Here is a 71,694-nt window from a genome sequence, read left to right as displayed (position 1 = left end):
GATGTTTTTGAAGTTCCCAGAGGAAATACATGTGGTTTTAAAACATAACTAAGACAGTGGCTGAATCCATACTGCAATTGAGACTTGAAGAGGCTGTCACTATATCATACTTTATACAGTGTCATACTTTATACAGTGTATGCAGAACCCATTGTTGTTATTTATGACCCTGTCTGCCTTCCATTGTGGACTTCTTCCAGCCTTGGGGAATTTACATCATTCCTAATAGCAAAAGGCTTTCTGGTTCCCACAGAGTTGTTCAAAGCCTGACTCATGCTCCTTATGTTAATTGTTCAGCTCTGAAAATACAGCACTTACAGGGTGTGGCTGCGAGGGGAAAATCAACTGTATTTACAGGGCATGCAAGACATGTTTAGAAGTGTTTCACACATAAATCTCCATCGCTCCCAGTCCCTCTCAGCCTACCCTTTTTTGCCTTCCCCCTCTGACTTAACTTGGAGTATTCTTTTCCCAAAAATTCATTTTAGGAAGCAACCAACTAAAAGAATGACACATTACCGTGCAGTACAATCCAGTATAGCCAGTTATACTCTGTTGACTGACAATTAAAGCCAATTTAGGTTACAAGTGGACATGTCTTTGAAAGATCCCGGCCCAGGTCTGAAGCATAGGCATGGCCCAGAGCTCAAGGATCCTCCTAACCCAGTCTTGTGAGCACTGATTAGATGGAGCCCTTAGAGATAGCCCGGAATGATACTCATGGCTGCCATCCTTCAGAATCTACCACTATTCATTCTTATGTAAGCCTACATAAAACTCAGATCTGCTGATAGGTACTGTTCCTCACAGTCACTACATTTTATAGGAATTTGATGGGGAAGAATTACTTGGACTCTCAGAAAAGAAGAACAGATAACACCTTATCTGGGCTATCAGCTTCTAACCTATGGGAAGAAATTCCAAAACATTATATGGGTCAACTCTGGCAAAGGTTGCCATAACTTGAAATGTTGTAATTATCTCTTTATGAAGCTTTGTGGATATGTTTTTTTAAAGGTAGATAAAGCCAGAGAGTCCCAGGTTTTTGGTGGTTGGTTGTTTGTTTTTAGTAACAGAGATTGAAAAACTCCATTTTTAAAATGCCAATATTAAAAGGTTTAACTTATATTGTTTCACGGCTCTCAATATTGGTAAATAAGGGGCATGTGAAGGAAATCTCAGGATCATCAGGACACTGGCTACTGTCTTCTCACAAGCATGCTGTGCTCTCTGGGGCCACATATTGTTCTAGATGGCTTGGGATCTGCATGTTTCAGATTACGGTTTTGTATGTTTGTGGTACATACTCATACACGAATTGTATAGAGAAGAATACAAAACCAGTGTGACACCAGAAAGTGCCGACCTAAAGCAATTGAAAGAACCTAAAACAGCAATCTGTTTTATTTGGTATTTAAAGAAGTAAAGCTGTCCACCTGAGCATTCCTAGTGTCGCTGTTTTCCCTGGTGTTCAGCTAATAGACTCCTGTCTGAACCTTTGTTGTCTTTTGGAGTAGACAAAAAGAACCCTCCACGGACTGTCTGACTATTTCGTTGGGTGTGCACAGAGTTCACCTTCTCCTGGTACGAAGCTTAAGAAAAACACTCTACAAGAAATGTAGGTCCAGCGTGTTCCCTTGTTCTCATTTTCTGACTGTGTGGATAGTCTATAACTTAATGAGAGTGTGTGAAACCTAATCAGAAGCCCCTTTGCCATTGGTCCGGCCCACAGCCATCTATTAATACATGTCCTTCCCACCTTCCTGTTGCTCCTGTTTTCTGGTCAGTGGGAATGGACGCCTTGCTTCACAGGTGTGTGTGTTGCAAGGAGTGATTAATTACAAGCTCTTTGAAGATGAAAAGCACCTGCTGCTGCTCTGTTTCACACAGCTCTCGAGGTAACTGCAGACAGACCTAAAAACTCCATTCCCCTTGTGAGAGCCTTTCTCTGACTTTGGTATAATTATGGCAGTCCTTGGGCCCCTTACTACAACATACTTATGGGTTTTTTTTTTTCCACAGAGCTCAGCCAAAGTAAATAATCCAGCTTCAATGCTTGAATTTAGTGGCTGAAAAAGTTTCTTGCTATTTGTAAATGTATTGTTGTCAACTCCTTGCCAAAATTAAGGACTTTAGTCTCTCGATTTCCTAAGCAGTTTCTGTCCTGCCATGAAAGTTTGTTTTAAAGTTTGTCTTGCCTATTGTGTATCCTGTAGAAGAGGGAGGTAGAGAGATGATAGATAGATAGATAGATAGATAGATAGATAGATAGATAGATAGATAGATAGGGTAGATATACTGCTTATCATGGGTGTACTTTACTTAGTGTTTGTTGTCTGAATGCTTTCCAGGACTGACCAAGTCCAGTTAACTGAGGCTTACTCCCATATGCTTGATGAATAAACCTAGCACCTACTGAGTCATGTCATTAGAGAATTTTCAGATTAGTATTTATTCACAAATATAAACATGTGTGCATGTTTGTACATATCTGTGGGTGTGCACACACATCCTGTGCTTTGGATGTATCTAAGCATTCCCTCCTAGTAAAAGTCAGTGTATCCACCCCAGGGAGAATTTTCCTCTGACATCTGAAAATGCATACCTGTTTGGTTAAAGTGATTCCATTTTAAAATGATTCCATCACTGAACCAACACTGAAACCTTAGAACATATCCTAGTTTAGTGGAAAATGTGGAGGTTATTGCTTAATCCAATCTATATTCAATGTACACTTTGGGGATTTCCTAGCTATGCTGAGGTGTTGAGGAGAAGCCAGCTGGCACATGCCTTGTTCTCAGGTGTAACAGCGGGGAGTGGGGGTTTGGAGGAATCCATGCCATTGCAAACCTCACATGCCATACAATCTTAATTGTCTGTTTTAGTGTGAGAAGAACTGAAGCAAAAAGCAGTGCCAAGAGCAAATCACAGACCAGCGCAGACCTCGTGGGAGGATCTAGTGACTCGGTCATTACTGTGGTACCAAGGAGCAGGGATGCCTCAGCAGTTTTCCTGTCAGAATCCATGGGTCAAGCACAGGATGACATAAAAGCAGCCAAGAGCCACCGGGGGCTTCCAGTTCAAAAGCTGGAAAATGTTTCCCAGACTCAGCCAGAAGACACTAGCAGCCAGCAACAACCTCATCCTGGGGAGTGGCTAAAGACGGGGCTTCTAAGCAGGAGCCCTATGGGTAGCTATGAGTCAGCATCACCAGGTCCGAAGCAAAGTCCACGAGCAGCCAAGACACAACAGAAACGCAGGAACTGCGGCTCTGCAGAAGACTCTGACCACCGCAGGAGAGTTTCTCTTGGAAATGATGGGTTAGCCCCAGGAGACGTGATGGTGGGAAAGAGCACAGCTCTCAGTGTTTGGCCAGCGTTAACGTTGTCAGATCCAGGGTTGCTTTTGAATCAGGATTTGGCAAGAGCCACAGCTAAAGAAGAGCTACATGCTTTGGAAAATCTCTCCTCCAGACACCTTCTGACCAACATCCCAGGGCAAGCACAGCAAGCCACCCCAGCTGCAGCTGACGAAAGATTAGCTACAGTTCAAGGCGGCTCAAGCAAAAAAAGAAAGAAATTACAAAGTTCTAGCAGAGGATGTAGTGGCAAGAAAACCTTGAGTGTGTAGTTCCCAGGATTTGGAAAGAATTGGGGTAATCTCTCTAAAGAAACAGATGTTTAGAGGCTGGAGGCCTGTCTCAGCTTTTAGGAGCACTTACTGCTATTGCAGAGGATCTAGGTTGGCTTCCAAGCATCCACCAGGTGACTCACAAGCATCACAAATTCTAGATCCAGGAGACACAACACCCGCTTTTGGCCCCCATGGGCACTGGGCATGCACATGGTATGTATACACACAAGCAGGCAAAACATACTTACACATGAGATAAATCTTTTTTAAAGGCTGTTTGTGTTGGGATTAGACTTCATAGTCACCTCCTGGAGGCTGTTTTTCTAATAGGTGTGTTACTTTCTCATGTTTATAACTGTCTCCAGAAAACACTGTGTTGACAAAGAGCCCTCTACTTGTCAAGGTATATAGGACCCCGTGGAGAAACCAGTAATGTGGAGTATTCTCACTGCATCACTATGGAGACCTCCTGATGGGATACAGAGAGACAGACGATGCCCTGCACTGCCGGCCAGGTCTTGTGCTCCAGTCCTCTTGCTCCTCAAACTGAGTACCTGGCAGCGAAAATAGGCTAATGGTTCTCAGCTTTGTGGTTCTATGCAAAATGCAGGTTTTGGAGTCTGAGAGGAACTATGATTCTGAAATAACACTAAAGCTGATGATTCCCTAGGAATTATTTCCTCCAGCCTTGCTACCACGGTTTCCATCAACTGGGGCCACATGTACACCCCTGTGTTCCCTCGGACTTGTGAAGTATTTAGATTGGGTTTGGTGTGTGAGTCACTTAATTCCCAGGTTATGCTATAGGATGCGCTTAGGGAGCTGGTTAGCTGTAGTTGCCAGAAACGTACGGGCAATTCATCTCAGCCGTAGGTGAAGACATGGAAGAGGTGTGTTCTGTGTGATGCAGGTCTGACACTGTCCTTGTTCACACCTCCAATATTCCAGCTACAGTAAGGACAGACCAGAACCCATTCCAGTTCCAAGTTGGAAAAATTCACAGGGCATTTACATATTCTCTTTGGATGTATAGCCTGCTCTCAAGACAAGAAAGCTAAGTTGTCACCTGGAAGTTTCATCTGATCATCCCAGCCTCAAAGGACCAGAAACCGCTTGCTGTTGTTCCTTTCCTTTCTTGCTGAGCTTTTTTTCTTGAGAGATAATTCCCAACCATTGAATTCTCAATGGAAGCCCAAGTAGCCCCCATTATACACCAAGAAGTAGCTCACTCAGAAAGGTCAAAGCCAGTCCTATCAGAATGATGGACTCCAAAACTAAGACATTCTGACCTGGTATAAATAGGGTTTTACTTGTTTAATGGTTAAGGTCATACTCAGTCCTTAATTGTACTTAAATGAAGGATTTGCTTTCAAGAAATGTTTTGTTTTTCAAACCTGTTATTGTAGGAAATAATGATTATTGTGACTAGTGAGAAAAAAATAGTATGTTTGGTTTGTACATAGATATGGTCTTTCTCACAGTCTTCCTGCACAATGGATTTTAACAGGATTAGCAGGGAATGGCTCTGGGCTCCCACAAGTGGCATATATTTAAGGAATTTTGCCTTTAAGCATTTGCCTTCAGTGTATCTGAATCACCTCTACATTTCTTGTTTCTTGAATGGTTTTACAATTCTTTGAATAGGTGGACAAAGGGGGAACTTAGTCCCAAGTGTTTTGTTAATCATCAGGTGGTATATTAAATATTTTCTACTGTTGGGAGTGGTATGAGTTTTTATATTCTTAACTATGATAACAAATTGGCATTTGAAATTCTGAGACCCTGTCAGTGTTGATAGTCAAAAACAAGTTCTTAAACTCCTTGGTACCCAAATTAAATTTATATTCAGGTCCCTGTAATTCTGATACTTACAAGAGATATCCATCCAGTTCTCCTGATATTATTATAACTGAAAAACTTTCTCAGTACCTGGGATGCTAAGCCACCTCTATGTTCTTTCAAATGACATTTAATAAGCGAGAATTGGTTATGTCTTCCTTCCTTCCTTCCTTCCTTCCTTCCTTCCTTCCTTCCTTCCTTCCTTCCTTCCTTCCTTCCTTCCTCTCCCTCCACCCCCATTTAAAATCCTGTGGGAGAGGCTGGGCCTGATGCTGTCCTAGCACTCGGGAGGCAAAGGCAGGCAGATCTTGTGAATTCAAGGCTAACTTGGCCTACATAGTAAGTTTCCGGATAGCCAGAGCTACATAGTGAGACCCTGTCTCAAAACAAACAGATGAAAAAAGGTATGAGAATAATCTGAGGTTTTTCTTGCACAATTGTTTTTTCTTTGCCACTGGAGGTAAACTCACCCAGATATGCATATGATACGTTAAGTGTAAAAGGTCAGTTGGCACTAGAACAGAGTAAGAACCACATGGTTTTGTTCCCTTATTGCATGCTAAAGAAATATGGAAATGCATTTCATTCTTTAAAAATAAGACTCATGGGCTATTTGTGAAGAAGGCGCTTTGCATGTACAGTTCTCTGGATTTGATCCCTAAGATATCAATAAGAAAGAAAAATAAAACCTCTGAAGTTTGATTTCTGAAGAATGTAGCTGATCTCTGGATGAACCTTCTCAGAGTGTATCTTGGAGATGATGCTGGGGTCTCGGTATAATTGTTTATGTTTGCTGTCGTATTTAGATTTCAGCAGAGATCGTGCCTATCAGTGCCCTTTGGCTTCAGAAAGAGTCCTGACTGGGGCAGACACATAGGGAAGGAACTATCTATGCCCAAGAGAATGGCCTAGGATCAGTGGCGGCATTCGTGTTTCCTTGGCAGACCTTACTGTAATATTTCCACAAAACAGTAGTGAATGGTCCTCTGAATAACAAGCAACTTTTCAAGAGCCAAAAAAACTCGCTGTGCAGCATGCTGGGACTGGAATATGGAAATTGTTTTAATTTCTTCTTTTATGAGGAAATCACTGCATTTGGTTTGTCAAGACAAGAGAGTTCATTCCCCAGTATTGAAACAGTGATGAACTGAAACATGTTGGAGCAAGTTAAAAAAAAAAAGATAAGTCAAAATTAAACTGGCTACTCTTAAATAGCTTAAAGCTTTCCACAGTACAAAATAAATTAAGCATTGTAAAACGAAGTTAACTCAAGTAACCACTCAGTACAGAAATGTAGCCATATATATCATCAGTCTTGCTGTTCCAGGGTATAATTAAATTCTCAGAAATCTGCAGAATTTCCTCTAGTTTGGTTTCTATATATATTTAATGAGACAGGGAGTGAATATATGTCAATGAGTAGCATAACAGGGACCTTAGATGGGTGAGATTTCCCTTATCGTCTGGACCCATCCAGGTAAATTCCATTGGCAGCAGAGAATTGCCATACTGCATTAGGTGTTCCCATCACCATTCTTACCAGAGATTGGGAATTACAGTTTACTGAAGCAAAAGTCGGTAAAACCACACATTTGACTCCCCAAAGCATCTGATGGGTTCTAATAGGTGGTAATTTGACAGATTCTCAGAATGAGTTTCCGGGTAGAATTAGACATTGCCAAATCTCCAGGAGAACCCTGGTCCTCTCGTTTAAGTAGCTTAAAGAGTCAGAATGTCCAGCAAATAAAACCATTTTTGTATTGAAACTGTACCTTTTTATGAATAAATATGTGTGTTTTGTGTTGGGTCATCCAGATTGCTTACTTTGTGTCTGTGCGATGAGCGGTGGGGGGGGCGTCTCACTATATCCCACAGTTCAAACCTACTACATAGCCCACACTGACCTCAAGTCTTGGTCCTGCCTCTGTGAGGAATGTGTATGTGTGTTTGTGTGTGTGTGTGTGTGTGTGTGTGTGTGTGTGTGTGTGTGTGTGGTGTGTGAAAGAGAGAGACATGCTGTTCAAAAACAAGTGAATTAAGCTCAAAGAATGCATATCCAATGCACCCTTTTCTGAACATGTTATTCTCAGTTATGTTCTGCCTGTAAGAATGTCTTTCCTCCCAGGAACGTTTCTTGGCCTTTGGGAATCTTGCTAAGTTAAAGGTACCATTTGAACCACTGGCCCAAAACATTTAGGTTTAGAAAGCCTAGTGAGAATCATTAAGATCAAATTGACCCTTAAGGTTCTAGGCTGTCTTAGCAGTCTAAGTCCGCTCCCACTGTGTTCCTAAGTGAGTTCTATGGACCTCTTAGGAAGGGCTTTCATACTCTTGAGAACCCTGGCATTCCCCCAGATGAGCTCCTTTACGTGCTGCATGAGCATCTGGTCTTTTATTCAGTACTGCTGGAGGTTCTGGGTCACCTCCTTCTCTAATAACTTCAATGTTTCCGTCCCTTGGGCCTGTGGTCACTTGTAAGTAGATTTCCCTGTTGGCCCTCTTCCCGTCCCTCCAAAAGCATTTCCGTGTCAATTCGGAGATGACATCAGAGCTTTGTGTGAAATGGGAAGGATGACTACCAATGGGGAAGCCCTTTTCTCGGTGTTTTGGTCGTCTTGGTGTACTGTGTGGCAAAGCCCACACAAAGGATACCCTGCCCTGGGCTGGAACCTGGACTGGAGAGCTGGAACAACATAATGGCACAGCACTGCATGGTACTGCAAGCCGTAAACCCTGGGTCCAGGAGCTACATTGCCATTAGGTTTTCTGTGTGTTTTACTATAAGTCACTTAACCTTCCAGTCTTCAGTTTCCCCATCTTTCAAAACTGTCTAGTATTTTAAGTGTAAACCCATTGCCCTTTAAGTACTAAAGTAAGGATGTCACACCCCTGTGTTAATTTGTCCATCTGTCTAGAAATGCTTCCCTATAGTGGACACTAGTCCCCTATGTGGCTTGTAGATCAGCCTTTCTCCTGGGGTTGGTCGGGGCTACATTTTAGTATTTTTAAAACCCCTCAAGCAATGATTCTCATGGGATGCCATATTAAGAACTACTTTTTCAAAATGGGGTATGTGTGCTTATGTAAATCCTGGATGTTGACAGGCAGGGTTGACTGAGAAAAATAGCCCTTACAAGAAGGCTTTCTTCAAATCTAAAGTACGCCCACTTTCAGACAAATGAGTAGGAAGTCTTTAGGGACGAGGTGTCAATAATAGCTGTGCATTTTAATCAAAGGGTTGTGTTTCCCTTTACTTCTGCGGCTCTTCCGTTCCAAAGTGTTAGACCCTGCACATCATTCTCCATGTTGAGATATTGTTACCCTCATTCGGAAGATGAGTTTTCAAAGTGCCTAAATAATTGTCTGGAATTTCTACATAAACCTCTGGGGTTTGCCTTTGATCCATGATCATTAATATCATTAATAGGCCCTCTAAAAGCGCATGTGAATCTCAGGCTAGCTTTTGGCAGAGCAACGGGAGAATGAATGCTTTTAAAATATTTTGGCTCAGAAAGCGCATGTGAAATAACCCTGTGGGAAAATCAGGAGACTTTCTCATCCTGCAGAGGATTACCTAGGATGAGATACTGACCTTGTATTTTAAGTTCAGTTACATTTCTTAAAAACCCCGTTCATTACCCAGCCTGATTTATATTAGAGGGCGAAGTAGCTGTGAGAGGCTTCTATGATAAGGTACAGTTTGCGTCTGTTGTTTTCTGCAGTTCCCAGAAGACGTGTGTGTGTGTGTGTGTGTGTGTGTGTGTGTGTGTGTGTGTGTGTTTTCTTTAAAGAAAAAACAGCTTCTGCAGGAGATTTACTACAGCTTTTCTCTCAGAAACTAGCTGGAGACTTCTTTTCCTAGGGCTCTAAGGCGATCAAGCCCCAGAAGGCTAGTGTGTCAGGGTGAGCAGAGCGCTGACCTCCACCGGGGAGAGGTCACCTCAGCACAGAAGACTCAAAAGGGAGGAAGAGAAAGCAACTCCGCAGCAGGGATTTGACTTGCTTTAGGGCAGAAGAGCTTCTCTAAAGGGGTCCCCAGTCTCCCACGCCCTTTTGCCTGCTCTTCTGTTCCAGCTCGGCACCATGATCAGCACACTCACCACGCCACACAGACACAAGCACACACAGCCCGCCCTCCTGCTAAATGTCTCCCACCCTTTCTCCACCTGCCCCCAAGCAGTGTGCAGATTGGCAGCCCCTTCTCCAGAGGAGGCAGGTGATGGGTGGGCTGGAAATTTTGCTAGGCCCAGTGACTCCGAAGACCTGTTGAGTTCCTCCTCCACATGCCTGTCTGGTGAGAACACAGAGCTTTCTCTCCCAAACCCTCTGTGGGTGTCTGGGAGGGCTCAGACCAGCTCATCTATTCTTGTCAGAGGAAGGCTGAGTTGGTAAATCGGACTTGGGCGGGGGCGCTTGGTCCTTATCCCAGAAGGAGGAGCCTGGAAAAAACCTCCAAGGACGCCAGAAGCTTGTGAAGTAGCAGCATGGCTTTATTTACATACTCTCCCTTAAAATGCTACCCTGGTAAGCTTTTCTGCTGGGTGGGAGATACCCAAGAAACACAGGGAAAAGCTTCCTCCAGTGGCTCGCCAGTGAGAAGGGCTCTGGTCATCTGAAAGGATCTCTGGGACCAGGGACTCCGTGCAAAGGAGTAGGGGGCTGGGATGTGTATCTGCTGTTATGAATTCTGGTTTGAAGCTAAGACTCTCTAGTTGGAAAGGACTCAAAGCAGGCTCCATCCATCTAGGGACTTTCCGCAACAAATCGGCATGCTGTCTCCTGAAGATGACATTTCTTATCAAATCCCATGTTCTCTCGAACCTCGGTTGTACATGGACTCTTGTTTTGTATGTTAGGTCTAATGCCAGATCCCTATAATATTTTAGACATGCCCACTGGATTTGTAAGAACCCTTTAGCTGCTCTGCTAGCAGCTGAGCATGTCTGCCTAGGCCAGCTGCCCAGCACATGAGAGCCAGACGGGAGGAAGAAGAAGGTTTGACATTTAGTCTGTTCTCAATCCGGGGGGGGTAGGGAGGTGGGGAGGCCACTGTGCAATGTGACAGCCATGGAGTGAACATAATTGCTGGGAAAAAGCTCTGTAGGGGAGGAGCCATTACAGAAAGACTATTTCTGAAATGCCCAGTCTACTGAAAACTTCTTAAAAGTGGTCAAACATCAGGTCCTTCCATAGCAATAAGAAACCGATCCAATGCCATGTCTGAGGTCCTCCAAAACCAGGCACCTCAGCTGAACACTGATTTTAGAGGGGAGGAAGGAGAAGAGAGAGAGCTGTGTAGTCAAAGGCTGTATAGCCAGCAATGTACCCGTGCAGACCGTGCAGTTGTGTGGAATTTAACAGGGCCCCAACTTGGCTTTCTTGTGTTTGCTTGTTTTTGTTTCCTACAGTCCTGTAGTTAGTTCGTTCCCATCTTGAGTGGGCTTTTCTTTCTGCTACACTGGCAGCAGGCACCGAATTGATCAAGGAAAAGCCAACCACTTGTATAATCGCCACCCAACAGAGCTTCTGAATGTGAACACGGCCTGGTTTGATTCTCCCTTGCAAGAGGGCTGTAGCTTTCCATTGCTGTATAACAAATTGATATGGATTTACTGCCTTGACAACACATAAATCAGTTAACTCATCATTTCTGACACCTTTTAGTCGGATCCTCTGCTCAGTGTTACACTGAAATTGGGATGTTAGTCATTTTATCCCCATCTGAAGACGCAGCCAGGCAAAGGTCCACCTCTGACCTCCCCTGCATTATAACCTTCTTCCTTGGAACAGCAGATGAAGGGTGCCCATTATCCAGCTGGCTCTGACAGGGATCTTCTAGAAGCCATTCTGAGGTCTTTGCCATGAGCCCCCCCACCTCATTAATGGAGAGATCTCCACTGTCTTGAAATATCTCACACGCTGAGTCCACTGACTTCTCCTTTGGTGGCCAGAGACATTTTTCTTCTAAAAACGAAAACCATCACTGTGGTTCTGTGACTATCCGGTGTCCCTGGGAAATTTCTATCCTTATGTCCACCCAAGTGAGACAGTCCATTTATGAACAACCATCACTATCGTACAGTATTTGTTCAACTACAAGGGGCCAGGGATCCTTGGGAGGCCATCACTAGCTCCTGCAGCTTATAGCTCTTCTTTGATACATGTTTATCTAACTAAATACCTTCATCCTTTAACGGGCTCTTATCACGTCGCAGCTAAAAACTAATAGCAGCCTATTTTCTTTTTCCTATAGTGATTTCAGTATTGCAATGGCAAAATATTCTGGAAATATCCAAGTTGATCCAAACCCGGAGCACAAAAACAAGGCCCTAGTGGGAGAAAAATTACAAAACCCAAAATGTGGATGGAAGAGCTCTGACTGGAATCCAGGAAGTCTGGCCCAAGAGCTCTTGCCTTTGAGCATACAGTCTGGCTTGCGCACCAAGAGCGTGAAAGTAACAGTCAAATGTCAAGCCAGGCCACTGTGGAAGCAGAAGTGCTGGAGGAAGTATCTTAGAACTGAACCACAGCCAGCCTTGTCCAAATGAGAACACACAGGAAGCAGGAGATGGTTGGGTGCGGATGGAAAAAGGAGGGTGTGATGAGACCTGACCCTCTCCCATCTCCCCCCTTCCAGCTCCCTTCTCCTTACCCCAGGGGCATATTGCCTTAGTTTTATTCAAACCTGTAGGCCATCCACATTTGCCCTTTGAGTTTTCTAAAATATACTTCCAGCGCCACAAAGCCATAGCGAACCCACTGGGAGGATTCGAATGTTCTAACTTGAACTTTTTTTTTCCTCCCCACGGGATGGAGTTTATCCAAATCATTCCTTCATCGGTACCTGGTGCAGAGGGATGGTCTGGCCACACTGACATTACAAACAGGGACAGAGAGGTAAAAGATGACTCAAAGGGGAGATTCTAATTCATCAACCTGAGTGGGAGAAAGCAGGGAGTGAGAAGCATTTTAGTGAGGGAAAGCAGAGCTGTGGCTCAGCAGTGGTGGAGATGTGTCTGTCACAGCCATCTGCTGTAGCGACCGGTGGCCCCCTGGACATAGCTACCTTTGGCTCGTTCATTCAATCTGGATTTTCGCAATTTTAAATGGTCAGGTGGTTTTTCTACTATAATACAGAAGGAGCCTTCCCAATGAGGCAGGCATGCTTAGGGAGCATGGATGAGAGGTAATTGTGTAGCTGCTACTACCAAGCCACCCCAACAGGATGGTTGCATCAGGGAGGCAGGCAGACCCAGCAGTGACACCAGTTTTAAAAATACCTATCAAGTTCTATGTATACACGCATGCATGCAGGCATATGAGTGTGTATGGATATACATGTAACTGAACTGCGTGTGCACACAAGCAAGGGAAGGGTGAAATCTGTGGAGACCTGCCTGTTTCCTCTCAGTACCCCTTTCCTGCAATTCATTTTCTAATTCTATGAAGCAGAACCTAAAGAGGAAGTCCGAAACTTCCCAAGAACAAAGCAACAGCCCTAAGGGCTGGGACTTCATCTACGATTCAAAAAACACCTACGGTTCCCTGACTCAGAGATGCCACCATCAAGGTAAATGTAGTTCGGGTTATGTCACAGCGGATTCTCCCTGGAGCCTCCATGAGCTTTTATTTATTTCCTGTTTAGCGCCAATCACAGTGCTTCATGGAGATCTCAGCCAAGGCTGGATCCTGGCATAAACCTGGTAAGTTTCCAGATAAAGCACAACAGCAAGCAGCCCAGGGAGGAGAGGGCTCCAAATTCTAGCCCTGGCTGTTGCTGTCTGAACAACCCCCAAACCTCTGGAGGCCTCAGTTTGCCCCTCTGGGATCCTTTGATGAGGAGGATCATGGCTTATACTGGCATTAGGCGACTCTGCCGTGGAGGTTTTTCAACCACACATGTCTCTGGGAGGATGAAGCAAAGAAGCTCCCCCCACCCCCCACCCCCGCGCCTTATGCTAATCACAGAGGGGGCAATCAGTATGGCTGCCTGAGTAGTCATTAGAAGAGCAGCTGCAAACCTGGGCCTCCCCTGGAATCACCAGGAGCCACGCACATCCTGCCAGGACAACACGACTTTAAAGCTGCAACTTTCATGTTGCTGGTACCTGCTTTTGCTCTGTGGATAAAGAATGCAACCTTTCGTCCTCTAGTGTGGGTATTTTCAGAGGGATGGGCTGGGGAGGCTACGAGCAGACTTTCTTTCATTCAAGCTTCTTACTGGATTTAAGAGCCTTTACTCTAAGATAATTTCCCTGACTTGCATATCACAGGTTAATACTGGACCCGTGCATAATGATACATAATTTGAGACTTGTAAAAGCTGCGTTGGACTTGAAAGAAACACACTCTCTGCCAGAAAGGTTGTACCTGGCATGCAAGAGCAAGTAGTGCTGGTAGACTGTGTGTCCAAAGCAAGGGAGCCACACCCTTTTGACATGGTCTCAGAGGATGCCATGCAGGTGCTGGGTCCCATGTTAGGTTGCCTTGCCAGACAACCACACAGCCCTAGTCCTGCAAGCACCCACCCCCAGCCTTGCTTACCCATGTCACGACCACTGAAAAACAATTGCTCCCCAAGAAAAAATTCATTACTTTTAGCACACCCAGAAACACTGCATGAAGCTGAAGTGATGCAACAGGATTGTCCTAATGACTTCTAAACTTTGTTTTTAAGGCTTCTGGGACAAGAACCTCAAAGACCTGCCTCCAGGGGCCTCATTCTACCTTGGATAACCGAGCTGTTGGTTGGCATTGTTAGAGACTGACATAGTCTGAGCCAGGGTGTTCAGCTGCTTGTGCAGTAGGGAAAAAAAATGTTAAGAAAAATAATTGTTGTTTTTGCAAACTATTTAAAAACTGAACCTCAGGAAGCAGATTTGTGTTCCAATGCTTGGATGAATCAGAGCTTACAAAGTATAAATACACATTAGCAGGAGAAGGCTTCCCATAACCCATGTGCTTATGTCTTCCCAGCCCGGGAACCTCTGAACTCCTGTTTCTCATTCCCAGAGGAGGCAAGAAAGCAACCCACAGTCAAAAACGGAAGTGGTGGGGCTTCATTCAGCTGAAGTTCAAACCCCGATGGGCCTCTAGGACAGTTTTTTTTGTTTTGTTTTGTTTTGTTTTGTTTCTTTAAAAGTAGCTGATATTTAGCAGCTTACTTTGTTCACTTTGAGGCAAGCAGGTATACCATTTAAAAAAGTGGGGACCGTACATCTGCTTTCCTTGGCTCCTTTCTACCAAAGAAATATTACTAAATAAGTTAACTTTGACTCACTGACCCCTCAGATCAGCTAATAAAGATGAATCACATAGCCCACAGCTTGCTTAAGGGGCAGTGTAATCGTTTTACTTAAAAATGATGTCAGGTGGTAATTTAGCAACAAACTGGCTTCCAGGCTATTTAATTCCATTTAACAAGGAGGGAAAACATTGTAATTAATGAAGAGCATATACTTTAGTACTTCAGTGGAGCTGTTCTCAAATTTTACTGTGTGCAAGCAAAAGGGGGAAGGGACAGGGGAAAGCCTGTTGAAAATGTAGACTCTGAGATCCTACTTTGGTGAGTTCTGATCCTACGGGGTCTTGGGCTGGGCCTGGACTTCTGCAGTGAAGAAAGTGAGAGGCATGCAGACTCACTTGCATTTAAAAAGTGTTCCTCCTCTGCAGTTGTCTAGAATCTGGGGACAGCGTCTCAGGTAAAACCATCAGCCTGAGGCTAATTCCCTTCTGGTGTCTCATCGTGCATTCTAACTTTCAGATTCTAGCCCGAAATGTTTCTCTCCCAAAGCTTCTTGCAGGAGGGCTGAGAACATCTCCGGGAGGACTGAAGCTGAGTCCTCTTTTCTCCTTCCTGACCCCAGCATAACCGGGCCTCCTTCGCTTCCTTCTCTTTCCACAATCCTGGCTCTGAGCCGTGCCCACAGGAGTCTGACCTATGCCCTCCCACTACTCAGTGTCGGGACCAAAGGCTCGTCAAGACAACGCCCATGAATCTCAAGATCACTTCCCTCCTGGAATGAAGAACTGCAGAAGCTCATTAATTTTTTTTTCTTGGCACATAACTACTTGGCAGCTATCCAAAGAATTCTAGAGTCCTGCTGAATCCAAGTTTACAAACCACCAGAACAAGGTATTACTTCAGAATGCTATTTGAATCTGGTGCTGCTTAACAAGATTGTCTTCTGGCTTATAGGGTCCCCACTTCTCCTCCTCTGACCCCACCTTGCAGAAACCAGCTGTCTACCTGCAAAGATTAATGACAAAGTATGGTTCCACCAAGGCAAGATGTCATGGGCATCTAAACTCATCACTATCTGGGTCCTTCTGAAGCACCTCAATGAGGTACCCAAACAAGCATGGCTGGGCGCTCTTAGGGCTGTTAGAGACATTGAATCCTTTGATGGTTTCTGTTCATGCCCAGAGGTTTTGGGGATGCTTAAAGTCCCTAAAATGAGTTGCCCACCTGAGAATAATCCCTAGACTGGTAAATAAAAAATAAAGAGAAAACTTCCTGGAGACAAAACAGAGCATGCTTCTTCAACATTGGTTGACCCCGTTTGTATTCAACCAGTAAGTTCAAAGGGCCATGAACTGGGTGCAAGGGAGCATTCTGAGAAAGGTAAGCTTTGGCCTCCTAACCAGAAGCAGGGAATTCCTAGTGACTCCGCATAGCTCCTGGAATGTGTCTATGAGCTTTCCCAACTTATCCCTAGCCGAAGAGGAACCAGAAGCCAGCCACCTGAATCCCGCAGCATGGGGAAAAGACAAGGCCCCTGGAGCCACCACTCTTGCCCTTTGCAGATATAGAGGGCAGTAGGATCTTGTAAGCTCTCAGGAAGTCAGATACCCAGCACCCACGGTCTGCATGGTGAGGCAGCCCAACACTCATTCTCCGGGTCAAGGTGGTCACTAGACGGGCCCTAACATCAGACTAGCCACTGTGTGGCAAAGAGAAGCTCCAGGGATAGGCCTACACGGAAAGCCATAGGCTGTGGTCTGTAATGACAGCAAAATGTCACTAGCCATCCAATCCAAACAGCTAGGCGGGAAATGAGAGAGCACTAAGTCTCCCTCTTCACCCCGACGCCAATCCCAAACTGCTAAGAACCCTGTCAGTGCTGCCAGGGCAGTGGACATTCCCTGTGCGTGCTCCCAAACAATTCACCTCCACACTGCGAGCCATTAATCCAGTGGTATTTATTCAAGCAGTATCCACACTTGTCAGATAACAAGGGAATCAGGGGCCCCCACAGCTCCCGCCCTCACAGCAGCCCCAAGACTTCTTGAGAACCCAGATAAACTTTGCTGTTTGAATGGTTTCAAAAGTGCATCACCCTGGCCCCTTTCAGATGCTCCATCCGACTGAATGACCAGCACCAAACGGTGGGATGGAAAAGCCAGCAAGAACTACAGAAGCTCAGAAGAGGCCACACTGTTCCATGTTTTCATACAAAAAAATTTAATAAATATTACTTTTTTCAAAATTTATTGCCAGGAACAACACATCAAAGATGCATTTTTATGTTCATATAACACTAATAGGACAATACAAAGTATCTTCCCGCTCTCAACGGTGAACCAAGATTACTCTGTTTGATAAGCCTTTTTGATCTTGAACTTGGTAATAGCACTTTGATTTCCTCACTTAAGGCAGGCAGTGTACTCTATGGCAAATCTAAACAGTGATCTAACTGGACATTTTATGGTTCAAGTATTCATCTAGCTTATTAGAATACTCCCTAAATGCAGTAGACAACAACAACAACAACGAAATCAAAGCGACAAGTGGTTCAGCGTTACGTACGAATGGTGAAAAAAAATCAGAATTTACAAAGGAAGACCGGAGTGCTTCCAACGTCACACAATCTGATTATTTTTAATGGGATTCAACCGCTCACATTCTGGCTACAGTAAGTCATAGCTCAGTTTGTTCCCTTAAACTGCTCCGGAGCAGATCGACTGCCTGTCTCTTTTCAAGTCTAAAGCAGGAAAAAGAAAAAAAAAAAAAAGAAAAAGAAAAAAAAAGGACCTGTTCTAGACTAATTCTCCATCTGCCTCAGTCATCCTTACAACGCCTTAAAGTAATGCAGTAAAGGAAGGGATGGGACACCTGACGTCAGAAAAAAAAAAATTCCATTAGTACTCCCAGGTGAAGAAGCCTATCTTATCCTTGCGAGAGAAACTATTTCCAAACACCTTAATTCTGGCTTACAGGCAACATGGAATGAGAAAAGTTCACCAGAAAAAAACTCATATGCTTACAACGCTATCCAAAACCTTCAGTTCTAAACACATTACGTATAAATAAAAAGGAATGATGTTTTAAGGCTCTTGATTATTAAGTTAATAAATCAAATATACACAGTGATTAATAAAAAAAGAATTATTTACATAGCTATACAAAAATTCTACTTTTGACACATTTTTCCTCTTTAAATTCTTCATTTTTACCAGCAACTGCTGACATCAAAGGCCCCCCTCCCCCAAACAACAAAAATACAATAAAAAAAAATAAATAATAAAGTCATTTGTGATAGTTGCTGTGGTTCTGAGCTGCAAAAGGCACTTTCAAATACAGAACTACTTGTACGTCATCATAAAACCAATATACAAAAACAACTCAAGAGTCAATAAATATAAATAAAACTATGATCCTAAGGCTGCCTCACCATTAGGACCGCTGGCACAAGTGGAAGCTCCTGGCCTAGGGCTGGGCAGCTCCCGGGAGCCCCGACGTGTCGGCTGCTGGGGAATGTACACCCAGGCACACTCACTAGGTTTTGCATAGCTGTGAGCACTGCGCTCGATTGCCCAGCCAACCACAGAAACTACCGGTGCCAGTGGAAGCCAGCTTGTCGAAACTTAAATTAACACAGGGTTCTAAGTCAACAGCCTCAGACTGGAATACGACAACAGTTTAGAGAAAACTACAAGCCCCAGGGTGTCCTCAGACTCTACCTACGGTGGCAGCCCACTGTCTGCTATACGATGTATTCCATCCGGTTCAAGCTCTGGGCACTTTCCAAGTCTCTGTTGTCCTGTTTGTTTGTCCAGTTCGGGTGTTTTGTCGGTGTGCCGCTGGGGGCCTTTTCCTCTCTGTCTACCAACGTGTACACGGGCTGTTTGGCAAACCTGACTTTCTGCTGGTGTTTATCCATGTCGTCCTCCTCCACCTCGGAGTTGTGTGTCCTTATCTTTGACATTTTGGAGTTCTTGTTCTCATAATCCTTAATGGGGACTGTGTTGGCTCCGTGTTTCTCAATGGGGTTTTTGATCTGGTTCAGCTGCTCCCGCACATTGTTGGTGGTGTTGTCCTCGGAGGCAGAGTGAGTGTGGCTGCTGGGCTTCCGCCGCTTCCGAACACACCAGTAAAAGGCCGTCACCAAGCAACAGACCCAAGCCACTGTTAAGACAGAGCTCAGCAGAGGAACCAGGAAATCTGAAAGACAGGCCAAAGACCGATTAATTGAACTCTCAGCCCAGGAACAGAATACCAATGGTGGTTCTCCTGTATTCGGTCCCTAAGAGGGGCATTGTGGGGACAAGTCCCTTTTCACAACTGCTGCTACAGTTTGTCACATCGCAGCTTGGTAAGCTCTGGCTGAGAACTGGCCCCTTAAGATACTTGTCTCCAGAGGCACCAGTTAGATAGAGGAGTACTCCTATGATCTCTCCCAACTCCACAGGACAGGGATAGTTTCTGGTCCCAGGGAGTCTGGCTACTTTGGTGGCTTAGGATCAGGGTTGATTTCAGAATTAACTGAAACCCAAATGCAAGCGTGAACAACGCAAATTCCCCAGAGTCAGAAGAACGGTGGTGCTTCAGAGTATCAAAGGGTGAATTTGAATATTCTGACAGGCCATCAAGCCATCCACCCTCTCCCGGCGCTCAGGACAAGCGATGCTAGGCTAAAAATGCCAAAGCTGCCTTTGTACAGCATCAGGGCAGGTACCACTACTCTGCCCCAGGGCTGTGCAGTGGATTTAGATCACACCTCTTCTTGAGGAGCTTGCCAACAAGATAGTGCACACAGCATGCCAGTGGGCTAGAAGGGCCAGGTATACCTCTCTGCCGTCATCAGCCTAGACCAATGTAGGTTTTGTGACCTCGGGCAAGTAGATTGATCTGAGTTCTCTCAGTAGAGGGGCTTCTAAGAATCATTCCCAACTGACGGCTTTCCCGGATGGTGTGGTCACATCAACTTCACAGCCACCAGGAAAGGATGTATTCCAAATGGGCACCCACCTGTTCTGTTTTTCATAGGTCGCCTCTGAACTCTGACTTCTGCAATGGCAGCAAAAAAGGAGCTGTTTCCTTCACGTTTACTAACGAGTTCTATTATTTTATCAGTAATTTCCTTGATAGGGTTCCCATCATCCCGGATGTCTTCCGCAGACTGGAAAAAAAGTGAATTATCAGATGGTAGTCATCATTCGAAATAAGATGACAGCAGGGCTACCTAATGCTTTCAATGCAGTTGTTTGGTATTGCCTAACTTAACTCCCTTGTAATCATATCATTAGCAGTGAAATGGTCTTATACTCACAATAGCCACATGTATTTCATTGTTTGCTGACAGGGAAGGCTCACAGGCTATGTAGATCGAATATTCGGCAGAAACATTCTTTAGAATATTCAAATTCCTCAACTCACTGCAAATGTGCTCGGTGGTAAGACCCTACAATGATTAAAACAAAAACGTGAACATACATGCAAACAATGGAAGAAAAAGGATCACAGTCTCATCAACTGCTAGAGTCAAGCTTCACTTTTGTTCTAAGAGACAACTTTTGGCTACAGAGAAGTAGATGACCCCTCATTTGCCATACTACATTGGAACAAGCAGACGCGCTCCCATTCTCATTAAAGGAGTTACGTACCGGAGACATCATCTCTTTGTTGAAAGTGAAAGTGATGTTTGCACAATTATCCTGGTAATAGGAGTCAGACGTGCACTTGGTCTTCACTGGCTGGAGACTGGAGGATCGACACTCGCCCACACCAGTGCAGGGGTGCACGAAGCACTGGTCATCGAGGACCGGAATGCAGCTCTGCCCACTGGGGCATTCACTGTGCCCTTTGTGAAGCCAGCAAGGTCTAGGGCCACACCAGACCTGTGGAGAAGAAAACAGGAGCCGGTGGCTTAGCAGGAATGGCCACCTGCGATTAACGCTAAGGAAGTGCAGCAAACTTTCAGCGCCCTACCTTGGAGCAGGCGACCCGTCCGTTCAGGCACTGGCAGGTGTTACAGTCATCATCCCATTTGGCCCCGTCAAGTATCACTCTCCCCATGGTGATGCAAGATCTCCCTGAAACTGAGGGGTGGAGACACTTAAGTAGGAGTTTCCTTGGCCACAGACTGGAGCACGGTTCTGAATTATTTACCCCCTCCCTCCCTGTTAAGACAGAGTTACACCCAGGTCCTTTGCCACGTGGCGACAGCTCCTCCTACAATGTCAGGCACGTGCATTGGCCACCCCAACCGACTGCTCGCTTTTGGATATGACCTGAGAGACCCTCTAACGGAGCCTTCACAGTTGAGCTAGTCCCCGATGTGCCTGCCATCTGTTATAAAAAGAACATGCCTCAAAGACAGCTGATGATCAGCCAGCCAGAATTGGACCTGGAATCGTTACTCTGGTCACCCATCACGCTACATCCCATGAAAATAGATACTGCAAGCCACTGCGTTTTAAGGATTTAAGGAACTTTGTAACACAGTGATCTTGTGACAACAGAAATCAATAGCTACCTTCCTACTTTTCCCTTCCTCCCTATGGTAGAGTCAAATGAGGGCTGCAATGTCCACTCGACTTAGAAGATGCACAGGTAGCCAGACACTGGCACACCTACCTTCATGGCATTTGGCACCACTATGTCCCGGAGGGCAGATGCACTGGTAGCCGTTGATCTCATCCACACAGGTGGCCCCGAAGGCACAAGGTGAAGACTGGCATTCATTGATGTCTAGGAGAAATAGGTTCAAGTTTAGGCTTTAATAGAATGAGTTTTTTTCACAAACATCGACAAGCATCCAAATCCTTAAGTACAAGCTTGGTGAATCTCCAAGCTTGTTGTATGCAACAAACATATCACTAATCACTCATGAAGGCTCTATTAGCCACTGGCTCCCAAAGGCCACCACCACTGTCCTGACATCTTAAGCCAAGAACCTTGGGAGGGGCAGCATTTTCCCTTAGGTTCTCTCTCCTCTAACAGTACACTTTACAGCAAGGCTGACAATCGCTCCCTGAAAATGGGTCAGAGTGAAAAGTTTAACTCCATTAGACCATAATGTCTGTCCCAGTGATGGAGTCGGGCAGCACCCTGTAGCTAGGCGCAGAAAATGGGTAAGAGCAAGTAAGTGTAGCCCAATACAATAAAATTTCACTTACAGAAACAGGTAGGACTGATGTGGCCCCCCAGACCATCCTTTGCCTGACTTAGAAGGCAAAACAGATACAACCTATCCATCTAGTGCTGAAGTCCAGCCCATCTCAGACAGTAAGATGCAACTGCCACTATAATGTCAAAGAATTTGAGGAACAGAACAACAGAAACAAAGTATTCTGCACTTTTGTGTGCTGGGGGGGGGGGAGGTTAAAGTAGAAAAAACTCAGAATTCAGTTTTTCTTCCACTTTATGATTCTAATCCTTTCTCTGGGGCCTAGTCAAACCCACTACAGAAAAGTCTATAGAAGCCAGAAACCCAGCTGCCTGCGTGGACAATGGCTTGGCCATAGTTTCATGCTAATCACGAGGGAAGTAAACACTTTCCTCAGGGCCCCTGCATAGCTTAGCTGTCAAATTCTATGGCTGGCATGCTCCCTGAGAACAAGGAAGGCTGTGCCACCCAGAGAATGACCAGGGAGGATATCAGCCAGGGGCATTTAAATCCACGTTGGAGGAAAGAGATTAATTGGAACTATGCTCTTAATTGTCCTTCAAGATGAAAGATTTGAATGCCGAGGCGGACGGACAAGTAAAGCCATGGGAAAAATGAGATACAGTGGTACTTACTTATCCTGCAGTCTGGCCCAGCAAAACCCGGGGCACATTCACACCGATACCAGTTGTCTCCATCCACACAGGTCCCACTGTTGTAACTAAGAAATCAAAGGTAACCACCTTAGTTACCAACATCCAGGTCAACAACCCACCCATCACATAAAGCCCTGCCTGCCAGAACATCAGCTCTCACCCCAGGCCATATCTGCTGCTGACTAAGGAGCTTAAAAATACTGATGCCTGGGTACCACCCCCTGAGAATCTAATTTCCTAGGTCTCGGTTGCAGCCCAGGCACTGGGACTTTTAAAAGCTCCCCAGGTAATTCTTGTGTGTAGCCCAAGGTTGAGAATCCTTGCTCTAAATGAAGACACGACCTGGATAATTAAAGTGTGGTCCACAGAGCATCAAACCAGGGTCACCTGGGAGCTTGTTAGAACCACACAGCCCCACCACAGACCTCCTGAATCAGAACCTACATTTTCACCTCCATCCCTAGAGATTCCCATGCACCTTACAGCCAAGTACCAGCTTAAAAGGTTGCCACACTTACCAAGGGTGAGGGCTGCAGTCATTGGTATCTGCAAAGGAAAAAAAAAAGACTTAACTTTGGGGGTCTCTGTACCAACACCACCGATTTATTTCCTCAACACCCAAATGATACAATCACACTTAACACCAGTCAGATATGTTGAAAACCTATTCTAAATTGGAAGCAGGCCTGGACCATACTCGGTATCATGTGCCGTGGAACACATGTACACAGGAAGAGGCCCTGGTAGGGAAAGGGGGCAGGGGCGGGGGTGGGAATGGAAGGAGGCAGACTGCTGGTCAGACTGGAGCTAGGAACAGAGAAACCATCTGTCCCCACTTATCTCACGGGTGACTTTCTCATGGCCAGGTCAGGGCTGTATCCCATCAAAATCATTAGTAAGGACCCAGGTGACACAGAAGCAGGGATCAAACAGCAGTGGCTCTGGTTTCAATTCCAAGTCCCCATGAGTGTCGAGGATAGCCTGCAGTGGCCCAGGAAGAATTCAAGGGAGGCCACTCACTCTGAGTACAAATAGGCCCCTCCCAGCCTTCTTTGCAGACACAGGTGAAGGAGTCGCCGTTGACCACACAGGTGCCTCCATTGTGACAGGGGCTTGGCAGGCAGCTACTGTTCCTGGCTATAAGACAAAAGAAGGTTAAGGCCACCCCTGCTGAGGATCCCAGGTGGTCTGAGGGGGGCGAGAACCAGACCCATAAAAATGATCACTGAGTCCCAAGGGCCTAGTGGCAGAGAAGCACAGATGACAGCCATGCCCAAAGGCAGAAGGTTACCTATGTTGCAGGTTGTTCCTTCCCAGCCACCAGGGCACATGCACTTAAATGCATCCCCTTCATCAGAGCAGGTGCCACCATTGTTGCAAGTGGCCTCGTCACACTGGCTGTCACCTGAAGAAAGACGACCTCGGGTCATGAGGGTCTCTGCCGGAGAGCTCCCCTCCCGCAAAAGACAGACAGGAGGAAGGACCCTGGCAGCAACACTCACGTGAATGGCACGTCTTGCCTTTCCATCCATTTTTGCAGTCACAGTAGAAGTCATTGACCAGGTCTCGACACGTACCCCCATTGTGGCAGGGGTTCTGGCTGCAGTCATTTATGTCTAGAACCAAAGAGACACACAGCTGCAGGCGATTCCCAGTTCATACGTGATAACAAGGGTACCTTTCCTACGGTGAGATCCAACCCTGGCTTTCTATACTGCCTCCACGAACAAGTGGGTTGTCCTGGGACTTCGATATAATCACCCTTTTCGAGAAGTTCCCAGCCAGGAAGAACGAATACAAGTTAGGAAACAATCTTCTGGAATGCCGATGACAACGAAGGTCCAGATGGACAAAAATTACAGTCAATTCAGAGAGATTCCTTCCAGGCCCTTATTCTAACTTCCAATCTATTTCCATCATTCCCCAGCGGTTGCTCCTACCCGCTGACACCCAGCAGCCTTAATAGATGCCAAGGTGATACATGAGATGAGGTCATCACAGTCACCAGGAATGGCAGTCTCAGGAAGACCACAGCAAAGAAAGGCTTTCATCCCTCCCACCCTCATCTCTTCCCCTGGAGCCCTCTGTCCCCCAAAGCAGCAGCAGACTCACTGGTCTCACAGTAGGCGCCCTCCCAGCCGTCGCTACAGATACACTTGTAGGAGTTAACGCCATCTATGCACGTGCCGCCGTTTTCACAGGGGTTGCTCTCGCAGTCGTTAATATCTGTGAAAGGAAGTGCAAGGGAAGGTGAGGCGCCAAAGGGCACAGCATGAGGTCACCAAGCACTATCTAGTGACCTCCGCAGCAGCCTCCTGAGAATGCCCCTGGGACCACCACCACCCTTCCTAGGCAGACAAAAAAGGGAGGCCCCCTCCAGAAGTAAGAGCCTCACACATTGGCTTATTTGGTAGGCCTAGGCAAGAGACTTCTACAGGAAAGGACCACCCAAATAAGATTCCAAGACATTACAAAGTCATCTTGGGAAGCTCAAGAGGCTGTTGGTGGTTTCACCAATTTACTACTACCTCCATTCGGGGCCTAAATAAACCTTTCCTGGTCTCCTCCACCTTCGTTTCTGACTAAAGCAATTCAAACACAAGTGCTCCCCAAGCTGGGTACCCACGGGGCTCCCAATTCCCTGTGGACTCTTACTTTCATGGCAGTAGGTGCCGGTGAAGCCTTTGTTACAGTCACAGGTGAATTTGCCTCCCGACTGGCTCTTGCACTTCCCATGGGGACCACAGACGTTGGAAGAGATATACCGCACCCCTTCAGGCGTATCGTTGGAGGCCATGGCCACAGTGCAGCTGTCAATCACTGAAGACAGGCTTGGGATCAGACTCCAGCCACACTCCCACAGACAGCATTTCTAAGCAGAGAACTTAGCCCATGCCTGCCTGGTTGGAGAGGGCCACCCTTGGGCTAATGAGTTAATAAGACATCCAGAGGAGCTTGGGGAGCAAAACCCAACAATGTTCCTATGACAGGTAAAATTAGGACTTCCAGGCGGACAGAATATTTTTTAAAGTTACTTTTAATTGCACCTTAACATCTGATTTGTTAAATGTTGTCAAAGGAAGAAAGAACACCTCCATACTTTTTCCTCTTTCCTTTTTTAAATTCTTATTTACTTATTTATTTGGTTTTTCGAAGCATGGTTCCTCTGTGTAACCCTGGCTGTCCTCACACACCTGCTTCTGCCTCCTTTTAGTGCTGGGACTAAAAGCCACTGCCTGGCTTGCCTTCTGTATCGGAAGCAAAGCTAAAGTACAAACCCATACAAGTTTAAAGCCATACTGCCCAATATAGTAGAAAATAGGCCAGTGTGCTTATTTTTAATTGAAACACACACACACACACACACACACACACACACACACACACACACAGTGTCAAGCAGTCAAGCCCTAGTGACATGCTAAATGCCATGGCTACTGTAACTTCCGCTACAGAGCATCACTCACAGGGCTTCTCAGATCAATTCTTTTTGTCACAAACTCGGCCACCTCTGTGAAGTGGAATGATAAATGAATTTCACACTCTCTCCCTTGGGCTACTCATATACGTGGCTCTCCCAACTGGCAGCCTGACAGATTAGCTCCATATGTTCTCCATTCCCCTAAGTGACCAGATAAAGTCGTTCCCATCTGCAAGCCTTCCTCCTCATCATTTACCACTTAAAAAGGGGAGGTGGCGGGAGAGGCTCTAGAGATAGGTCCCGGAGAAGTGGGGGGGGGGGGAGATACCTTCACAGGGGGTTGTGCGACAGTGGTCTTTCAGGTGTGAGCAGTTCTTGCCCTCATAGTCTTCAGGGCACTTGCAGAAATAGTCACTGGCACGGTTGTAGCACTGGGCACCGTTCTGGCAAGGGTTGGGCTCGCAATAATCGATGTCCAGCTGTCAAGTGGCAGAGTAAGAAGGAAAGGATCTAAGTAAAACAAAGGTGTCACCATGGCTTCTCTAGGCGGTAGACACCTGACCCCTCCCCAACCACTTCTACGAGGAGACGCCCTGTACACAGCATACCCACAGAACCTATACACCCATAGAACCACATCCCAGGAAATCACCAAATCACAGGGCAGAGGTACAGAGCAGAAACGGGGGTATGGAATGAAACTCAAAGTCAAGCAAACAGGCCACAGCAATCAAGAAGAACCTCATTCACCAACACCCCCTTCTACCAGCATTTGTCTAAAGGAAATTCCCTAGTCGGCAGGGCACTAGTAGATGTCAGAGGCCTAAGCACTAGCGTAGGGAAGGGGTCAAGGAGGAAGGGGGAGGGGGCAAAGAGGAAGGGAAAGAGGGCAAGGGCGGGTGGCAGAGCAAAGGTTTCAATGTTAAAGCTTGGCGATCTGAAGGGTTTGCCTCGGCTCACCTGACAGAGGTTTCCAGAGAAACCAGTGGGGCACAGACACTGGAATCTGTTGATTTCATTCTGACAATGACCCCCGTTCAAGCAGGGGTTGCTAGCACACTCATCGATGTCTCTTTCACAGTGATCGCCTGCATAGCCAGGTGGACAGATACAGCGATAACCATTAACCAAGTCCTGGAAAGGAGAAGGGGGGAGAGAAACACATGCAGATGTTTCTATGTGTTCACAAACACAGAACATCGGTGGTTTTCACATGGCTGCTGCAGTTCTGGTCACACTCTGGCATGGCTACATGTTAAGCTTTGGCATGGACCGCAGTTCTGAATACAGGACTTTAAATGGCCCTCGGGAGGCTAGGGTTGTTGAGGGACTCGGCTTTTCACCTACATTTCTAATCCCATGGGGACAAGACTCTCCTAGTATCACATCAATCTTAAGGCTGTTTCCATTTAAGCAATGATCTACATACCCGACAGGAGGCGTCATTCTGACACTGGCCCAGGCAGTCATTGATATCTGAAAAAAAACAAACAAGTCATTGCGTTAAAGAGGCCCATAACATTCAACTGGGCTTACCTGAAAAGTACAGGGCTGATAAAAGTTTCAATCAGATTTCCCCGTGCTTCCGGTGAGATAAAGTTATGACACTGGGTGGGGGGCCCTCCCTAATCCTCCAGGACAAGGGAGTGAAACCTCACCTCATTGTTTCAATCACCTTATCAGAATATGCCCAATTTTAGCAGCTAACAAGCCCGATAAAAATTGTATGTTTTCTTTGCTGTGCTAGCCCGGCTACTCCCTCTCCAAAAACATTCCCTTCCCGCTATAATATAAGGTTTTCCTTCTATTCAGCCAGAGAGGACCTAAACAGTTTCTACAAAGCAGTGGGTTCTATCCCTAGCACCACAAAGCAAGAGAAAGAGAAGTTTCAGAACTGGAGCAGGGGGATGAAAAGCTAAGAGGTGCCATCCAAGTTTCACAAAACAACAACAACAACAACAACAACAACAACCCCGACCAAGCCACTCACTTATGTCACAGTTCTGACCCATCCAGCCAGGAAGGCAGTCGCAGTAGTAGCTGGCAATCAGATTCTTACAGGACCTGGCATTTACACAAGGTTTGGCCTCGCATTCATTTGCATCTGAAAAGAAGCCAGGATGAGCAGTGACAAATGGGGGATTTGTCCCCCCCCCCTTCCCGCCCCCCTCATCCCCTTAAAAAGAAGCACCATAGAGTCGGTGTGAAATACGAGACATTTTAACAAGCTGGTTAAATAAGCAATAGTAGGTGTCCTCTATCTGGAGCATCCGAGCCCTCTCCCTAGCCTTTATTCAATAAGGGACGCTAATTGATAACTCTCCTTTGGGCTGCTAACAATCAGCCCCCCGACAGAATGACAGAAAGTCACCAGGCAGCTCTCTGCAAAACCCAGCGCAGCCCAGTTCCTGGGATTTAAAGGTGGCACAAAGAATGCAGACAGCTCATTCCTCATGAGGTCATCCCTGTTTGGAACCCGGCTGCACACTCCTCGGACAGGCGATTGACATGGTTCAAGGAATTCCCAGGACTTTCCCACAGGACCTAAAAGTGCTAGGCCATTTGCGTGTAAGTTATTTCTCCCAAGGCCCATTAGACCCTGATAATAAGTTACTTAGGATGATGGAGTGCACACACGCGCGCGCGCGCGCACACACACACACACACACACACACACACACGCACGCACGCACTGCTGGCCACACTCTTATCTTTCCTCACAGCTCTAATGAACAGAGCCAACCTTGGCAGAGAATTTATGGTCACAAGAGTTTTCTTACCTAACTGACATGTCTTGCCAGTCCACTGGGGCGGGCACACACACTTGAATCCATTCACCAGATCCTGGCAGGTGCCCCCATGGGAACAGTTATTTGGAGAACAGTCATCAATGTCTGTTCAATGAGAACAAGAGAGGCCCAGCAGTTTAATATCATTTGACCCACCTGGCAATTCGATAATACAGTAGCACCCTCCAGAAGAGGAGCCCTCACCTAAGAACAGGACGCCTGCTACAATACACGGCCAAGGAGAGCCACAAGTAAGGGAGGTGACAAAAAGACCCAAGCCTTGATTTTAGCTTTAAATCCCCTACTGCCCTAGTTCAGTTAATCCGTCTCTAAGCAGTGGGATGAAGAATAGATAGCTGGAGACATTCAGAGCATCAACTCAGTGGTGACAAGGGACATTCACATCTGCTTAATCTTTACTTTTAAAAACACCTTTTCGACCAAGCTGAGAAGGCTCCCATAGAGCCCGTCCATGAAGAAGAATCAGAGCCCAGAGCCATTGTCCTTTGCTTCTCAGTCAGCCCCCGCTGTTGGCCACACTCAGAGAGACGGGAGTTGGGAGGACCTTGGTCTTAGCATAGAGTGGGGAACCCTGATGGCTCCTTGGCCTTGAGAGGGAGGGAGGGGAGGTATGGGTGGAGGGGAGGGGAGGGAAGGGGGAGAAGGAGGGGAGAGAAAGGGGAGAAGGAGGGGAGGGAGGGGGGAGGAGGAGGGAAGGAGATGGAAATTTTTAAATATAAAAAAAAATAAACCATGAGAAAAAAAAAAAAAAAAAAAAAAAAAAAAACACCTTTTCCTTCATGGCTCAGAGATGGGAAAGAGGAAGCACAGAAAAGTTACTTTCTTATACACAGAAAGCATCCCTATGATTGGCTTACAAGTTTTCCCAAAAGTCACACGCATGGAGGCTGCAAAAGCCCCCGCCAGAGATCTCATTCATTTATAATGTGTGCCACACTTGATTTACAAATTGGCTCACCAAGACTGCATGGCAACCCTCGCTAATGGGAACTGCTTGCTACTGCCCCAGTTAAAGGCGGCTCAGGGAAGGTTGAAATGACTACTGGGGTCCCAGAAGTCATGGCAAGGGCAGAGGTACCTACTACCTTCAGAACCCACATCCTTCACCACACCACATACTGCTCCCTAAGGTACCAAGGACAGTGGTTTTCAGGCTTGGCTGAACCTCAAAACTCCAGGAACTTGTTAAAGACCACAGACTGCCTAATTCTGGTATTGTCTGTGACCAGAGCTCTTCACTGAAAAACACCCCAATACTCTGGTCAAGCCTCATAGCCAAGCTGCAAGACAACTCCTTCTCTTGGATCCCTATGACCATATTCAACGGCTGGTCTCACTTCTTGTCCCGCAGGATTGGGGGAGACAAGTCCAAAACTCACATGCAAAGGAATCTGAGTCTATCCATCACAGGCACATCACTAGCCACCTTAATGGGTAGAAAGGGATTCTGGAAATTGTCCAAGTGCTATTAGACCACCTATGAAACTATGGGAGGTACCCATCCCTCTCCCACCAACGTAGACATATCACGAATGCACATATTGGACCAACCCAGGTCTCTCCCATCAACCTTCTCTCTCAACACAATAAATAACCTTCCAGAACAAACCCCATGACAAATCCTGGGGCTGACTTACTTGTGGAACACGTGGGCCCAGTCCAGCCTGGAGAACACTCACACTCAAAGCCCAGGGAGGTCTCCTTGCAGCTGCCTCTGTTGTGGCAAGGGTCCGAGAGGCAAGCGTGCTCGGCTGTGGAAAGAAGACAGCAGGTCAACAAGGGAGGAGAGCATGTGGGGCCCATATTCCTTCCCTTCCCTCCACCATCCATCTCCTGCCTTGGCGACTATTCTAAGCAGATTACACAAGCAACAAGAGCAAGTGACTAGTGTAGACACCTTCCAACGAAGCTGGTTCAAGTCACATTTTCAATATCTGCTGTAGCTGAGAGGTTCACTTAAAAAATACTGCAACCTCCATTGTCTGCACCACCTCAAAGCATTAGGGATTCAGAGACAGATCATAGGCTCACAGAAGGGCTGGATCACAGGTACTGTGATCTTTTTTACAGATGTGTTAAGTGTATGGATTTTTCTTTGGGTATCCTCAATTTATCATGTTTCTCCATGAATATACACAAAGGCCTTTATCAAAACAATGACATCTTAATGAATTGTAAATAAAATAATCTAGCTCTGTTCATCAGTTGCCTAGCCCTGTCCTGCATTTCTTCAGTGAGCCACTGGATTTAGCTACAAATAAACCCAAGATCCTTAGGCGACCATTACTGTTGACACCTCAAGCTACTACTTCGTAGCTCCAAGTTTTATTTATTTATTTATTTTTTTGGTTGAGAATTCCCTACAATATATCTTGATCATATTCATCTCTTCCCCCAAATCCTCCCAAATCCAACCCCCACTTCCCTACCCACTCAACTTTGTCCTTAAAAAAAAAAAAAAAAAGAAAAAAAAACCAAGGAAACCTATTTGATTTTCAAACAAAGTGTATAGAAAATGAAGACAAAGGGTCCCGCCCAGCATGGGTCACTTACCAATTTCACAGTTGGGTCCTGAGTAGCCCTCTGGGCAGGAACATTGGTATTTGTCAGGACCAGTGTTGCTACAAGTTCCCCGGTTGAGACAAGGCTGATGAGTCCCACAGTAATTCAGATCTGCCAAACGTCCCCAAAGTTATGAAAAAAGCAAAAACAAACAAACAAACAAACAAAAAACCTGCTAACTGATCCCAGTTCTAGGCCATGCATGTTTTAAAAATAATCAACCCACAACATTAAAGATGAATTCAAACAGTCCTAAAAAGAGCCTTTGCAAAAAGTTAAATAGGGCTAGAGGTATACCTACGCTAGAGCCCTAGCATCTGCAAGGCCCTAGGTTTAGCTCCAACAACACCAAAAATAAATAAATAAGTGAATGAATAAATAAATAAGTAGAAGTAGAAGTGGTATTAATGTCATTCTACCACATAACCTCAGTTCCCCCAACCCTTGCCAAGTCCCCAGGCCACCGCCAGGCTCCACAGAGGTCATACCTTTGTCACAGAGCTGTCCACCCCAGTTGGTCTCACAGAGGCATTGCCAGGGTTCATTGCACGTGCCGTGGACACATCCCGGGTGTGGGATGCACTTATCACAGTACAGGCCCTGCCAACCATACTGGCACCTGTAGACAGACAGCATAGCCCTCCCTTAGCCTTCTGAGCAGAGCAGCCGGGAATGTGCCCAGTTAGCGCACACAGCTGTTGCTGTTTCTGTTTTGCCAGAAAGGACAGGATGGCAGACTCACAGGGCGCTCTGGAGGAATACTTCAGAGTTGGACCAAAGTTTGTCCTCTCAGCCGCCTCTGACAAAAGGAGAGCTGTCCCGGGAGCGGCCAGCATGGGGTGCCCCCTACAAAGCCATTCTCTTTCCAGGCTCCCAGGAATGAACTAAGGGGTAAGGGCTGGCATAAATCAATCCCAGGTCCTAGTCAGGACAGACCATCCAAGGGGAAGGAGCTTCTGGCGACAACAGCCATATACCTCTGCAATGCTGCACGAGAAGCCCGACTCCACCCTCCCCACAATCTCAGTGCACAGAATTCAGTGAGAGCGGAGGGTGGCAGGGAAGCTCCTCATTGCTTTGATAGAGTCAAACAGAAAGGAAGGAGAGCAAGCAACCTCAGTACAACAACCTGGATCCCCAAACCCATTTCTGTAGGAAAGAGAGAGGATCAACAGCGCTGGGAAACAGTTCCATAGATCATGCATGACCCACTACCCCGGACAGGCATGCTGATTTATAGTTATTTCTCAGTTTAGAAAAAACGGGGGGAAGAGGTCAGTTTAGTTTATCTACTTCTAGAGGAGTTGAGTTTCCCTTGTAAGTACCTTGTTCAACAGACTCTTTTGAGGTCAGATGGAACTTTTGATGCCCAAACAAAAACACAAACATAAACCTTCACCTGGGGTGGAGAGGGCAAGGTGTCTCACACCATTCTCCCCTCAGAGTTTCCAGGCCTCTGCAACTTGAGCCTCCCTCTCAAAATCTATCTCAGACAAAGGGGCTGGGGAAAGGTAGGGACCAGCAGGCATGAACGTGGAGCAAATGTAGGCCCTGCAGAACCAGCCTAAAGCAGAGCTGAGGGAAATGCAGGATTAGCTCCAGCTCTGTAAAAAACCTCTCAGCTGTGACTCAGGGGGAAAGAAAAGAAAACCACCCCCTGGTGGTCCTCCCTCCCTTCCTGACCAGAAGGGCGGTCTTTCAGGGAGCTGGAGGCAAAGAGCAAATCCTGGTCATGGGAAAATTATAGAAATCTAGCTATTAGCTAATCACCCAGGCTGAGAAGCCACTGAACCCTTGAGAATCCTGACTACTTCCTAACTTCTCAAGACAGCCACCCACACCCAAACACGGACAGCCACTAGAATGTGGGGCTTAACGTTAATCAGACACAGGATACTGGTGTCTGTAAACAAGAGCAAATGACAAGTGACTATTTTAAAAAGCTGACCTAAAAACAGGGCACGTCATTCGGTAGGAACAATTTTCTTCCGAAGCAGATACCCAAGTTAGTGGGCGATAGAGGGTAGGGAGCCGTTCAGTAGTCGGCTCAGTAGTCTTAGCTTAGAAGATACAATGGAACTAATGGAGCCACGGCAATACTGTCTTCCCTCAATGTCCCAAGAGGAAGGATGGTTACATTTCTTCAGTTTGCCTAATAAAACCAATCAGGACAGCTGAGGACCCAACCTAACCCCCTAATTAATAAAGGTTCAATGCCCAAGCACACAAAAAAAGCAACCACAGGAGGCCATGGATGACTTCAAATGAAAACAAACAAAAATCCTGACCCTAACAGAGACATCTACCAAGTTATCCCAGGGTAATGATAGATGATTAGCATTCTCATGAGAAAGAAAGACTTTCCTGAGATGGTGATTCATAATTAAGTTTGATATTTTTGGCAGGCTGGCACTAAACCCAGCCTGTACACTCAGGAAGGGGCAACCTGAATCTATAACAAAACCGATGAAGTTTTTTTTCCCTGTGGGTGAGTCAGGGAAAAAAAAAAAAGCAAGCCCATGTAATACATAACCCAAAAGACAACTTGCAGGTAACTTGCCATGCAACTATTTCTGGAGCAGGACCCAACCTGAACTTCCTTAGCTGGAAGGTTCTGTTTTGATATTCGTTCAGGGCAGAGAGAAGGAACTGGGCTGGGAGACTATGCAAATGGCATGTGGGAAAGTTGCACCTTAAGTAAATAAGGGCACTGGTGCATGTCTGGGCAGGGAGTGGGAGGTGAGACTTCGAAAGAGAAAGGGCTCAATTCTGGAAACAAAGCCTGTTGTTCTGGCTGGGAGGGACCGCCCCTGCCCAGCAGTGTGTTTATTCTGATGACAGAGGCACACATCTCAGCCGGCTGATACCCATCTGAGCAGGGAGCAGGCTCCAGGGCCCTGGCATAACTGGCGCTCGAGCTTTCTCCACAACAGCCTTCATTAGCAGAGCCCCTGCAGGTGGGTTTCTGCTCGGGTCTCTGGCAGAGACTGCCAGGGGACGTCATAGTCAGCTGCGACCATGCACACCTGCAGTGGGCGAATCCTGTCCAAGCACCCTGCAAATCCACTTACTCCGGGACAACCTGTTCTTCGTTTACTTCCAGCTGCCTTGAGTCTCTCTTCAGCCTCAAGTTAGCCCTCCCGTGGCTCAGGAAGAGAACACGGGGTGCAGCTCAGAGTCATCAAGGTCAAGCCTACAGGTGACCAGTTAAAGGAGCGGCCCTAGTGCTTACTCAGGGAGAAAATCACTCAGTAAGGTTGTCAAAGGCACACTCCTAGGCCCACCTAAGGGCTAGGGAGCCAGTGGTACTTGGGTAGGGAAGAGAAACTATTGCCTGCATTTCTAATAGTTCCTTGTTAATTCTCTAGTTTGGGGGTAACACAACCCACTGGGGTCCAGCACAGACCCTCAAAACTCAAGAACTACTTTTCAGTAAGAACACCAGGTACCTCATGTGCCTAAAGGCTGTTTAAAATCTGTCTTTGACTCAAGTCAGAGCGGCTTCCAGAGCAAAAGTGACAGGACTGAAGGGGTCCACTCAGTGTCTCATCGAGTTTGCTAATTCTTAAAGGCTCTGGGAGAATAAAGTGTGAGGCCAGTCAAAATGCCACAGACACCAAAGGTATTTCCTGAAACAAGGCTTTTCCAAATTGGCATAATGTACATTTCAAAAAGCCCCCAAAACCGGGCATCGGAAGGGGAAACAGGCAGGCTAGGTTTCCGTTCGGCTTCAGCATTGTCCCCGACCATAAAGAACAGACTTCAAAGGGCAGCAGCAGAGTCGACATTCATCAGACTCAACTGAGCAGATTCCAGCACAGCCATTAACCTCTCAGCACCAGCCCAGCTCCCGCCTGCAAAGGGGCCAGGAGATTGTACTAATCCCATTCTAAAGAATGCTGGACTTTCGCCTATTGATGGGAAAAGTGGGGGAGGGTGACAGCGGAAAAGCCAGGGTGGAGGAGGAGACACAAGGACACAAAGCTCCATCCCAGTCCAGGCCATCAGCACTTAAGGAAGATTATGAACATGAATATGTCTTATCAATTTACAGAACAGTTAATACATGAAGATGCCAGCTATGCCCGCTAAGTTTTTGTTGGTTTGGGTTTTTTGGTTTTTTTTTTTTTTTTTGGACCAAAGAAGTACATTCCACCAAACAGCTGGCATGATTTAATAAGCTTTGGATGTGCCTGTTTTGCTTTTTTTCCTCCCCAACTTATTCATTCTCCAAAGAAAAAGAGGCACATTCACAATGAAGTCAGTCTCTGTGTAGCATCAAAGAGGAGAAACAAGAAAAAAGAAAAGGAGAAATTACTGGAGATCCATTGGTCATTTACCTGCAGTCACCTGGGAGCTTGCAGGAACCATGCTTGGGACTGCAGCCCTGTCTGCATATAGCTGCAAAAAACAAACAAACAAACAAACAAAAACAGAAAGCTTTATTAGCATACAACACTGCCTATGCCTTTCAGGCCACTGTCATGAGAATGGCCTAGTATATAAAACTGAGGGTCCACATAACAAATCCAGGTTCAAACTTCAAGGCCATGTTAGCAGATCTTCAAAATACAATGAAAATACATAAGGGAAATCGCTTAGGTCTATTCCTAGAGCCTTGTCTGGCCCAGATCCCCTCACAAGAGACAGAATAAAGACATCCTGCCTCCCTACCCCAACTCTGTCCCATCCCTGTATCTTCAGGTGAGCCTCCCACTAAATGCCTGGTTTCAACAATCCCACGGGGCTAAAGACGAAGGCAGGCTAATCTTGTGGCCAAGTTGCCTCATAAAGCAATTCTATACTTCTCATGGGAAAGAAAGAAATCAAGCAGACACTTAGGGAAGCAGACACTTAGGGAAACACACACACACACACAGAAAAACATTAGAGAACTTAAGTAATTGTTATCTAACTTTAAAATATAATTATTTCAAATATATTGAGAAATTCCTTCTGTCATCAATTCCAGAAGTGCCATCTCTTAAAAGACAAAAAACTATTGTCATACCAGCTACCGAAGAAAGGAATACTGCCCAAGAGACCATCTGCCCTCATGTGCCCCCTTCCTCACAGTTCAAAGATAAACAAAGGAGTTTATTTAATTATTGTGCAAATCAGGAAGGTACATTATATGTCCATGAGGGGATAGCATATGACCTGGGATCCCCAACTCTATTGCTATGAATTAGAATTACTGAATTCTAGTAGTATAAGGGACAAAAGACAGTAAGGGACTGTCAAAAAGCTTAGGCTCCTTTGGATGGGTTCAGTCATAAGGAATATGAAAGTACAAGGTAAACACCTCCTCCCCTCTTAATGTCACAACCTCAAAGATGTCCGTGAAACTTGCTGCAGTGACATGTGAGCTCAGGGCAGTCATCCCCCATGGCATTGCCAGCTCAGTCATCACTGGCCTGGCCTGTTCCTGTTTGGCATCAGGCTCCGCAGAAATACAGTCCGAGGAGGAGATGTGGTAATAGGAGAAAGGAATGGGGAGGCAGATGAGGCTGAAGGAGGAGTTGAGCAAGGCTATGGTCTCAGCTGGGGTCTGACTTCAGCGAGATCCCAGGGGAAGCTCTGGAGTGTGAATCTTATACCACAGCGTTAAGGCAAAGGGGCTGGCCTTTGGAACACGCCCCTCCCCGTGTCAGTCACTCTGTAACTGTTTGCTGCAGGAATGGGGCAGAAGAGTGGCTCCTGCTTGGCCAAGGACAACTCCCTGGAGAAGGAGCAGCTGCGAGCTGTTAGCAGCCAACACTCACAGCAGATGGGGGATGGGGACACCAGCTGGTAGAGGGGATCTGGACAGGGCACCAAGAGAATCTTCTACATACAGCATCTTCATGGTTTGGTCCACGATAACAGCAATATCCCACCCTTCCACCTTGACAGCTTGCTGTAAGGGTGGGAACCTGGCACCAAAAGCGACAAGCCAACCAACATTCGCCAACCCACCCAGCTGCATGCACACATACCTTTGTTACACTCAGGACCCATCCAGCCTTCCATGCAGGTTTTGTTGCCATTCTGGTCACAGGCATAGTGTCCAAAGAAATCATCTCTAGGCCGACAGAACTTATTGCAGCCAAAGCCATAATAGTGGTCATCACAGGTCACTCGAATCTGATACTCAAAGTGGGCAATCCCCGTGTTTTGTTTCAGTGTCTGCCATTGCCGGCTGGGGTTAATCATGCCTGAGTGAGAGGCCTTTTCAATTATGCTATCAGGTTCTAGAGGCAAAAAAGAAAAAAAACAAAAAAGAGGACACTCATTAGCATTCACATTAGCATCTTCTGCTCTGACCATTTTGGCTACTTTTAGACTAGAAACAAACACACACAGTACAAAAAATATGCCAATTCATCCCTTAAACTCGTTGCCAGGTGCTTCATCTTATTTTCTTGCCTGGAAATACCATTCAATCCATGCACCTCATCCCTGATCCTGAGGCACTCAAGTCACCAATGTTGGCCTCTTGCTATTCGCAGCTGTAATAAGCATGTTGAATGGGACTGTGAGGCCAACAACAAGAGCTATCCTAAGAACGTTAGGGCAGATTTGGAGGAAGCAGCAAGAACTATCCTAAGGACATTCGTGCAGATTTGGAGGAAGCACACAAACAATACACTCCATCCACGGATAATTCCCCAACTCCCTGCCAGCAAAGCCTTGTGGGTCTGTCTTCCAAGAGCACCCAGGGTGGCACCAGCAGCAGCACCACAGTCTGACTCCTGCCCAGTAGATATAACACTGTTTAAACTGGCCTTTAGTGACAGTGACCATTTTACTTGTTCCTTTGCTCTGGGTCCTTTGCCAACTTCCTAACATATTGCTGGCCACACTACTTTGCAAAAAACTCCTAAATGTTACAGAAGGCTACCCCTTGGGAAATTTTACTTTTAAAGAAATGTTACTGTTCCAGATAAGTTTAGTGACCTGTATTTTCATTTGACTTTCAAGTTTTCTTGGAAAAGCTCTATTTTCTTCGCTGAAAGTCAAGGGGTGAATTGCAATACACGAAAAACAAACACAAACATTACTGAACTCGTTTAAGCTGGCATTCCATTGGCAGCACCAAAAACCCTTCACTTTTCTCAGAAGCCTAAGCCGGCAGCTGCGAGAGTAACTCCACCTGCAGACGGGTAGTTTGCGGCACCATGGTAGTTGTGTCTGTTCTCACTCCGGTTCCTTAAATACACCTGCTAGGCAAAGTCATGTCTAGAGTCCAAGCAGGTCTCGGAAGCAGTAAGACCTGGCCTCTACACTGAGGTCGCCTGCAATCTAGTCTAAGAGAAGAGACAGGTACTAAAATAGCGCCAAACCCCAGGAGCAAGGAGTGCAGAGGGATGTGAGCAGACAACAAGGCTTGCAGTCAGCACTCAGCCTAGTGCTGTGTTTGTTTTCTTAAACCTGCCAGTCATCACCTTGTCAAAGGCAAGGCCACCTTGGAGAGGCAACGTCGGCCCTCCTTGCAGCGTCTCTGTGATTCTTGCACACCCACACTACTGCTTTTCTAGGCCTTGGGCCTGTGCTCCTTGACAAAAGCTAGACAAGCCCTACAGGTGACCAGGGGAAGAACTCCTGGGTGGCTCCATCTACAACCAACACAGCCCCGGCCAGTCTGGACTGCAGTGTGGGCAGGAAAGGCCTTGAACAAGCCCATGTACCTTCAGGCTTACATCCAGCAACACACAGAACCACATGCAGGTAACACTGTGCTGGAGTTTTTGCAAACATACACAGAGCAAAGAATGACAAAATGCCTCTCCACTAACTGCCTGTTTGCTTTGCAGATTCAGTTAAGAAATGTAGTGGGCTGTTGCTGCGTGGTTATAAGAGCTTAAGGAAGGAACCGTTAAACACAGTAGCCACGTCACAAAGGTATCTTAGCTTCTCTCAGGCTGATACCAACGATCATTCAAGACCACAGGTCAAGACCATCCCGAGGGTGCTGAATGGTGCAGAACTCTAGTTCAGCGTACTTTCTACCTGCTTCCAGGAAATGCTGTGAAGATGGTAACTTCAGAATCCTCGGGGAGCCAACAAAGCTATGGAAACAACTTGACCCACTGAGGCAAGAGGCTCCAGCATATGTGACATGCTCCATGCTGTCTAGGTTATGGAGCCCGAGTTTACTGCGTGATGACTCTACACTGCCACCTGACTCAGCTCTCCCATCAGCTTAGGCCACTAAGTACCAGGGCCAGCTCACCTGGGGCAGTTCCAGCCTTAGGACTGGAAAGGAATGTGAGCACACATCCCAGTAGGTTTCAATGGCATAAAGGTGCATCATGAAAAAACACACAGCCTTGTACACCAAGAGGAAAGGAGGGGGGAACACAAAGAATACAACTTGAGGAGCAGTCAGAAAACCTAGACAGTAGCCTTAGCTGAGAAGGCTAAGCTATATGGAAAATCTGGTCTCAAGGATAGCTGGTTATGTTTACCTACCCATCAATCAAATTATCAATACCATATCCTGAAATCTTTTACTCAGGTGGAAAAAGAGAAACTTGGATCTTTATATGCTATAGTCCTGATCCACATTAGAAATGACTGGAAGTCAGCCTTGGAACTTCAGAAGCACCTGAGCTTAATCTGGTCTAGACTCTGTTCATGAAGGTTCACTGCACAGCTGATGTGAAAAGGAAATCTGTCCCCAAGTTCAGGGAGCTGCCTAGAAGTTTCGTCCATAGCCAGGATGTTTGCACCTCGATGAGCTACCGAAGGTCAGCCCGCACCATTGGGTTCCTTGGCATCCTCTAGTGCTTTAGAAGGGCACAGGGTAAAGAAAATAAGGAGTCGAACATCCTGGGAAGAGCAAATAGTACACATCAAGGCCCTGGGACAAGAAAGAAATGTGATACACTCTAGAATAAAAATCGATAAAGAATGCCTACGATACAGACACAGTAGACAGGGTATGTTAAGACAAGCCATGAGGAAAAGAAAGAAAAGGCCCAAAAAGATCTGACCCAAGGGCTAAGGGAAGCTATTAAGCAGTTCGCTTTTACTATTAGGATGGCCATCACACGTAATGGAAAAAAAAAAAAAAAAAATAAAGATGGAGCAGGAATGGAGCCAATGAGGACAGGCCCTGTGGCAGTCATGCTAGCTCGGATGCTAACAGGCAGTACCATGGACCAGACCTACAGCAGCAGACATGTCAGCAGGCGCTTGGATTCATAGGGAGGGCAAAAGGACAAGATGGTTCAGAAGTTGGAGGCTGTGAGGATGGGGACAATAAAAGAGTACACGGGGGCCTTCCAGACATATGGCTTATGGCACTGGTTCTCCAAATCCTGGTGCTTATCACCCAGAAAGGGCTCCGTTAAAGGGGGAGTGCTCTCAGGACAGACCCCCAGTTTGGCTTTGACCACTGAATTTGTGATACCTGGAAAATATGGACAAAAGATAAAGAGGGAGAATAGGAACCCAGAAAAGCCACCTGCAAACTTAACTGCAATGGGTACCTGTGAGGATGTCACCCACTCTTCCTAGAAAGTGAGATCTGAGAGCACTTTGTTCTGACCGCAGCCAGAGATGAGTTAGCCTAGGAAGAGATGAGATGTCCAGGAATCCCAAGGTTGGGGGGATTTCCATTGCCGAGAAACATGGACAACTATGGGGGGCTGTGGATGTGCTGCAGGTCCCTGAAAGCACAGCTCTGGAGTGTGATACAGATGCTGGGGTAGGAATCCTCTTCTGGGTCCTTATCGGACATCCTGACCTGGTGAAGGATGGATAACAATCCATCCATTGGATTACTTAAACTGCTAGTAGAATACCCGTCCTGCACCAGTGCATAGAAGATCCACTTCTATCTCCCTATGCATTGCATTGTACATAAGGCAGAATGACAGAAAAGTCTACACAGAGAGCTCAGTGTTTGTGGGAGGGGAGAACAGACAGGTATCCATGACCTTAGCTGACATCAATCATAAGCAAGACTGGCCAAGAGCCCTAACACCATTCTCAAAGGATAAATGTGCTTCACTATGAGACAGCTCAGATCCTGGTCTTCTACAAGCTGCTTTCTAGGAAGGGCTAGTGTCTAAATAGCTGGATGGCAAAGCAAGCAGACATCCCAAGTGACAGGCAGCCTGCCTCACACCAGGGCTGGGCAAGGATTCCATGACCCTAAGCGGCTTAGGCATCCAGCTCTGCTGAACTGCCCACTGAATTTAAATGCATCCATAACTATACCCATGCTATAAAGGAACTGACTGCCTTCAGCTATAGTAGAACAGCACAGTCATGTTGACAAGCGAGAAAAGATGGTATTGGCAGTGGAAAATATAAGAAACGGACGGGAGGCCAGAGAAGCAAGAGGAAAAAGACATTCTGGGAGCAGAGGGCAAAGGTAAACATGGGCTTCTTCCTGAATAGAACAAAAACTTTGAGAGGTTTCCCAGTGAGAACCCAAGCTCTGGCCATCAAAAAGGGACCATCTACTTTGGCGTGAGGGAAGACATGTTAAGTCACAGTGGACCACCGTCACCAGAGCACACCTTCACTGCTTCACCCCTACCCCGCCGCCACCCCCACATACCCCTCTGTAGGCCTGAAAAGCAACCTGCCTAGAAAACAGAGCCATCTTTCAGAAGGGACAGGGCAGGTCACGACTTCAGGGGCTCTGAAATTCTGCTTCAATGGGAGGTTTGTGGCGAGCAGTGTGGGAAACTCAGGCTGGCTGGAGGCTCACCTGCCCACCCAGTGAAATTTAAGGTTGGTCTTTAGAGACCAGCACCTCCCTCCACGGCTTTATCTTTCTGATGAGAGATTAAATGCTCACTTCAAGTTTAAATGGACTCTTAAGAAGCCACCACTTTGATCCTTTAGCAGTCTACAAGGTTTTAAAGTTGTAAAACCATTAAGATCCCCATCCAGAGATAATCTAGGTCCTTTTTTTTTTTTTTTTTTTTTTTTTTTTTTTCAAGGCCTGAGTAAACCGGGAATCTATTCTGGCTACTTAATATTTGAGATGAAAGTCTTAGGGAGTGAAGGTAGGGACTCCACAGACAGGTTCAGCCCGGTTGGGGGTGGGGCAGGTGGGAGAGGGGCACTGGGGGCTTGTCCTCTGGCAAATCTGCCCAGCACTGCACTTCACCAGCATTTCGGGGGGCAATTCCCTGAGGAGATACTTACGAACAGTGTCGTTACTGGAATCCCATGCCTCCACCAGCAAAGTGTAGGACCTCTGCAAGACAGATAAGCAAAGTTTAGTGAGTCAGATAGAATGGGTCAACCCTATGATGCTGCAGTCTCGGGGCCTCCCTGTGTGTTCTGCCGACCCAAAATAGAAAGTCAAAGAGGCAGCGGGATATCTGAAGCCAGACCAACCTCTACTTTTTCTCTTCAGCTCTCATCCCAGGCTGACACCTCCTTCCATCCAGCAGGGCACACTGGGGCTCAGACCAAGCAAGCCAGCAGCCCAGAGTCCTGATCAGAAAATAGTACCTCCCTATATGGGAACACATAACACATAGGTTTCCCAAAACTTTTCAGTCCCTAGTTCTAGTGCATGAGAAAAAAAAAAAAAAAAACCCACACAAAGAATTTCTCCCAAGCCAACCTACTCAGGTGTTTGCACTGAGAAGAGAGCTGCTAGGGTTACGCTTTGGGCCCTGGTGGGGGCAGTCCCCAGGGAGGCCCCCTTTTCCTTTTCAGAACCCCTTTGAAAGCCCTGTCTGTGTGAGACCATCCCAGCTCCCACAAGTATCAGGTGACTCTCGGAAGAAGGAGGGGTAGGGCTCAAAGACTTAAGACAAAGGCAGCAACCTAGCATGGGTGGTGGGGTGGGCTGCGGCAGTCGGTGGGAGAAAGTACAAAGGAGAAGCCACCGCACACCCATGGGTTATATTTATTGATGAACCTATCTGTCAATAAGATCTAACATTCCTAGAATAATCAGTTGGGTAACTAAACAAATTCCCTGGATCCTGGCAAGATGCCAGCTATTCTGCTGCAGCCCTCATTCTTTTCTGAGCTTGTCTCTGAATTCTGCCCTCTTCCCCAAGATCCAAGTCATGAGCAAATTTCCACTTTTCCTCTTCCCTCACAATAGGCACTGAGGTGAAGCTTGCTAAGCCTATCTGGGGGCTAGAGAAACACAGTTGAGTAAAGGAACGGAACAGGTTGCTGGAGCCTTGCTCTGCCACCACCAGGAACCCAGGCATGCTTATGTTGCTCCGATAACCGCAACACCACCAGAAACACTGCTGCCAGGGGAAGAGATGGCACCGATAGGGTGAAGGCATGGGAGAAAAGCAGGAGGTTTCATTCATAAATCAAGGCCAGCTTATTACTCTGTCAGTGACACAGCAGGTCCGCTCTGACAACAAAAATATCTTGCGATAGACCCTGCTTTGGAATCCAGCCGAAATATGTTTCATACTTACAGCAGGATTCCATTTCGTTCACTGATAACTGTGGGAAAATGCTCACAAAGCAAGCAAAACCGGGCAAGCTGGGGCACATACCCAGCCCTTTCTGGTTAGTGGCTGTAGGTCCAAATACATTGTTATTGTCGTTAATATTTTATTAGTGAAAGTTACACCTTATTTACAGCCTCTTTAAGCTTCCGAGGACTTCCTACAAATTATAGGACTCTTCCCAAAGAGGAGCAAGAAATTATATTTCTCTACTGATTCATGGTGAGAGCCAAGTCGAAATGAGGCCAGATGTGTGGCTGATTCTGTATAATTAAGCCCTTCATTTGTTGGTCACGTTGAGGCCCACATCCTTCACTTCAACAATATTGCTGTAATTAATCCTCTGATTAAATGCATTGATACCAAGAGTTTTGACAGACTTGCACAAGCACTAAACACACATAATACCCACAAACACCACTGCAAAGGAAGGTGCCGTGGAACCAGCTGGCGCAGCAGGATGAACTCAGCTTCATAGTCAAAGCAGAAGGAATCCGTAGACCTTGCATAAGAACTTGTAAGATCAAGCCATCTGTCAGGTTCATCTTGGATTCGAAAGTTGATGGCCAACCCTACCCCAGCTAAAGGGAACAGAACTGTACCACAGCCCCATGGGCTGGCACTATGATCTTTCAATCAAGTGCCTTCCTTTTGGGAGGTGGAAGTGGGCTTGAGTTAGGGTATGGGGCCTGCAGTGACAACTTTGCTCTCCCTTGAGAGCCTGGATTAGAGCTCCTGGTCTCCTGGGGCCTGGGTGCCCTGCCTTCAGAGAAAGGATTCCCTGCAAGGCTTTTATTAAGAGGCATTCTTCCCTCCCACTCCATCCCCACACTATAGATCAACAATCAAGATAATTTGGCAATGATTATTAGTTGCTAGGGAGCTTTAATTTTTTTCCCAGGCCCACGCTTGACCTCTGTACATTCCCCAGCTATATGTCCTAACACTGTGACGCTAGACTATGTGTACCTCATGCCACTCAAGCAGATACCCAGCCACAAATCAGCACATGCTCCCAACCACCCCCAGCAGAGGCCAAGTCCCCAGTCCAAGGAGGGCTTGGAAGGGGCTCAGAAAGGCAAGTTTTAGCTCAATCTTAACTTTATACCCCAAAACCAAACAAAAAATAAATCATGAGTTTCTGGGGTTCAAACAGTAAAAGACTTTGAGGAGTCACCTGGATTTCTTCTTGTGTCCTAAGTCTCCCCAGTAGTAGTCTGGGGGCAAAACAAGAGGCATGATAGTTACCAGATCTTCCATCTGGATTTGCGAGTGAGTCACTTCTAGCCCTTCCCAGCCCGGGGCTCAAGGACATCTGGCAGCATGGCAGCTGACTCCCATTCTTGTGAAGCATCAAACAGGACTGGTCAGCTTTCAGAATGGCCTTTTGGGAGATTTCCATGCAATGTTACCTACAGAAGAGTCCTGGCATCAAAGTCCCCAAGGCATACCACAGTCACCAAGTCGCCGTACCAAGGCTCTGTCACCAGGCACCACCTCCTATCCTCCACACTTGCGCTGCTGGTCTAGGGTTCATTCTTTGTCCTGCCCCACTTCATGGCGGTTACCTTGGCACTGGGCAAAGCAGTAAGCACTTAATTGCCACATTAAGCGGGGGGAGGGGGGAGAGATGTAAGAAACAAAGGTGATTGTGTTGGCAGCTGGGAGCTTCCTTTTCCTGGCAACAGTGGCAGCCAAACCAAGCCCTAAGAAGTGGCTGCCTCCCCTCCTGCCAAGCGGAGGGACACAAACAAACCGCCATCCAAACAGCATGCGTGTGGAGTCCAAAACCCCAGACCACTGCAACAGGCAGGCCCGCCAGAGGCATGCGCATCCTGGGAATGCCCCGAGTGCCAACACAGCCATTGTACATAGCCTGCTGGCCCCAGGTCTGTCAGGGGCCCTGCATGCGCTCTGCTGACTCAACTGTTGCTTCCTGTCACTTGTCCTGTATTAGCAGTATTTCTGGAGAGGCCCCATTCTTCTCTGTAATCCTCACTTCAGTCGGTCCAGCTAGCTCTATTGTCCTGCCTGTGTCTGGGTGGCCAGAGTATAAAATATTCCAGGCACAAAACGTGAAACAAGAAAGGTTTCAGAAAGTCCATGTGTGGGCACGCACAATTCCTGTCTTTTAGGGTTTTGGCAAGGTGAGGGGTGAAAAGGCCACTCCCCCTAGTGCTCGCAAGCTGAGGCTCCCGCCATAGAAAGCAACCATTTCTGCAGGGTTTGACATGTCAATAGAGTGTGATCTGGTGACAAAGGGTGATTTTCTCATCAAAGCCCACCTCAAAGGCTCACCAAGGGGCCCCGGAGCTCATATCCAGATTGGAGACTCTCAATGAGAGGCCCCTAACCCTGTTCCCATCATTACCCTCACCTGTTAGAAAAGCATCCCCCACTGATAATTAAATGCACCAGTTACAAAAGGGTGGCGAGGTTAATAGATAGAATACCGAGAAGCCAGCCAAGCACAACCATCCAGTTCACACAGAGCAAGCCTGAACAAGAAGCCTTTCTACTTATTTACCAAAAGTGCATAGAAACTGGGTTGAGCTGGTAGAAGACTCAGTTTGATTATTTACATGCCCCCTTTAACCACTAGGAGCCACCCTGGGAATGTCTTCCCCACGCATGTGCTACTCCAATAAGAGATGTTACTGACACCATGAATAAGGGCCAAGGCGCTGCCTGTGGGCCAAGGAGTAATCAGAAGCCAGCAGCAGCAGTTTCTGAATTCAAGACCTCCGTACCATGTTAGAATCTTCACTTTCATGCCCCCAGATGTGTCCTCCGGCCCTTGGAAGAAAAGGTTAAGTTGCTTTTGTTCTAATTATTTTTAAAGTATATTTAAGAGCTGGAGTCAAATGCCACTTCTGAGCAGCTTGAATCCCAAAGCCTCAGGTTAAGGGATATGGCTAGCACTCTACCAGGGAAAATTCTCATGACTGTCATTATGGATCATCAAGGTCGCTCTATGCACACACAGAGTTTATGCGCCCTCACATTGTTAATCTAGAAAACCTGACACTGGGACCAAGTCTGGCCCTTCTTCCACAGGAACAGCGCGACTTTGAGCCCGCCCCAGCCTGCCGCCTGCATCCCTGTTTTCACGTGTGAAGCTGTGAAGACAGCTACTGGCCTGGGTCTTGTTCTTTCACAAACAGTCTCTTTCCTCCATGCTAAATTTCCTGCTTGTCCTCTTTCCAAGGAGTCCCTGAAGGTCCTGGCACGTGTAAAGATGTTAGGCTCTCTGGGCAGCTATTCCTCTAACCACATTGCTGCAGCCTCTTTTTCTGACCCCTTCAGCTTCCAACAGCACTGAGCCTAAAGCTTCCCTATTTTCTACAAATGTTCCGAGTCCCCACAGAATTATGGGTGTGGAGCTGGTGGGCTGCAAATTCCTGTAAGTACTGGAGGTTTGAGCAAGTTGCTAAGAAACAAGACAAGGGAGAAGAAAACACAGAGATGGTTATATACCTGCAGGAAAAGGAAAACTATTAGAAACCAAGTAAATCCTTGGGACAGCAGCCTACGCAGGTCACAGCTAGTCTACTGGGCTTGCAAAGCCCCCCGGCCTCAATGTTCCCCCTAAAGCCTAGTATTGCAACATAAACATGTTTGAGGCAGATTTCTTAAAGAAAAAGGATGTTTTCTCCATACATAGATCATCCCTTGTGCTGAACACATACACCAGGGTGCTGTTTGCACACACACTAAGCACACAGGTGAGGTACAGAAAAAGCTAAGTTAAAGAGAACCTTATTCCTCTGCTGCCCATGTGTCCACACACATCTAGAGGAAAGATGGCAGAGAGCATAATTATACCCAAGGACTGGTAATTTACATTCTGTGACTAACCACCTGAAGGCAACTTGACTCTAACCCTGGTTATTTAGTTACTCAGGCTGTAAGTGTGAGAAGGGCTCAAGCTGGCATCCTTTTGCCCGGTTACAATCACATTTCGTTGGCTTTTCCTAAAATAATTAATCTCAGCAAGACTCTGAACGGGGTCAATGGAATTTAAAGATAAAGCCAGATACTACGGTTGTCTCCCCCAAGTCATTACAATTTAGGGCCACCAATGTAGCTATATGACTGAGGTTTTCAAAAACACAAGTAATTACACTAATGCATTTTTAATGAGCAGGCACTCTTGGGATTTTTGAACTAATTCGGGGAGGTGCAAATTAACCATTTCAGTGATTTATTAATGCTTATTCCCAAATCATTTCTTGTTAAGCCCAATTACCTGTCATAATGATGTTCTTATCACCTAGTACCCCAAATTGAGAAGAATAAATCAAACCAGTTGCTGCAAGTTGAGCTCCCTTGCAGCACGGATGACAACACAATCAGAAGCCACCGGCACAATGCTAAAGGACTGGGACCAAGCAGCTGATAGCAAGTGGGATGTAGCCCAAGGGGGATATAACCAAATGTGCTGCTGATGCAGGGAGCCCCACTTCAGAGCATCACTCATGCTGGGTGTAGATTGTGTTTCACATCTGACCAAATCATTTCCTCTTCTTCCTCTCTAGACCACGAACGGGGGCCATGATACCAAACAAAAAGACAAGAATTACATGACCTTCACTGGACTAAGTCTTGCCAACTGCAGTGTTTCCCTTCCCTTGTAAGCCAACTTAGGAGGACTTAGCCCAAATGACAACTGGGCCTGCTTAAGGGGTTGGCAGCTTGTGTGGCTAAGAGGCCAAGGGAGCCTGGAGTTTCTGTTTGCTTTTTAAACTCTGTGTTCTTTCCTTGAATCCTATTATCTACACATCACATTTCACTGTTACCTACCCAAGGGGAAAAAATTTTTTTTTTTAAAATTTGTGGAGCTTGGAGTCAAACCCAGGGCCTGTGAGAATACTAGGCCTATACTCTTACCAGTAAGCCACCCCCTGCCCTGGAGACCAGATTTTTGAAGACAAACTTCTAATGTTAATTACCAAAGTGAATGAAGCTGTGCTCTCTACTCACTAGTGAAGGTTAAGGCTTTCGTGGGAGCTCACTCATCCGGGAGCCATTCTTGAAGGTTACAGACGGCCACGTTTCTCTAACCACACTGAGGAAAATAAACTAAAACAATACACCCAAACTTCAGCTTCCCCTGGGAAGTAGAGCTTGTATTTCACAGGCGGCCTTCTTTGGGGCAGCAGGGTGGAGACTTGCTTATGAGTGATACATGTACTTGACCCAGCTTCAAAAGAACCACATTCGCAGTGCTGACCCAGTGGGTCTCTCTTTCTAGAAAAGTCGACTCTGTTTCATGGCTGGTGACCCGTGGGGCCTGAAGGCACTGAAGAGTACTCAGCGCCTTCAGTGGCAGCAACCTGCTATTCACCCATACCATTTCAGCTCCTTGTCTGTGAAGGGCTCTGCCAGGTGTCAAATGCAGACAGCCACACTTCTAGGTCACTTTTCCCCGGCTAGCTGGAGAAGCAAGCCTGTCTGTTTTCATCCAAGTCATCCTCCCTCTGACCCCTCTCTCCAAAATAAACCTCAGCCAGGCCTGCCGTTTTTTCCACATCACTAATAAGACTCCTTTTATGGTCTTGTGAAAAGCGAGGGGGTCGGACTGATCCTAGGGAGGGTGGAACCACCTGCAGGCCCCTTCCTCCTAAAGTCCAAACACAGTTCAAGGGCAGCCAGCATTCACCCTAAGCTTGGACCCAGCCAGATTGAGAGGTGGCCAACCTCTTTAGCTTAAAGTTCTCCCTAATAGGGGATTAACAAACAAGACAAACATTCTTTGTAAAAGTGAAATCCCACAACAGACACAGCCCGCAGATCTGAGGAGAGCTTCACTTACAGCAGCAAGCCCCTGCCAAAATAAGACCCTTTTAATAGCATGTTTTCGATAACTGTCTTATCGCACCCACGGCAGAGGCCAACTCCTGTAAACGCAGACTTTAAGAGCCAGCTCAACTTCACACACAGACTGAGCCAGACAGGCTCCTCTCCCGCCCCTCTTCAGAGTTTCAAATCACAGCCCAAACCCGCGGGTAGGAGGCAGCAGAGCGCACCCCATCAGAGCACGTGGCGGAAAGCACTCCTCCGGGGCACAGAGCTCCCCCCTCTTACCACCCACCCTCGGAGCTCAAGTTTGGCCAAGCACCAGTCCTGGCAGCGAGTCACGCCTCCTGGACAACGGGCACACCCCCACCATTTCCCTTTCCTCCCCTTCTGCAATCGCACCCATCTTCCTTCCACCCATTTTGGGATGTTGCAAGGGCTTTGCTGCAGAGTCTGCCAGCTGTACGCCGGCCTCAAGCTGTTCCAAGGGCCACGAAGGGAGATGAGGGGGCATGCACTTGCACCCGAAAACACTACTTCCAGCAGGCCGTCCCTTACTAAGCCTTGCCACAGCCCCGGAAGGGCTTGCGGAGGCCGTGTGCCCTCCGGACGAGAGTGTGCGCCCGCCCTTCCCGGGGAAGTTTGCAAACACAGCTGTTCCAGAGCTGGGGAACCGCTGGGAACAAGGCAGCCAGGGCTTCACCAACCAGGGGCGGGAGGAAGGGGCCGGCAGGGGGCGGGGGTTCCCAGACTAAAGCCTAGACACCAGGCGGAGACACCCCTGCAGCCGCCATCCCAGGCTGGGAGAGCGCCCTCCAACACACCAAAATCTCCCCTGAAGTCGCGGGAAACCGGCTCCCCCACACCCTGCAGGAAGGACACACCCGCCCTCGGGGCGGCTCACGGGAAAGGGGAGGGTGCCAACTTGGACAGCGTTCGCAGGGCAGACTGTGCGCAGTCGCCTTCCAGGGCGCTCTGAGTTTTAATTAGTTAAGCAAAGAGATCATCTACAATGACCTCTTAGTTGAGGGCTATTGCAAGTAGTAAGTATAAAACTAACATCCTTGGGTACTCCCCTTTCCCAATCCTCTTCGGCGTCCCCATTTCAGTAGGTTAAGCAAACACCATCGAGGATGGAAGACCCGCCTGTCCCATCTTGTTCAAGGTCTAGCGATAGCATGGGCTCTCACTTGCCACCCAAAAAGCCTCTCCACTTAACGCCAAGTTTCAAGCCAGGGGCTATTAAATCCTTCTCAAGGGAATACAGGACTCGGCCCCGCGTTCGACTCCGTCCGAGAGTCGTTCACTCACCGGCCAGGCGAAACTGAAAGGCAGCACGATGCGATTACGGTCGTTGCCGCGGCTGGCCTTGAGATTGAAGGTGTTGCCTCCAATGACAGGCGTGGACCCTGAGCCGAAGCTGCAGGGTCCGCCTGCCGTAACGCGGGACTGATACTCCTTGAGGCACACTTTGAAGTACGTGTCACACTCGTCGCGGATGCACTTGCGGTCGCCAGGGTTCCGGGCACCGCCGCAGCAGTTCCCATTCTGCAGTTCTCCGTTCACATTCTGCATGGACAGGATCTCCAGCTCAAACTGACCCGAGGCCCCGCACACCTGCCGACGAGGAAGGAAGGTCAACGTCTGAGAAAGTTTTTCTGTCGAAGTGGAGACTCCCTGCGATCCCCCAACCCACCCCCGTGACGCGAAGACTTCGTTGCAAGTGAAAATAACTTTGCAAAACTAGGTTCAGGGCTTGACCTGATTCAGGGGCATAAAAACCAAGCACGGGAAAAATCGGAGAACAGCCCCAAGGGGCCAAGAGCGTGATGAACGCACTCTACCCAGCCTGGAGGAGTTTATCTTTCGAGGCCGGAGTCTTCCCTCTGGGGAGCCGGCGTTCCCAGACCCCCTGCAGCCCCAGGGTCAGGGAGCCTGGTGCCCAAGGACTCGTGAGCCTGCTCTGGGAGCCACAGCCGCCCGTGTCCAGGACGCCACGAGGGAAGGGAGAAGAGTGCGGAGAGGAAGAACGGGAGAGACTCCTACCTTGGCTCGCAGGGCACAGAGCAGGGCGAGCAGAAGGCTCAGGGGGCGCCCGGGCCGGCCGCGCGTCCGTGGGGACCGCATCGCTGCGCCGCGCGCCGCGGGCACTCCGGACGCCGCCGCTGCCGCCGCCGCTAGCGCTGGTGCTCCCGCCGAGGCTGCCGTCGCCGCTGCCCCCGCGGCCGCCGCGTCCCGGCTCTAATATACTCCGTGGATTGGAGCATGCACGACTGGAAAACAACACCACTTTTCAAAAGCCCTTTCAAGAGCAGCGCGTTCCAGAAGGCAAAGAGGCCGGCCTCCTTTTATTATTCTGATCGCTTCTTTGAGGCGCTCCCCCTCCTCTTCCACCTCTCGGCTTTCTTTCCTTCTCTCGCGCTCCCCTTCTTTTATTATTATGATTATGCGCAGCCTTTTATTCCCTTTCAGATCAGCTGCGTGGAACGCGGGGGAGGGAAGGGAAAAAAAAACCTGAGCCTTGCTCGCCGGCCGGCTGCAGGTAACACAATGACGCGTGCCCGCCTGGCTCTCGGAGAGGGACCCGGAGCGCCCGTCTGGGAGTCGCGTCTCTGGCTGGCCACCTCTACCCAGCACGCGAAACAAGGCGCATGCGCGATTGTTAATATTCATAAGGGGCGTGTCCACTTCAGGACACTCCCCTTTCCTCCGGGTTGATGGGGAGGGGAGGAACTTAGAAGGAGTTGGGGGGCTGCGGGATGTACGGGGTGTCTTGGCCGTCTGGGGGGCCCCACACGCAGACCACTGCCCTTGAGACCTCGTGCCAAGAGCAAGGAAGGACCCGGGGGGGACGTGGAGGAGCCCTTGGCTCTGAGCCGCCCGGAGTGCCTCCGCCGGACCGCCCCCTCGGTGCGCGGCCTGGGTGCCCAGGCAAGCCCCAGGTGTAGGCGCCGTGGTGCGGCCCGAGCAGTTGGGGCGGGTGGCTTCCGCCTTCCGAGCCGCCTGCGTCAGCTGCGGCTTTCGCCCCGGGAGGAGGGCCTGCCCACCGGGAGCCCGGGCCGCTCCCAGCGAGCGAGCCCAGAGTTCTGCGCTGGCGGCGGCGAGACTGGCGCGCAGGCCGCCGTCTGCTCGCCCCGCCGAGGCGACCTGGGCAGACGCTGCTGGGAACTTTGTAAAACTTTCCCGGAGCCAGACTTGCCGCAAATTCGAGGGAAAGCCTCGGCCGCGCGCCATCCCTTCCCAAATCCCACTCCGTGGAGCCTCGGAGGGCTCCCAGCTTCCTTTCCAGACCACGCCAGGGCAAAGGCGTGGGGAAGCAGGGGGAGGGGGTGGCGGGCACCCGAGGGCTCTGTTCAGGCTTCGGGAAGGGCTTGCAGAAACGCGGAGAGCTCCGCCAGCCTCCCGCCCCCGCGCAGTGGCGGGATTGCACCTGTAGGCGGCCTCCGTGTTGCTCTCTGGGTGGCAAGGCTCGGCCTGAAAAGAACCTCTCCGCTGTCGCGGGCCACAGAACTTGGCTTCTCGTGGGGCGGGGAGGGGGTGGTGGAAACCGATGCTATTTTCCACCTTGAGTTGGGCCTTGCAATTAGCAGCGACACTCCTGGTCATAATCAAGGTCAAAGGGAACCCACAGGCTGGCCCAAGCCTCTGACAGCCCCTCTCTAGCTGGGTTTAAAGGGAACTCTTTAGGAAAACCGATTTCCATTAAAGGACTGAGGACGAATGGAGTTTCATACCTGCCTTTGGGCCTTTCATGAAGAAAAGTGTGGATTTTCTTAGATAGGTTTCATGCTCTAACCCTTCTCCTAAACAAAGGCATGAGTCAAGGGAAAAAAGTTTCCAACCTGCTGAATTATGACAATAAAGGTAGATATTCGTAGCGATCTACATTATAGAAAGTGCCAGATAACCATTTGGTGGGGTCAAGAAAGCTGATCGGTACATTGGTTCAAGGCTACCCACAGATGGTTCAGCAATCTTGGCGTTTTAATCACCCCCCAAAAGGTGATTTCTTAATGGCAATGCGCCCCATCTTGATCATTCCCCGGGGAATTTAATACGTAACTGGGAAGCACATAGCCAAAATCAGAATGAGTTTGTAACTGGTCACAGAAGCACCTGTCTCAGGCAGCAGTCGCGTGGTCGTTTCTCAATATACCCAGCCCCCTTCCATCAATTATCACTAATGCAAAGATTCAGTTGTTGGCTTTAATGCTATGCAGGCTTTATCTACTAAAGTTTCCAAAAACACAGTAGTCCCCACTTCTCCTTCAACCTCTCACTTTTACCCTTAGTCACCAAGTTAGGGTGCTCAATCACAGTTTTAAAGCAAAGGGTCGGGTGGTATGAAAAAATTACACAGCCCATAAAGGCCACAGAGGTCTTAGAATGTATAATCCTTGAGGTTCACAGGTCTAAAGCTGTCTTAAAGTTTAAAGCTGTATCCAGTAGTCCATGCCACCTGAGGAGGTTGTAGACTCAGGCATTCAGTTGAGAATTTTTGAGCCAGTCACCTGAGTTACATTGAAGAGCTACCTGGCGTTAGTAATCAGTTGTCCTGCTGGTAACAATCCCAGCTTCATGAAAGCTGAGCTCAGTACCTGTGCACCGGTGAGTCTGGCTCACTTCGTAAGTAGGAAAGACTGGTTCTGAGTGCTGAAAAGCACCTAAATAACTCAACAGGAATGTCAGATCACTACTAAAGACCAAACACAGCAAATAGCACAGAGCCCTAGTCCTTTCTGAGCCTGGGAACACATATTTGAGGAAGACAGTTGTGAGTTCCAGGGGATTCTTTCAAAAAATTTCACTTGGGGCTCTTCCAGTGAGCTGGGAGTCCCCCAAGAAGCTAGTTACATTTACTGCAATGGACGCTGGGTGGAAGCTCCATCCTCTACTTCCTTGATCACCCACCCCCGACCTAGAGAATGGGGAACTACTACTAAAAAGATTTCAGATATGGACATTTCCCCTTGCTAGGCCATCATCTGCCTTTGGCCTTTGCTTTCCAACTGTAAATGAATAGTCCAGAAAACATTGCCTTGAAAAATGCCACTTAGCCATCACCCTTACCCCTGAGAGAAAGGAGGGGCTCAGAGCCAGATACCCTTGGACCTGTTGCACGTGTCTGGATATCTTTTGTCATTTTTTAAAAAGATGATGCCTCATTTTTTTTCCCACAAAATGTGCCCCCACCTTTACTGAATCATCCCCCAAAAGTACTGATTTCCAACAGGGCTTACCAAGAAACCTTCTAGTTATAATGATTGTATATTAAACCGTTTCATCAACAGAAATCCTTAATCAACACTGATAAGAATCAGCTAATCAATATTTATTGAGAAGTAACTGCTGCATGCAGCAGCATGGATGATCTAAAGGATGTCACGTGAAGGGAAACAAGCCAGGCACCAAGAGTACAGCATGTGTGAGTTCCTTTATACACAGCTCCAGAACAGGAAAAACTAGTCTCCTGTGAAAAATGAAGTATGGTAAGGGTGGTGGGTGGCTGGAGATTTGACGAGCTTGATGCTTTCCTGAGCGTGAGATAAGGCTCCTATCTGTGTCTTAATAGGGGTCGGGTGACGCAGGTGTCTGCATTATCAACTTCCATTAACAAGCACATTTGAAATCAGTGCCAGTCATTATTTGCCTAAGAAAAGATTGAAAGATTGAGAGTCCCCCCCCCCATAACTTATGCCAATACAAAAGCATTTAGGGAATATTTGAAATGACACCTACAATGAAACTTCAAATGCATAAAACGTAGAGAATGCCTAGGTGGCTAGCTATACTGCCTTAGAGCCTAGCACTTGGGAAGCATTCGGAGTCAGCATGGTCTATACGCTGAGATTCTATCTCAGACAGAGAATGAAGAGAGGTGCTAGGTGGAGGGGATCAATGAGTCTAGGGAATAGACTTGTTCACTGTAAAGTTTCTTTAAATTTCTCTTTGAAATGTCAATTATAAAATGCTGAGGAAGTAATTATTGATATGCCTGATATTATCCAAAGTTCCAAGAACATGGAAGAAACCACCCAAACACTGGACCTCAGCAGGGTAGAGCAAAGCATACATATTCCAGGACTGACTGGCAGGGGTGTCGATGGAGGTAGTAACCAAAGCACACGACTCTTTCCCCCCAATTCTTTGTCCTTCTAATTCTTTTCTTCATTGTAGTAAATAGTAAAGTCCAAATTAAAGAGAAGGAATATATAATGCACCCTTTAAAATCTTTTATCTTGCTTGTAGACTATGTTTTATGTGTATGTCTATTTAGCCTGCATGTGTGTATATTCACTACATGCATGTCTAGGGTCTAATGACATCATAAAATTGCATCCGATACCCGGGACCTGGAATTATGGATACCTGTAAACCACACTGTGGCTTCTGGGAACTGAACCCAGCTGCTCTGAAACCATCTCTCAAGCTTCTCTAGCCTTGTTTGCAGAAAAGTTACTACATCCTTTCAAGTCCTAGTCTATGGAGTTAATATCTCTCTGTCTCTTTTCAGCAGAGAAAAAGGATACTTACATATCCTGCAAGGTCCTCTCGTCCTATGATGGGTCACTGCCTCAGACTCTTGGTCAAGCCTACCAGAAATTCTGCCCAGTCTCTACAGGTAAGCACAAATTTTCCATATATGTCCGTGTCCCTGGATTCTTCTCATTCTTCCTCATTACAAGAAATTGTACATAGAAAAAACCCCTACCACCTAAGGTTGGACTACACATGAAACAGTAAAAGTCAGGTTAAAGTAATAGTTCCCACAGCAATCATAAATAAGGCACGAGTTTACCCACCAAGTATAAATTAAGAGCAAACTTATTTTCCAAAGTTTTATTTTACATACACAAAAATATCTGAATTAATTTTCTTTTGGAAACAAAAGCTGTAAATCTGTTGCATTATCAAGACTAATTTAGTGTGAGGCTATTTTAAATTTCCTTTTTGTATGGCCCTGAGTGGATATCATTATAATTTTTCCTGCCCTGGCCCAGGTGTGCCTCACACTCACCGTCAATGTGAACAGAGTTTTGTTTCCATGTTCTCTTTAACAAACCATCACAGAAAATCTCTCTAAACATGAGATGCAGAACTTAGGCAGTGTGGGACTAATGTCTCCATTTTATTTTTTATTATCCATTGTTCTCATTGATATTTTACCACTTTTGGAGCTATGGGGATAAATGGTCCTGCTTATAAAGTCTCCCATTTTTTTCTTAGAATTGAGCCTTTGAGGGGAAAAATATCCTGAGTATAAGTTGCTGTCGAGTTCTATGTTCACAAAGCACCTAGAAATGTTCCCTGGTCCTTCTCTGTGGCACGGGTGTAAGGAGGTGCCCCAACGGTGGATGGCACCTGACTGATTTGATGACCTGGTTCATAAAAATCCTATGGTACTTTGCTTTTATAACCCAAACTGAGCCATTTGTTCAAGTGACCGATTTAAATGCTCTTAGAAACCTTGCAGCTCCTAAAAGGAACCTAAAGAAATTTGCGCTTCCGGAAGCAGGTAGCGTTTGAACACTGACAGAGCCCAGTGCATGCTGGGAGTGTGTTTTCACCCCACTTGCAGGCAGGTTTTCCAAAGAAATACAGAACGAAACCTATGTCTATGTCTAAGGGGTTGGGGGGTGGGAGTTGCTGGAACCTGAGAACAAGAGACTTGAATATATTGAGTTATCTGGGAAAATTTCCAAAACATGTAAATTTGAGTGTCAAAGAAAAAATGATTACACCTGCCAGTGGTCATAGTGTTTCATGTTTGGGTTAATGTTTCCCAATAAATTACAACTCTGTGTCTGTGTTTGACACTTCTGTTCTCAAGCCAGTAGTCTCTTTAACTGATAGGTGCTCCAATTTAGAAGTTATTATGAATATCAAAATGGGATGATTGTAACATTTATGTTTAATTTTCTCATTTGGAAGGTAAATCATTTTTATGGTTGTTTTATAACAAGAGTGCGTAAGGACAGTTAAATAAATATTAGCAAGCATAGGGATATTGATCCAGTATAAATGCCTATCTCTTCAGTGCTGCCATAATATGTTTGCTGATACATAGATTTTTTTTTATAAACATCATTCAGAAATTATTTCAGGACAATGGAAAAATTCCTTTTTCTTTTGTCAGTAAAGGCATAGAAATTTTTTAAATGGCAATGAAGGAGGAAATTTGATTTCCAGAAGATTATTATTTTATGCACTGAAGTAATGATATTTTTCTTAAAGTCAGTTAGAAACTGGAGAAATCAACTATTTTTGTGAAGAGGAACTTAGGAGATTTTTTTTTTCTACTAGACCACACATGTAACATGCCTTAATAGTGCAATTTGCCCATGGTCAGAGCTGCATTACTAAAATTATAAGGGTTTGGCAGTTAAGCAAGCAACACCCACAGTCCCTACATAGTTCTCACTAGCCTCTTAATATTTCTGGAAGACTCTTCTCTGGTTTGGGAGCTAGGTTTTGTTCTTAAACTGTAGTAAAGTACTCATAACCAAGTTTACCATACTGAACTATTTTTAAGTTTGATGGTGTTTAGAGCATTGATGTTGTGCAATAATCTCTAAAAGCTTTCCATGTTGCAAAACTGAAAGTCAACCCATTAAATACCTCCCTTTGTCTTCCCTCTTCCCTTGGGCACCTGGCAACAACCATTTAACCCTCTGTCACTAGGTACTCCATATAAAGTGGCTGCCTACAGCGTCTATATCTGATTTCACTTAGCAAGTGTTCCCAAGGTCCATGCACACTGCAGTATGTGTGAGGACCCTCCCCTTCTGCTGGGGTGTAGCTCCTCAGTAGAATGGGTTCCATTTATGGTAATTATTGCAAAACAAAGCAAGATTTATCTCAATTTTTTTTTAAAAAAGTGTGTGTGTGTGTGTGTGTGTGTGTGTGTGTGTGTGGTGGGCATATGTGCACATGCAGGTAATTGCCCCCATGTGTATACAGCCAGAGGCTGGAGTTGATATTTGATGACTCAATCCATCTCTCTCTCCAGTTTATTTTTGAGGCAGAGTGAGTATCTCTTACTGAACAGTGAACTCATGATTTAACAAGACTGGCTAGCCGTGGTGTCTGGGGATTCCTCTGTCTTCCACACAGTTGGTGTTACAGGCAAACATCACCACATCTAGGCCTTATGTGGGGGGTGAGGATCTGAATTCGGGTCCCCGTGATTGCACTTTTCTCACTGAGTCATCTCTCCAACCCCTACTTTCTATCGTTTAAGGCTGATGTCATTACGTTTGAATTATGCATTTTTTTCTAATACATTCTCTTGTGATGGACAGTTGAGTTGTGCCCAACATTTGGCTTTTTTGGATAATTCTGTTTTGTTGGGTATAAAATATCTCTTTATGAAATCCCTGATTTCAATTCTTTTGGGCATGTACTGGATACCATGTCTAAGTGTAATACTGACCAAGTGGGTTGTGTCATGCTTAAGAAAGGGCAATGTAAGGTCCTAATATAAAGACCTTTAAGGAGAGCAGCTGAAGGACTTAGGAGAGGGTCCAACTGGAAAAGAGGGGAAAGGAAGCCTAGTGTGTTAGACAGACTGACAAGTAAGATGACTTGAAATTCTGCAATGGCATATTGGGCTCGGTGGATGGAGGTTGCATGAAATTTGACTTTTAACTCAATAGAAAGACAATTTGTTTCTGTAACCAGCCAGGATACAGTGATTTCTTGCCATCAATTGTAATCAAGCAGAGGTTTCTCTGGACTATTGTAAAAAGAAAGTGAGAACAAGAGAATCTCTGTCATGACTGGGAGGTTGTGCTGGGGAATTTCCTAGGAATCAGATCCGCACACAAAGAATATCTAGCAACAAGCCTTCTCATACTCTACCCAACTTGCTCCTCTGAATGCAGTCTCAGAATCAAGAGTATTGGCATCTACCTGGCATCTACCTATAATTCCTACCTTGTGGGACTGAAGAAAGGGATCAAGAGTTCAAGTCTAGTCCAAACTACCTAATTAATGAGTTCCCAACCATGTCTGAAAAAAAAAAAGCCAACCAGAATCTTGGGAATCTCAGGTCTTTGTTCCAGAACTCTCTGAGTCAGAACCTGCAATTATATAAGATGCTCATGTGATTTGTATGCATGTTAATGTTTAAGAAGCCATGGCCTAATAATATACAAGGAGCCCAGTCTTCCAGAATTGTGTTGCTTGTACTGCTCTTTCTACGAGCCATTCTCTCTCAGTCAGCAGAGAATTGTAGACAAATGAACAAACCCAGCTGAGGTCAGCTGAATGGATCTTGGTCAGCAGAATCTTCCACTCAACCGATACTCTTGTGAGAATTAACAACTGGTTCTTTTAAATTAGGCTTAGAGCTGGTTTGTTGGATAACATCATTTCAGCAATAGATCCTTCCTCTGTGGCTGAAATTAAAAACAAGACAGACAAACAAACAAAAAACCAAAACCAAACAGAACTGCAAAGTGTCAGCTCTTACCATTCAATGGAAGATCATTGTCACTAGTGAGCTTCTGAGAGCTACATGCATCTCTGGGTAACCAAACTAAATTCAACAACCTCTACTTGAGCCAGCAAAGAGTGAAAATGGCATCACTATAGACTTGTTCTGCTTAGTGTATCTAAGCTATTTTCAGGCCTCTCTGCAGCAAATCTTGACTTAAACTTTTGTAACCAAATTTTTAAACTAATGTGATTGACGAAAGCTCTCTGTCCTTCCTGTAATAGATGCTGTGTGTTCCCCAGAGCATGGAGAACTCTTTCAGTCAATAGACTGAGTTCTCATGTTCTTGTGCAATTCAGTTACAAAAGGGGGTAGGATGGTAAACTTTCCAATCATCAGTTGGGTGGGTTCCCAACCTGTAGTTGTTATTGTAATTACATCATTCCAGGCAATGTTACATAAACTGACGGAATAAGTGTGCCAAAAGAGAGCTGTTGCTTCCATGCATACTAAATCAAATATAACTGGAGGAAAACAAATATGAGGAGCTAAAAGTAGATTCTCATTGAATAAACGTGACTAAGGCAACTTTAACAGAATTGAAAATGTCTTAAAAATAGAGAACAGAGTTTGCATTCTGACTACTATGCATTTTACTTCCATTTCAGTTTAAGGAACGAACACTAAAAAGATGATGTATTATCTATGTAATTGGATGCAATCCTACCACTGTAATTTAAAAAAAATTGTCTTATGTTAAAAGATGCGCCGACAAATATCAATTTGCATGTTTTCTGTTGAAGTGAAGCATTTGTGTATCATCTTTTACGATACCATTTATTTTTATTTTTATTTTTTTTGTTTTTTTTCGAGACAGGGTTTCTCTGCAGCTTTAGAGCCTGTCCTGGGAGCTAGCTCTTGTAGACCAGGCTGGTCTCGAACTCAAAGAGATCCGCCTGCCTCTGCCTCCCGAGTGCTGGGATTAAAGGCGTGCGCCACCACTGCCCGGCTTACGATACCATTTTTAACCAGTGTTTTTGATTAACAAACCAATTACAAGTGATGATTGTATCACTTCAGGAGGTTTTAGTCTATGACTGGAGTCTGGACCAGTGCCTGACATATATAACAGAAACACAATTACCAGCTGTTGAACGAATCTGTTTTAGATGGCTGGCAATATACATCATAACAAAAGCAAACGTGCTTTCACACACCAATGTGTTTTAATACTGACATTTAAGAACCAGCAACCTAGAAGAAGGACTGTCTCAGTAATTCTGCAAATCTAAGTATTGCTTCTTTATAAAAGACTTTAAATAGAAGCAGAAAATTCAGGAGTTTGCCATTATTGACTATGCCCTACTAGCATGTAGAAGCATCATTCAGGAAGGCTTCTAATTGTGAAACTAAACTTACAGAATCCTAGAATTTACATTGCTAACAAGGTCCTTCTGTAAAAGCCCAAACTCTGAGAGTCACCAACCTACTAATCCCTGAAGTGGATAATAGCTAAGGCCATCTGCCTCTCCCTCTGGCCATGCACATCCCAGACCATTTAATTCCTTCAAATGGCACACCTGATTGGACATTTGACTTCTGTGTCTTCCCAACCAGTTTCCAGCTGTCTGGAACAGACAGTGAGACAACTGAGGTGCGCAATCCTGGGTCATTTGTGAAGCACAATAGTGTCATTTTCTTGTTTGATGTAACCCCACAGCAACACTCGAAAAGTGACAGTAATATACCCACGTTACAGACGGGAGGACATCTGTGACATTCTGAACTGAGGATCAGAAGGACAGACCCTTGTATACCCACTTTACTCCACAGACTTATGTAGCTGGTAATCAGTGGCCTAAGTGTCATGGTGGATTGAATGAGACCTGAGGGCCTTATTTTTTCCATAGTAACAGCGAAGGCTCTGGGTTACTATGCAGTTAGGGTGGACAATTAAATCTAGAGTAGAAATTCTTAGACTCTAATCTGCAGGCAAACCATGTGGACATCTTACTAAAATGCAGATTCTTATTCTATAGGAGGAGGGAAGGCCCAAGGTGAGATCCTGCATGTCTCACAAGCTGCTCAGTGATGGTGAGACTGCAGGTCTCAGATGATGCTTGTAAATCCTAGCAGCACCAGGGCAGACCCTGGATGTCTGCGGGCAGAAAAGAGAGCTAGTGCTTTAAGCAGATCACACCCACAAGATAATTTGCCTTTCTTTCTTTCTTTCTTTCTTTCTTTCTTTCTTTCTTTCTTTCTTTCTTTCTTTCTCAATTTAAAGAAGGAACAGGAAATTTCCTATTTTAAAAAAATGAGTTCATATCCATAGAGGTGCTCCAAAGGCCATGATTTCTAGTGGGTGGATCTCTGTTCACTTCAGAGGCATGCACAGGGAATCTGCTTGGTCCTCCTAATTACCATCGAAACCAAAACAGAGTCTGGAATTTGAGTGGAGAGCCTGGAAGTGCTTCAAGCTTTAAAACTCTTTCTTAATTTCCAGCCTATCACTGGCTTATTTTCCAGTTTTACACCTTAATGTTTTTCCTCACTGACCTGGGTTTGGTTGTTTAAACCTTTAACCTCAGCCCTTGGGAAGCAGATACATGTGGATCAATGTGAGTTCGAAGTCATCTTGGTATTCTTTCAAGAACTTGAGCTAAGGATACATAGAGAGACTTTGTCTCAAAAGTCAACCAATCAAGCAAACAAACAAACAAAAAGCCTAAAAATCTTCCCATTGTAGTTATTTTTCCTGTGCTAGTGGCTGTGTGGACCTAGAGCCTCATGTGTGCCACAAATAAGTGTTTGTAAAAGGTGTGTGTGTGTGTGTGTGTGTGTGTGTGTGTGTGTGTGTGTGTGTGTTTGTGTGGGCAGTTGCCCTTAGACTCCAGTCAGATGTCTGTGAGCTGGAGTTACAGTTGGGTTGTAGCCGCCCAACATGGGTGCTGGGAATGGAACTTGAGTACTCTGGAATGGTATTACCCGATGGTAAGCCTTTATCTGCTCTCTAGTCCCTTCTTGTTACTTTTTATAGCAAAGTCTCACTAAGTTGCCCAGGCTAGCTTTGAATTCACTCTGTAGTCCAGGCAGGACCTTCTGTTTCAGCCACTCATGTTGCTAGAATTATAGGTCTTTGCCACCAGACCCGTCTGAAATTCTTCTTGGTGTAGTATTCTGTGAGCTTTGGCAAATGCGGTCTAGACACAGGGCATTCCCATCTTGCTCAATTTCCTGCTGTTGCTCCTAGGTAAAAGTCCCTTCCCCTAGATGCTATAGTTCTACCTTTTATAGAATGTCCCATGAATAGAATCAGACAACTGTGGCCTTTTAAGTCGGACTCTTTGACTCAGCAGAAAGTACTCATGATTAACATATGTTTTTGCATGTGTTAGTAAGTTCTATCCTTTTAAATTTATGAATGACATGCTAATACCACAGTTTGTCTACCTCTAATTGAGAGATCGTAACATTTCATCCTTTATTTCTAATGAATACAGCTGCTAGAACCACTTGTGCATAGGCTTTTGCTTAAACACAATTCTTATTTCTCCTAGATAAGAATCAAGGAATAGCCTTATTTGGTCACTTGGTAAGAAAACGACAAGCTGTTTTCCCAATGGCTATACCATTTAGCATTCATCCTAGAGACTTCTCATTGTTACTTCTGAGATCTGCTGGCCTCTGACCACGGGGCGCATTTCACTTTGGGGGCCTCAGTGAGGAGCTGCTGTGAGCAAGAGCCACCCAAGAGAATGTTGAGATCAGAGGTTTGGGGAAAGCTGGAGAGGCTGGGTTCCTTTCTCTAGTCCCTTCCTAGGTCCATCTGTTGAGATCTTCATGGCTGTTTTTTGCCTGTGTCTTTGAGTCCACCTTTCCCCCAGGAAGTATGCAGTCCTCCAACACCACCCTTGTGGCTAGGTAATGTGTCTTTGAGAGACGCTCCTCCCCACCTGAAAAGACTGAAATGTTCTGAGATCAATCCTCAACACACAACACACTTACCACTGACAGACCTCTAGCAGTTTTATTCTCCTGTCCTTCGTTGGGCAGCTGCAGGGCCAGCCCCTTGTCCCAGCTCAGCCCCTGTATGTTAACCTGAAAGCTATTCATATCATTTAACCTAGATGAAAATCCTCTCGTGCTCCTGTGCTCCCCCCTGCTCCCTGAAGTACAGTCTGCCAAGGTAAACCTGGGCTTAAGTCCTATATTATAGAAAGAAGATGAGAAATGTTACAGGTTTCCACGCTCTATTCAAGACACAGACTCTTTCCTAATCTAGAAGCGATGAGTCCTCACCCCTGTTGGGCTTTCTGAGAAAAATGACACTTGGGATTTTTTTTTTGTCTGTACATTCATTTCTGAAAAGACCATCATTGAGCAGAGGTAAACTCGAGCTGGCTTGAGGGGAGCTGTGTCGCCTTCAAATTTCCTATCACCCAGCTGTGTAAGGTCTTATTGATGGCCAGCTGAGTTCCTTTGGGGTTTTAATTCTGGAGGTGTTTTTGTTTTTATTTTGACAGGGTCTGGCTGTGTAGTTCAGGTTAATCTCAAATACATTATGTAACCCAGACTGACTTCACATTCCAGGTCTCCTTGCCTCAGCCTCTAGAATAGTGGGATTACGAGACTAGACCAGCTTCGCTGTTATGCTGGCCGCCAGCTGAATTCTTTCAGTTTTGAAAATGTGGACAGAAGAGGCTGTGAGCATCAAATCTATCCTTTATGTTCCAGAATCACTGGCATGTGTCATGAGGAACACAGATACTCTCCTCCCCCATCTCTGCAGACTTGAAAGAACACTCCCTTTAAGAGTTCCCTAGTTCCCACAGTTTCAGCAAAACAAAACACCATAGAAAATTTCATACACAAAATAAATTCCTTTTGGCTTGTTTCAGGACCCAAGCAGTATTCAGAGAATAATAGTCTCAGGTGACTAATTAAAAGTGACTTCCTTATAAGGAAAATTACTATATGAACCCCATGAAAAATCTTTATCCCCTGTCGTGTAATATTTATTAAACTTCGACTTTATATAAGATGATTCAGGGAGCATATGGAGAAAACCAAATGTGAAGACCATCCAGAGAGCTTTGTAATCATAGAGCACATAAAAAAATAATATCAGAATTGTATCAGGAACAGTAAACCCGTAGTCAGCATGGACAACCTTAGCTACACAATGAAATCACTTGGGGAACTCTAAAAATTGCTGATGCCTCAGCCCCACCCAAGAGATCCTGATTTAATTGGTTCAGATTGTAGCTTGAGCACTGAGGATGTTTAACATCTTCCAATGTGTAGCCATGATGAAAACTCTAGGCACTCAGCTGCACAAAAGAAGAGAGAAGAAGAATGACATTATACCAGCACCTTCTCTTACACCAGGGACCCTCCAAAGTGTATCTCACCTAGGGGTGTAGAATGAGACAGGCTTCAGGACTCACAAACACACAGGGATATGGGACTGTACCAAGATAGGAACTGAGAAAACGCCATACGGATTCTTGCATGTGTAGGATGGGATTGAATCATAACGGTATGAGAATAAATGAAGGACACTCTAGAAGGGGAGGGGAAGGGAGGGGAGGGAAGAAGAGGGGAGGGGAGGGAAAGAGAGAAGAGAGGAGGGGAAGGTAGGGGAGAAGAGTGGGGTTAAGTCTGGCAATGGACAATTAATTTCTAGGCTTGACTGATTGCATCTAAGAAACAGAAGTGAGGCGAGTGAGGAGAAAGAGGACCCTGGTTTTGCATGTTGTAATGCAGATCCCAATGAGTGGGCAGCTGAGGTGAAGTCAAGAGATTGTCTCATGGCCGGGTGGTGGTGGCACATGCTTTCAATCCCAGCACTCGGGAGGCAGAGGCAAGTGGATCTCTATGACTTCAAGGCCAGCCTGTTCTACAAGAGCTGGTTTCAGGACAGGCTCCATAGCTACAAAGAAACCCTGTCTCAAACAAACAAACAAAAAAAAAAGATTGTCTCACTAGCAAGGAGGCTAGTGAAGAGCCTCTGCTTACTTGGGTCCTACTTTAGGCCCTTGAGCCCATTTTTCTCATTGCCAAAGGAAAAAATGAAAAGGGTGACAGGCAGAGTCCATTGTTTTTCCAGAGATCAAGGGTCATGCATCCCTGTGGGCTTTATGTCTCTAAACTAAAGCACAGGTGGGAGTTACTAACCTCTCAGTTCACTCTGAGGACAAAAGTACCCAGTCTCTTCAACCAGCCCTCCTTCAGGTGGTCTTCCTGTAATTTGCAAAGTTCTTCCAGTGCTGACCTCTTGGAGAGCTGCTAGATAGTTCCATAAAATCCTGCTAGTTTTGCACAAAGCATCAGAGTTAAGCAGGACTCATCTTGAGGATTTTGTACACCTACTGGCTACCCTCCCTTCCCAAAGAGTCTGACTCAGCAGATCTTAGGTAGTGCCCAAGAATATGCTTGGCAAAGAAGCCTTTCCTGGGGCCAATGCCACCACTGCTGCTGCTTAGAGGTCTATACTCTGAAGGGCCCTAGCTGAGTCTCCCCTTTTCTGCTAGCTCCCTCAGCTGTGGATTCTTGAATGTGGACCACTGTTTATCTTTGGGGGTGGGGTGGGGGCGATAGGATTAAACTTTAGCGACCGCTTTAGCTGACGTTAGTTGGCATCCTCTTCCAACGTGTAGCGTCTCTTTGGTAGGACTCAAGCATTGTTTTAAAGGCAACTTGGTGGGAAATAGAATATGTAATGTCCATGTCCTTTCCAGAAGGCCCACTGCTTCTAATGTCTTACCTGAGCACATGAGCTATGAAGGTGTAAGAGGCGGATGAAGGGTCAGATAGCTGTATCATTAAGACTTGGCAAATTTAAAGTCTATGTTACAGTGACACGTTTTCTTTCCTTGTCTTTTCTTTTCTTTTTCTTCTTTTTTTTTTTTTTTTTTGCTGTTGTTTTGTACCTGGGGGATATTTTGGCAGGTAGACATTCTCTTCCTATTGACATTCTTGACAACCCTGTCCACACTGCTGAGCTTCCTTTGAAGTTTGAGTCCTCGGACATTTCCAGCAAGGAATCCCTATGTTTCTTCTCCATCTTGTGAGATGAAATTCTGTTTGATTTAGTTAGGGTACCAACTCATCTTCTTTTTTGGCCCCCCCCCCCCCCCAAATAGAATTTGAAACACGTCCAGGTATCTTTACAAGGAGCAGCTCGCCGTCTGAATGATCTGCTCAAGCAAAGCCACTTTTCAACCACTGCCCTTTCTTATGTCCTGCAGCTGGGTTTTGAGGTTTGGTTACCAAAGGGGAGAGATAAGGATAGGTTGTTGCTTCTTGGTGACTGGAGGCTATGTCTATGGATGGCCATGTTGAGAAACCGAAGCAGCCTAGTGTTGGGTATAAGCAAATGCTTCTTAACCCCTATTTGGAATTTGCAATTCCTCAGTTGCCTGCCCAGAAGCCTCAAGTGCTCCTTGCTTTTACCTCTCCAGCTCTGTGCTGGGAACCCACTAGTCCTGCAGTACCTACACTGGGTTCTTCTCTCCTACAGAAGGGTGGTTCTTAGGCAACAGCTGGAGTTTATTTTGATCTCTGTCTTTTGAAGCCAGAAACTGTTCATGTGTAACTTTAAAGAAAACTGTGATTTTTTTTTTTCCTAGCACAAAGCTGCAATTTCAAGGCAGGATTCTATTAAAAACAGACAAATAATTCCCATTCCTTCCTGGTCCTGCCTATTGTTTTCTTAAGTTTGTTTGGATTCCCAGATTGAATCCTTCTGTCTTAGTCTCCAAAGAGAGGGTCCCGGCCATGGCTGCCCCATGAGGTTGACTGTCTGGTGAGGTCCTCGGGGGACACTTCCTGTTTCTCTGTCACAGAGGCCTACGGAGGATGTGGGAGAATGTCTCCTGTCTTCCCTATTCAGAGAGCCTTTTATTTCCTCCTTATGTTTTGTCTATAGCCAGCTTTGGTTTTCCTTAGAAGAACTCTTCCTAGGAAGAAGTGTTGGTCCAGAGCCAGCACTACTTATAGATACTCAGTAAGTCCCGGTGTTGGTTTAAAGAACCCAGGACTGTATTCAACACCCAATCCACTGCACCTACAGAAACACATCAAAGACTGCTATCTGCTGCTAGCCACATGCTTCTGGATGCATCCAGTGCACGATGCCCCGTGTGTACAATATGATCCTTTGCCAAGGAAGCATCCTTTATGATGCAGCCATGGCTCCATTCTCCCAAAGATCCCTGGTGTGTTCAGTCTCTTTCACATAGCCATTGCCCATTGGTCAGAACTGGATGCTAGTTGCAACTCAGAATCAAGAGTTGGCTTTCCAATGGAGAACAAACCTGAAATAGAAATGGGCTGTTATTGTCGCCTTCATATGATTTCTCTTTTCCTCTGTTACAGCCTGACCATATTATGGCCTAGCGGGGACAGAGGGACATCCCTGTCCCCCTTTTTTTTTCTCTAGGGAGGGTGCACATTCTTGGTGGCAGGTGTTGATGCACTCAGTTATACACACAGGTAAATGTAGACTTGCTGAGAGATCTAGTGAGAGAGGAAGCGATTATTTTTTTCAGGCTAAGTATTCTGAACTGTGTCTGGTGAAGAATCGTAGGCTTTAAGCGGAACCCTCTGAAGCTCCTTTCTCAGAGTATTCCAAGTAGAAACAGGCAAGCCACATTCTTTCTAAGTTTGCCTTTTCCTTGGGGGAAAGCAAGGGCTGCCTGAGACTGGCAGATGCAAATTCTCTGAGCATCCTGACAAAGATAGGAACTTTAGCTAGCACAAAAAAAAATCCAAATAAACAGATTTTCAAACAGACCAGCTTTCCTCTTGGTAGCTGAAAAGGAAACCCCACATCCAGGGGGAATGCAGATCAAAGCGAAGTCCACAAATGATGCAGAAACACATAAAATAACAAACAAGCCCGGTGGGAAGAGGGAACTTTTTGTAAAAGAATAGGCCTCTTCATATTACACTGAAACTGAATGCAAGATTGCAAGCTAAGATACATGAGCTGGGAATACAAAGCTATAGTTTCTTTTCCCTTTTTGGGGGGCTGGGGGTTATACCTTTAATAGGTCACTTTGGAAGCCACTAAAAGCAGCAGACAAAAGATAGGTCCCTTGTTGGAAACCTTGCCTCCTTTACCTCTGGCAGTTGTCTTTGCCTCTCTCTTGGTATAAACTGGACAGAGTAATTAATCTATTCTGGCTGTAAAAGTAGAGCCTGAAATGCCCTGGCCTGTGAACATTTCATATCAAAAGCAGACCATTTTTCATTCTTCAAAACCCAGTTCTACTGATTGGTGTCCCAGGTGAGAAACCACTAAAATGGCTGGCATGATAATATTTTCGTTTGCAGATGGTCCTTTCCCCGGTTGTAAAAATTTATTTGAGTGAACTTTTCAGGAGAATCATAGTTAGCAAGGCAGAAAAGCCAGTCTTGGAGAGTTTTATCTTTGGGAAATGGGTCTGTTTTAACACATATCTATGTTGCTAGCAGGTGCTGAGTGGCTACTAAACAGCACCGCATGCTATTGCTGTCTATTTAAAAACCAGAATCACTGTCTTTGCTAAGTGTTCTATCCTGTTTGGGAGCTTGTGGTGTCAGGCCTCTCTCTTAAAGACCTTGAGGTGTTATGCAGACATTGCATTGAACTTGGTACTCATGTATGTCTTTCACTAGGAAAGAGGACCCGACCGTTACCTTTAGATAATTTTTAGTAATGTCTCTCAGACTGTGTGAGTGGCCTCAGAATATTATTACCTGAGTCTGTCTCTCCTAGTGGATTTTGGGTCACCACATGTATTTGACTTCAAGTGGGCTCTCACTGAATTGTTCTCTCTGGAAATTACATCACTTTGCCTTCCTGCTACCATAGAACAATTCTGCCTTATTGTTTCATATTCTTGGAAATGCTGTGATCATATACAAAATAAACCAGTTCTTTAAATTATCTATCTATCTATCTATCTATCTATCTATCTATCTATCATCTATCGACGATCTATCATCTGTCGATCTATCTGAGTAGGAGAATGGGGGTAGGTTAGGTGTGCCATGGCATGTACTGGAGGCCAGAGGACGACATGTAGAAGTCATTCTCATCTCCTACCATGTGGGGTTGGGGCCTGAACTCAGGTCATCAGGCTTGCTGGCAGGTTTCTTTACCCACTGAGTTATATTGCTGGCCTAGAACAATCTGTCTTCTCCTCAGATCATAAGCTGACTTCTCTACATTTCAGTGATAGGCTCTTCAACTCCCTAAACTGGATTCCTGAATGTGACATGAAGAATGGACAGCAGTGTGACAAGCTGTCCTGCCAGCCTCATTAATTCCTGGCCCATTGTTTCCCCAATAATCTACGGTTCTTTTCCTGTCACACTTTTATACATCCTTGACTCGGTCCCTGGGGTCTCCATTCTGTTCCTCTGATCTTTGCTTGTTTCTATACTGAGACTATACTGTGCCTTAGTATCAAGCATACACAAATGGTAGATATTTGGTAGAATTGGTTTTTCAGTTCATCTCCATTCTTTTTAAAGTTGGCTCGCCTATCCTTGGGCCTTTTCTTCTCCATATATATTTTGTAATCTGGATGTCAAAGTCTATGAAAAATTCTGCAGACATTTTTTTATTTTCATATTGTGTTAAAATTATGTTTGAATTTCCAGATTGAAGTTCTTGTAATTTTAAATCTTCCCACCTATAAACATGGTATGCTGCCTTGTATGATTATTTACTAAGGCCTTTTAATGAAATATTTGTTGATAGAATGCTTGCCAATTTTTTTCCAAGATAGCATCTTTTATTTTTATTGCTTCAACTTTTGCTTTTGGCAACCAGCAACACCGACTTGTGTATTCCATATCTGTAACCCAGATTTCAAATGTATTCAGTGTTAAAGGGAACGTATATAATATAGTGTTTGTCTTCAAATCTCCTAGTCTCACTAGAATCAGAGAATGGTGGAACGATGGGAATACATGGGCATTCTATGCTATGGTAGCATGCCAGCTGTTCCCCTTGTGAATGGATGGTAATATGTACAGTTAGAAAGAAGTCACAGACAGACTGGTTCAGTTAGAGAAGGACCTGCAGGAAAGGTGGGTGAAAGATTCGGTAGCATTTTGATCACTAGATGAAATATATGAGAAGAAAGAAAGCATGTTCTCATAAATTTGCATATATTTTGATAACAGAGGGTTGGGGACTGTAAGAGTGAAGACTGTGGTTGGGTGATGGAGAGCCCATGCTTTGTCTTTTGCTCTCTAGAAAGTCTCCCAAAGCTAGAGGATTTCTTGAGCTTTAGTGGTCCTTTGCACAAAGAGACGGTTGGACAGCACAAGTAGACTTCTATTGTATCTTTTAAACTCATCTTGATTAAGAACTGAGTATGATCTGAGGTAGAGTAGTTGCTCTACCTGAAATCAGATCTAAAAGACAAGTCATAGAGCTGGGGTAGAGAGAAGGAGTCAGCTTCAAACATTAAGACAGACTGGAGCTCTCAGAGCTTTCTAAGACAGGTGATCCGAGATACAGTACGCAGTGTATCTCACCTCACTTGCCTTTTACTCATTTATGTAAAAGTGTTTGGGGGGATGTTATTGTAAGCGGAGACTGCTCATTCATTCCTGGCTACCCAGACCTGAATAATCACACAGAAACTGCATTCATTACAACACTGTTTGTCCAATAGCTTAAATGTATTCCTAGCTAGGTCTTACAC

The 71,694-nt window shown here is 46.0% G+C and overlaps 2 protein-coding genes across 4 annotated transcripts in view; one reads left to right on the top strand and one right to left on the bottom strand.

Annotated features, from left to right (window-relative positions):
* LOC119814031 (SLX4 interacting protein) overlaps nucleotides 1–7,282 on the top strand; it is a 163,610-nt gene extending 156,328 nt beyond the window's left edge. For all 3 annotated transcript variants that reach the window (XM_038329282.2, XM_038329281.2, XM_038329280.2), the window contains 2 exons: nucleotides 1,518–1,618; nucleotides 2,886–7,282. In XM_038329282.2, the coding sequence (XP_038185210.1) occupies nucleotides 1,518–1,618; nucleotides 2,886–3,630 (846 nt within the window). In that variant the 3' untranslated portion in view covers nucleotides 3,631–7,282. The remainder of the gene's footprint in view (nucleotides 1–1,517; nucleotides 1,619–2,885) is intronic.
* Nucleotides 7,283–16,946: 9,664 nt separating this feature from the next.
* On the bottom strand, nucleotides 16,947–51,675 carry Jag1 (jagged canonical Notch ligand 1). Its single transcript, XM_042055134.1, is given in 27 exon segments — nucleotides 16,947–18,563; nucleotides 18,566–18,916; nucleotides 19,724–19,874; nucleotides 20,025–20,156; nucleotides 20,359–20,592; nucleotides 20,684–20,793; nucleotides 21,332–21,445; nucleotides 22,499–22,584; nucleotides 23,038–23,065; nucleotides 23,540–23,656; nucleotides 23,811–23,924; nucleotides 24,022–24,135; nucleotides 24,632–24,745; nucleotides 25,175–25,339; nucleotides 26,269–26,419; nucleotides 26,901–27,074; nucleotides 27,370–27,416; nucleotides 27,931–28,044; nucleotides 28,721–28,834; nucleotides 30,388–30,501; nucleotides 31,304–31,423; nucleotides 31,801–31,931; nucleotides 35,653–35,713; nucleotides 37,291–37,545; nucleotides 42,464–42,515; nucleotides 50,860–51,165; nucleotides 51,595–51,675. Coding segments are annotated over 27 exon segments (3,678 nt in total). The 3' UTR covers nucleotides 16,947–18,435.
* Nucleotides 51,676–71,694: the final 20,019 nt, after the last annotated feature.

Source organism: Arvicola amphibius, chromosome 5, assembly GCF_903992535.2.
Source record: "Arvicola amphibius chromosome 5, mArvAmp1.2, whole genome shotgun sequence".
NCBI lineage: Eukaryota > Metazoa > Chordata > Mammalia > Rodentia > Cricetidae > Arvicola > Arvicola amphibius.
The sequence above is the reverse complement of the archived record's forward strand: the minus strand, read 5'-3'. Positions and strand labels throughout refer to the sequence as shown.